This window comes from Anser anser (genome assembly GCF_964211835.1).
Source record: "Anser anser genome assembly, chromosome: 1".
Taxonomy (NCBI): domain Eukaryota; kingdom Metazoa; phylum Chordata; class Aves; order Anseriformes; family Anatidae; genus Anser; species Anser anser.
In genome coordinates, this window is record NC_139720.1 from 137,199,405 (window position 1) to 137,271,493 (window position 72,089).

The following is a 72,089-nucleotide window of genomic DNA, read 5'->3' on the forward strand; positions in this document are numbered from 1 at the left end:
TCGTCAGCCATTGAAGGGTTTTTTGTCCCTCCACTTTTTTGACAGTCACACCTGTTACAGGTTTCAGAGCCAAAAAAAAAATGGTTTGTTAACTCAGATTCCCAGTCTTTCTATTAATTTGGTAATTATACACTTGTCTACAAGTATACAGTGTATCTAGGCTTTACAGTCTATAATGCAATGCTATTTACTATATGTACTCAACTTGAAGGTGGAATTTGAAAGCTCCATGCCAAAACTCAGAGGGATTCTTTTGGCTTGAGAGGGATCTGTGTGGATTTCTGTAACTCTTTCGTGTCTTGGAAGACTGAATTCTTTGTTTTTCTACTACAGATGAGGGCAACTGGTATACAGGCTATCTAGAGAACAGAAAATTGGGGTTTAGCCAAAAAACACACAGTGTAACTGGATAGATGATGGTGTTAAAAACAGTCCCGTGGTACACCTGGGTGATGCCTTTTTCCCTGGACCAGAAATAGACTTACTTTTGTGTACTGAAAAAAATGCTGATACAGGAGGAAAATTGAGGACATGGATGTTAAAGATTTACTGATTGTAGTTTTTCCCTGGCAAAATCAAAGTCCGTTTCTCTGATGTATTTTAGAGGTAAAAAGGCAATTCACGACTATCTACATTTGGTCTGGTTCATTTTGTTAGTAGTTGCTGCCTTCTCCTGTGCTATTGTCATTTTGTCATTGCTTCTCTACTGCAGTTTTGAGATTCTTTCTATTCACCCACATATATCTGTGTGGCTCTCCTCAAGCATAACACAGGAGATGAAATTGTCCCGTACAGACTGGCTACGGGTCTCTGCAAAAGTGCTGTGACAGAACTCCATAACGACGGTGGTGAGGAGTTATTTGTGCTTAATTAGGAGACATTTCTTCTCAGAAAGAGTAGTCAGGTGTTAGAACGGGTTGCCTAGGGAGGTGGTGGTGTCACTGTCCCTGGGGGTGTTTAACGGGGTGTTGGACGTGGTGCTTAGGGACATGGTTTAGTGGGTGACACTGGAGGTAGGGGGATGGTAGGACCAGATGGTCTTGGAGGTCTTTTCCAACCTTAATGATTCTATGATACTATGAAAAACAAGAAATCTAGCCCGGCTGGTCCGGTTTCAGAGCACAGCGAGGTCCACAAACGCAGACAACCCGGGTGCGTGCCTGCACGGAGGGGCGCGCAACGGGACAAGCCGCACCCCGCAGCGCTCCGAGCGCTCCCAAATCCAAACTTTCCTCCACCTCCAGCTCCCGGGCAGGGGCCAGGGCTGGTCTCCCCCCTCCCGCCCCCCGCCTCGGTCCCGCCCGCGGCCCCCTGCCCGCCCCCCCGTCGAGGGGCCGCCCACCCCGCAAGAGGAGCCGCTCCGCCGCGCCCTCCCCCTGCACAGCAGCGCCCGGCGTGGGGAAGCGGCGCAGCGGAGGAGCGCGGAGCCCCCCGCCCCGGGCACCTCGGGCACCCCGCGCCCCTCGTCCCCATGTGGCCGCGGGCGGCGGGAGGCTGCCGCCGCGGGAGCTGCGCCCCCAGGCAGCCCGGCAAGCGGCGGGGACCCTCCGCCCTCGCCCGCCCCCCTGCTCGCCCCCCGACGGACGGGCTCGGCTCCAGACGGCGCTGAGGGACCGCGGCGCCCCCCAACAGCCCGCGGGGGGGATCGGGGCACGGCTCGGAAGGGAGTAGCCCCAACCCGCCCCCCTCCCCTACACGCCCCCCCGGCACGGTACCGCCCCGCCTGGCTTATGCTCGATTCGGGGGCACCAAATCACGGCGGCGGCTTCTGCAAAATGACGGGCGATGAGGAGCCCTAAGGCGGCGGGGCGGCGGGGCGCCGCGGGCTGCCATGAGCCTCAGCCGGCCGCTGCCGGAGGGGCCGCGGGGCCGTGCCAGGTAGCAGCCCCCCCGCCGCGAAGCCCCCCGGGGGCATGGGAGCGGCGGGCGGCGCCCGCTGAGAGCGCCGCGCGCGGCCGCAGGTAAGGAGCCGGGGGGACGAGGGCGGCAGGGGAGGGGGCTCGGGAGCGGCTCCGTGTGTTGGGGGGTGTGGGGATGGAGGAGGGGGGCTCCGTGCCGAGGGGAGGACGGAGGAGGGGGCGAGAGACCCCCGCGGGGCCGTGCCGCGGGGTGTCGGCTCCCGGTCGCTCAGCCCGGAGGGGAAATTCTTCCCTAATGCGAAGCATCTGCCCGCGGTGAAGAGAAAAAAAAAAATAATAAAGGGGTTGGGGGGACTGGGGCGGCTGCCACGCTGCGCGGCGGCGGAGGGGGAGCAGGCGGGCGGCGCGTAGGGATGCGCGTAGGGCGCCCCCGGGCGGAGGCGCGCAGCCGGTGCGGCCGCGCCCCCGAGGGGTCCCCGGTGGCAAAGGTGCGGAGGGGGGCCTTCGGCTGGGGCGCTGGGGGGCTGCCCCAGGCATCGCTTCCTTTGTGCGAAGGAGTTTCTTCGGTGAGGCTCGGTGCCCCCGCCCGAATGGGACTGGAGTGGGTAGGATGTTCTTGAAAGTTTTTTTTTTTTTTTTTTTTTTATGAAAGAGAATCTTAAGGAAAACAGCACCTGAATGTTCTCCAAACAAATTAAAAGCTATTTTTCTTTGTAAAGAATGGTAAGTGTCTCATTAACTTGACCACAGATATTTGAGAAACTTCTTCATGCCGATGAGCCTCTCCTTTGAACTGTAATAGTTTGCACATGACGCTCTTACAAAAAAAAATGTGTGTCTCGTTGCTAGCAGATCTGAAAAAATCTGACTTTTATACTAAAAGCAATAACTAATGGAACTAATAACCTCTAGTAGAACTGAATGTCTTTCCCTCCTTGTCACGCTGTTACACAAGAGCGAGACTACCAAATTTCTGCTTCTAATAGTAGCTTGCATTCTTGCATGGCTTTAATCTGAAGAGCTCAAGTTCTTCTCATGGTAGATAAGAGTAAGGATATTTCAAACTAACTTCTCCAAAGTTAGGCTGCTTAATCTGTAATTAGACATCTACACACTGGCTTTATTTTCAGAAATGGCTAGTGCTCAATAACAGTAGTATTTTGGGTTTGTTCCAGCGTAGTGTGCCTCTTTGAACAACTCTCCATGAGTCTCGTCATCCGGGTTTAGACACAGTTCTGAAAATCTGAACCTCGGTGTTGATAGACATGGCAAGGTTATAAATACAGACTTTCTTGTTTACATTTTCTTGGAGGCCTGTGCTTATGTTTCTAAATCAATTGTCAACTTCTATCAATTCTGAGCATTCATAGCTTCTGTTTGGTTAAGATTACAGGGTAAAAGCACGCCCAGCATAGCACAGTAAATGACAGAGTCCAGATCTGTGTCCAGCCAATTCTTACTTTCCTTTCTTTCACTGTCTGCCTCTCTCAGTGTTACCATTTCCCATGTACATTATGAATGGGATTTATTTAGCCTGGTTTTACCCTCCTGGAAGTTAGTAGTTTTAAAATTAGGCAGCTAGGCTAGGTGAGTTAGGGACCTAAGGGTTAGTTAGGGACCTAAGGAGGCTGATTTGTACTATTTCTATGTAGTTACCTGGTTGGTAGATACCTATCTAGGTAGATACCTGATATTACTCACCTTCTGGTGAATATGGGTTTCTTCTCTCTCGTTGGTTGACTGTAGAGGGAGCCATGGCAACTCACTTGAACCAGATGCTTCCCTTGAAGTTTTCTAATTTGTAGGTGAGACAAATGCTACCTTTGGCATATAGAGCAAACCTACAAAAGTTACTAGAATAAGAAGACTGCATAACTTTTGTAGAATAGGTACTGAAATGAGTTATGGGAAAGAAAGTTGACTTTGAAGTAGCAAGTGACTTGGACAAAATAAAAACTCTTCCCAATTGAACTTAGCCGTAATTGTCTGCAGACCTTCTGAGACGCTGCAGAGCATCTCACAGTACACAGAGCATTTCAAAAGCATTAAAAAACCTTCATTTCTTCTCTCTGTCTCCCTTTGTCGTCATTGCTGTCGTCTGTTGCTTGTGTCCCCTGGCCATCCCAGGAAGAGCGAGGTGAGGCGAGCCGACAAGATGCGGGAGAGGGCCGTGGTGGGGGCACTCTCCGTGGTGCTGATCCTGGCGCTGGGGCTCCTGCCGGGTGCCCTGGCCTGCCCCCACCCCTGCGCCTGCTACGTCCCCACCGAAGTCCACTGCACGTTTCGGTCCTTAGCAGCTGTGCCAGCAAGGATTTCTAAACATGTGGAAAGGATCAATTTTGGGTTTGTATTGCAGTTTGTTGCAAACAGTTTCATGTTCTTGGTGTTGAATCCTGGAATGCTTCGCACGCGTGCGGCATGCTGCGATCTTTGTATACTTTTTAAGTGGAATTGCAGAGATGAGTAGTTACTTCCACACTCTGTATTTCAAACACTACCATTAGTGGCATGAAGGAAGTTTTAGTGTAGCCCTGATATTTCAAAGGAAAGTTTGTAATACTTTCAAATAAGTATTTATATGATGGTGTCAGTTCTTATTGGCAAATAGTACATGCAGTCTTACAGTGTTTAAAAACTATATTGAATTAAACCTACTATGGGAGGATTTCTACTAGATGTTGATTATTACACTTGATACACAAAAATATAGAAGGAGTAGAATTATGTAATGTAAGCAGGTAGCATTTTGTAGCACAGTGAAGTAGCATATATTAAAACAATACCATAAAGACTAGTTATTCCATAACCTTTGAAGTTGTTTGTTTTTGTTTGTTTTTGTTTTGTTTGTTTGTTTCCTGAGAATTTAAGTGCAATATAAGCAGACAACACTGTTTTGGGGTGAGGGAGCTCAGGCTCCATATCACCTTCCTCTGCCAGAGTATTTCCAACCTACATTTCTCTGAGATGAGAAGGCAGGGACAGTTGGTAGGCTGCATATCACAAAAGTGCTGTGTATGGTCATTGTATGACATAGCATGGCAAAAGAGTCTCAGTCCTCTTCTGCTTGGTAGCAGAGCCATCTCTCTACCTGGTATGAACTCCTCCCCTAGCCGCAGGGCCTGTAACTTGCAAATGATTGTGCTATGACTAATAGTAGGGACATTAATTTATTTGCTCCTCTGTAGTTAAAATGTGTATCCACCAGTTCTTTATCCACCTAAAGTCTGATTTTAATCTCATAATACCCCTGCACTCAGTAAAACTGTATTACAGAAATCTGTATTTTCATGCCATTTTTCAGTCATCCCAGTGGCTCATAGTCAAATCAGTGGAAGTATCACTGGAATGATACATAACTATGTAATTTCTATAGTACAGAGCAAATGTCCAACTGGATCAGCCTTATAACATTTTGTAGTGTGAGGAATGTTCCCTATATTTTTTTCAGGCCATCTGCCATCAGTTTAGTTACTCATGGTCCCCTCTGAGAAAATAAAATTTCATACACAAAGTCATGTGATTTAGTCTTAACGTAAACACACATGGTTCCAAAGGGAGTCATTTAAGCAGCTTCATTGAAAAGCTGTTGCCAAAGAATCTGCAACACAGAGGGGCCAAGTGCTATCCACCAGCGGGTATGTCTTCAAGTGGCCTTATATGCCTCTTTATTGGGAAATGAAAATATTTCTGAGCCTGAACAGTAATCCATGTCCTTGTTTCTGTGATCCTCAACTCTTACACAACCTGCCATGGAAACCAATGTCTCTTCCTCTTCATTTTCTTTGCATATAGTAGAGCTCATGGTAGGAAGAATTATAATTATGTGGTCTCTTTGGAGCTCTCTGTGACATTTATGTCTAGTTATCTTGCTGACTCTGAAGCTGAGAAAACATGATAAAATTTAAAGAAATAAAATCTCAGGAACACTGCAGGCTATGATGGTACTGAAAACGTGTAATCTCTTCACTGCAAACTTCAACTTCAGTACAACTTCATACAAACACACCAGATCTTATCCAAACTACATTCATTTCTTTCCATGGCTTTAGTCTCATTAATTTTGAGCTCTCTTTGAAGCCTGCCTAATGTCATACTTCTTTATAAATTCTGTCTTTGTAGAATATATCAAACCACCCTCCTTTTCCTCTCCGCAGTCAAAACCACGCATATTTACAGTCACCTCTCCCCTATATGTAAACATTCTATGACAAATTCTATCCCTAAATTGGTTTTGAAAATGGTGTGTAAGCTTCTAAATTGTGTAGGCATTTTGGAAGTTCTATCCTGTTTTTAAGTAAATTATTTGATACTGCTAGCATAAAAGCCCTTTCCTATTGTTTTTTTTGTATTTTCATCACTAGAAATTACATTTTCTGAGTTGTCTCCTCTGCCAAGAAGAAACAGTCGTACTTATCTGTTGCATTTTTTTCATTTTTGAGAAATGTTTTTAGAATCTTTCTGTTTCAAGTTGCTGTATATTTAAGAGGTAAAGCTTATTTTCTTATCTGGAAATAATTTAGGAAAAATTCATATTTAGAGAAGTTTGCATATTTTTTTAGAAGGTCTGATGTAAACAGAAGGAATTTTAATAGGATTACTGCTATAAGCCTGGGAGATCTGTAGTAGGACTAAAAATATCAAAACACGTCTGAATTTTTAGCAAGTTCAGAATCTTCAGATAGATAACGATGAAAATTTAAAAGTATTTCCTCCATATTCAAAGTATTTAAATTTCTCTCTCTCTCTTCCCTTCATGTCTAGAAAGAAAGGATTAAAAATAGGAAAAGATATTTAAAATTGGATGCTTAATTTGGAGTCTTCATGCCCAGATTAGCTCATATGTCTAATTTTGTATTTACATATGGAAAATCCAAATGCAGAGCTAGGCAGCCAAACTTAAGGCTTCCATATTGGCAAATAAAACCTGCCTTGTTAGTCCTAAGTGAAACTGAATTGTTTTCAAACAGTTGATTTTCTATATTACTTCTCTAAAAGGAGTTATTGGGCTCAAATTATATAATTGGAAGTTCAGTTCCTAGATCTTATATAATTGGTTGATGCAGCCAATTACGTGTTGTAGCAGTAAGGTAAGAATGATGTGACTTCCTGCTTCTCTTGCTGTTTGGGAGATATCCATTTTTAATGTCCTCTGTCCAGGTCTTTATTCATTTATCGTTAGATGCAGTTTTGGCAACATTGCAGCATGTCTAGTTTGCCAGGCTCCATAGCATCATTGGTTGGATACGGGCCATTAACTTATTGCCATTCCATAAAGTGAGCTGCATGGAAAAACATACTGACAACTATTAGAACTTAAACGCCTATTTATTACTCTTAGTTTTAAATTATGGTTAAAGTGCCACAAATTGATTTAAAAGAAATTTTAATGTAAGCATGAACTAAGTATACTTGGCCTTGTAAAAATGTTTCAGTACCTTCTGGCTCTTTGACAGTGCACTAAGATCCATTCAAGTTTTCTTGATAGGTAGGTTATACTAATTTTACTTTTGCTGTCCATGATAGTCAGTGTGTGAAATGTAACTACACATTTTGTGATTTTTTCCAGGTTTAACAGTATACAGTCTATATATGAAAACTCCTTTGCAGGACTCACAAAACTGGAATTGCTTATGATACATGGAAATGACATTCAGAATATACCTAATGGTGCTTTGAAAGATCTCGTGTCTCTACAGGTAGTGCTCAGGTCTTTCTAAATTTCACAAATTTCTAACTTCAGTAAGTTGCTTAAGAAAAAAACAAGTGTGTTTTTGTAGTGCCTTTCCTAGGATTAAGGTACCATTCCTCCCCCTCAAAAATAATATTAGAATTCTGTTAACTATGCCTATGTCATACTTGATAATGCCAACTAATGTTCATTTGTGTTCTCCCTCTTTTGATCAGCATATCATTTTTCAGTGGTGCAAAAGATATTTGAATGTGGGAGGAAAACTTCTGAATGTTTGTTATTCTGTTTGGATTTAAATACAAAACTAATCTCTCTCTCTCTCTCTCTTTTTTTAAAGGTTTTCAAAATTAGTTACAATAAATTGAAAGTCATAACTGGCCAAACCCTCCATGGACTTTCAAGTTTAATGAGACTGCACGTGGACCACAACAGAATCGAGTTTATTCATCCAAATGCTTTTAATGGATTAACTTCTCTGAGATTGGTCCACTTGGAGGGAAATTTGCTCCAGCAGCTTCACCCACACACCTTTTCAACGTTTATGGTCCTTGATTATTTCAAACTGTCAACAGTAAGACATCTCTACCTATCTGAAAATGCTATTAGGACCTTGCCTGAAGAGATGTTTCAGGGTATGCCACTACTAGAGAATCTTTACCTTCATGGGAATCCGTGGGTTTGTGACTGCAGGTTAAAGTGGTTCCTTGAATGGAATGAAGTTTCTGGAGGTAAGAACAAAATTACCAAAGCCTCTTCAACTCATACTCTTTGATATTGTTTCCCCTGTTCTCCATATGAATAGATTTGTTATTTCTTGTGAATCATTACTTACATGATGTTGTCTAAGGAAGGAATGGGAATTAGATTTCCAAATTCTTGGAAGAATTCTTTAACTTCAGGCTATTAACTTTAAGGCTGTTATTCATGCATCCTTCTTGTCTATTAGTGTTTCTTCATTGACCACACCTTACTTTTTTAAGGGAGGCAATCTATTTTAAGTATTTTCAGAGAACACCTACAGTCCTGCTCCTTTTTCAGAGGAAGGTCTGCCTTCATGGCTTTAAACTAAAATGGCTTCAATCTAAAATGGCTTTAATCTTAAAAAAAAAAAAAGAAAAAAAAAGGTTGATTTAGATTAGATATAAGGAGAAATTCTTGACTCTGAGGGTGGTGAGGCACTGGAACAGGTTGTCTAGAGGAGCTGTGGATTCCCCATCCCTGAAAGTGTTCAAGACAGGTTGGATGGGGCTTTGAGCAACCTGGTCTGGAGGAAGGTGTCCCTGCCCATGGCACGGGGTTTGGAATTAGATGGTTTTTAAGGTCCCTTCCAACATAAGTCATTCTATGATTCACTTAGGCTTAGATGTGAGATAAGAATCACAGTGCTTAGATCAGGAGTCCACTAAATAGTTTTTTTCTTGTATGTCTGTTTTCAGTTTAGGCATTTGAGTCCACCTATGTCACATGTCAGGTAGCTAAGTGTTTGGTATAGTAGGCCAGAGGGATGGGTGTTACACCAGATCTGCTGATAGACTCTTAAGAGGAAATTGTCATTGAATTGCAACTGAAGATGTTTCAGATGAGTTCTGGAGTCACAAGGTTTATATAATGATTTCGAGCATGTGTGGTGGATGACGATGGGTCTTGCTGTCTTAGGATATCTAATTCATGGCAATTTTGTACATAGCTATAGAACAATAGTTTTAGGGATGTGTGGTACTTTAATGAGTAGTGTAAGTGTCCCTGATTGAACTGATACTTGAGGTATCCAACTTAGGTATTATATTTATGTAATTTACACTTTAATCTTCTTATTTACTCTCCTTGATCATATGAGTGGATATGCTAAGTGTACCGAAGATGTACTCTAAGTAATAATGATGAAATATTAGATGAACTTCCTTCCCTGTACAGTGATGGCTTGTTACTGTTTTTATTTGATTTATTTTCTGCACTAAAACGGTAGTGATTTTTGGAAAGAGGAGAATTAGTCCATGCCACTTTCATGCATGACAGCTTTAGTATCTTTATACGACTATAACATTGACTTCTTTGGGAATTTTGTCAATACAGAGTGATAGAAGTGCTCTTTGAAACACAGTAATGTTCCTCAGACCAGTGTGGCATATGCCAAGTTGATTGTGTACCAGTTCTGTCATGGAATGCACTTTCCTTGTCTTTGAAGCATCATATTTGAATCTGCAAGTGGTAGACTGGTTCACTTATATATTACATTTGTGAGAACTTCTCAAGAAAACTGATCTGCCAGACTGGCAAAGTATATATTTTCCTGTTTGAAAAGGTTACAAAATTTTGCCAGTTCTTTTCCCCTTGTCCTAGAATTTTATGTTAGAACCCACCTTTATTGTTCATTCACTCAAAGATCCCTCATTCCTCAGGAGCGATCAGCATAACACTTATTCCTAGAAAAACTGGAAAATAGCATATTTCCAGAGTAAATATGAAAGGCAACATTGACATTGTAGTAAGCAGCACAAGTTAAACATAAATACATGGCTGTTTGGCAGACAAGAATCCTTTTGGCATTGGTGGAAGCAAGGAGTCAAGGATATCATTTCCTGTTTTAATACTCCTCTGTTTAATCTTTATTTTATATTTACAGAGTTTGCAGTTGTTTCAGATGTCACGAAGAAGTACTTTTTTTTTTTTTTTTTGCTGCTGTCAAATAGATTGTAAGTATAGGAACTAATCAGCACATTTTGGTAGATACAGTAGAATTTTTTGTATATTGCCAGTATTACTATTAATGAATAGGGAAAAATAAAAAGCCTCCTGAATGAATGAGGAAATCCAGCATTTCTCAGGCAAATGCTGCATTTTTGAAAGCTGAGAGGACTCTGTCCTCTTCAATTTGTGTGCAAAAGATAGATGGGTAGGTTGTCACTGTACACATGCAGACTTTTTTATACAGCATAAATATTAACAGACTTTTAAAATGTTGCTCTGGACACTTCAATTTCTAGTAATTTTATTCAGAGGCAGTGAAACTAATTTTCAGAAGGATGGAGCATTCAAACTTCTCATTAAAGTCAGAAGAAACTACGGTCAGTTGGAGAAACAGGCCTGTTCAACTGTGAAAATAAAGAGGCAGCATTTTAAAACACCTTGCTTATATGTCACATGGCATAATGTTTATCTCATGTAGTCCATTTGGCACTCTTGAGAGTTCGCCGACTCTGGGACATGATTGTACACCTTACCTGTCATTTTTTGTTTGTTTTTTCTGTTTTGGCTTCCAGGTGTTCTAAAATGCAAAAAAGACAAAGCCTTTGAAGGGGGACAGCTCTGCCCTAAGTGCAACAGCCCAAAACAGCTGCAGAAAGAAGATATCCAAAACTTGAAAGATATTTCCTGTAGGAAACCTATCATTCAGTCCTTATTAAGGCACAATAGCAGCACTCAAGATGAAGAAGATGGAGACAGTTATGAACTCCCTCTGGTGGAGTTTCAGTCCTCTCCATGGAACATTACATTAAATATGACTGATGAGCATGGCAATATAGTGCATCTGAACTGTGAAATAAAGAAACCAACAGGCTCTACCAAAATTCAGTGGAATCAAATCCAGACTCAGGAGATTGATATAAATGCCACAATTTCACTGGATTTTGAATGTCCAATGAATCGAGAGAACTATGAAAAATTGTGGAAGCTTATTGCTTATTATAGTGAAGTGCCTGTCAAACTAGAGAGGGAACTTATGCTCAGCAAAGAGCCTAAAATAAGCTATCGGTACAAGCAAGGCTCTGATTATGATGCTTTGTATTACACAGGCGTAAAAGCTCAAATAATGGCTGAGCCTTCCTGGGTGATGCAACCTCTTATAAGCATCCAGTTAAACAGGCGCCAAAGTACAGGGAAAAAAGTGGTGCTGTCTTTTTTCACTGTGTTTTCTCAGGCAATTCATACCAAAGACACCAGGCAGCAGAGAAGCTGGGTAATGATAGAGCAAAATCAGAGCACAAGGACAGCACAGAGCGTCATGGAGGGGTCAGAGTGTCAGCTGAGCTGCAACGTGAGAGCCTCTGAGAGCCCTTTCATTCAGTGGCTCCTTCCAGATGGGACTAAACTGCAGGCACCGTTCAATCAGAAAGGCAGTAGGTTTTCTATTCATAGCAGTGGTCAGCTAGTAATCAAACCAGTGAGTTACACTGATACTGGTTTGTACTATTGCATTGCCCAAGTGAGACATGATATGGACATCAGGGCTTACAGACTTCTTGTGCAGCCTCCAGCTATTCAGATAGCTGATACGGATATAGTGAGGGTTGAAAAAAATGTTGGAGATCCAATAGTTTTGCCTTGCAGTGCAATTGCAATCCCAGAGGCACAGTTGAGCTGGATTCTTCCAAACAGCCAGATACTCAATGATTTACTGAACTCTTCAAAAGGATATATGTTGGACAATGGTACTTTGCTTATTCCAAAAAGCCACGTCAGTGACAGTGGCCATTACAGATGTGTGGCTGTCAATCAGCAGGGATCAGATCAGTTTGCCGTAAGGGTTACAGTAAATAAAATGGTGTCTGACAGGTCATTTAAAAGGATAAAACTGAAAAAGCGCCCAGGCTCAAAAAGTTCATCAAAAACAAGAGGGCAGGTCATAGATGATGGAGAGGGATCAGGGACAGGAGGGGTGGATGAGTTCCCACGCAGAAAGAACCGCCTGAAGGACCGGGAAGTATCCTTTAAACAAAAAAGTGACCAGGTGCCAGAGGCTCAAATTAAAAAGGGAAAGAAAGGCAGAAGGAAAATGAAAATTTGGAAAGGTACTGATAGAACCCAAGACAGCAATGTTGCAGAAGGCCGGAGAGTGTTTGAATCTCGAAGGAGAATTAATATGGCAAGCAAACAGATTAATCCACAGCATTGGGCTGACATTTTGGCAAAAGTCCGTGGGAAGAATCTTCCTAGAACAACTACAGCTGCAGCCATTTCTGTAACAACGGCATTTCCATCATTCATGCAGAAAACTACTCCTGTCCCTCATCCAGTAGCCAGCCCTCTGCCTTCAGAGACAGCAGCTGATGTGGTAGATTCCTCTGCTGATGCATCACCACTGGGTGAAGATGAGCCATTCTCAGTCACTGTTTCCCACAGCAGTAAAACATTTTCAGTCCAGCCCATAGTAACAGGGTCAGAAACTGAACCTTTCCCTGACTACAGGGTTTTAGAAACACCTGCAAGTACATACTCTGTAGAGGTCCCTATATCAGGTCCATATTTGACTCCTCTCTCTGCAACTGTGCAACCCCAAGGCCAGCAGCATCAGGATGACAGGACCGATTCTTTTGTAGTCAAAGAAAATATTCAGGCTGTCACTGAAGAACCTCTAACCAAAGAAACAGTAACTAGCTTTCCTAATATTCAGAGCAGTCCATTCACAGTGGAAAATGCAGATGCAACTGTATCTTCTACATCAGAGGAAAATTCTGCTTTTGCTGAGCTACCACTTGATGCTACTGTCCTAGCTGAATCTCAGACTGTAGATCTTCATAGCGTGTTGGAGACAAGTGAGAAGTTAAATGAAGTGGATCAGATGAGCGTTGACAACATAATGTTAATGCCTTCTCAGCTGGATGATATCATCCCAACAGATTCTGTAGGCGCTACTGCCATTTCGTCATCTGTTTCTCCGTTTGTTACAGAAAAAAGCAATGACTTGATACATCAGCACACAGAAGTATCCACAGGTCAGATAAAAATAGCAGACTTAAGTACAACTTTTCCAGCTGTCATATCCATGAGCAAGGAAGAACCAGAGACCCACAGGAATCCAGTGACTCAAGAAAGCACATCCAGCAGTTATGCAGAGAGTTTTCATGGAAGAGAACAGAACCTGGCTTCTTCAAAACCAGACCCCACATTCATTTTGACAAGCACTAATGCTCCTCATAAAAAAACAGAAGAGATACCTGCTGCTTCCATCAGCAGACTGACCACTGTGGCCACAACAACACCAACCTATAGAAAGACCACACCTTCACTTGTTACTCAGCATGCTAGGAAAAGGCCTTATGGGAGAAGGAGATTGAGGCCAAATAGAATCCGACAAAGAACAAAGCCTTTCCACACTGTTGTTTCAATCACAGAGGCAATGCCTGTCATTCCAAGAACATCTACAGTTGAAGCTGTGACCAAAACTTCGTCTGCAGTTCTTGAACACCTTGATCTTAAAAACAGTGTCAAAATACAGGCTAAGGAAGAGGAGCATATGGAATTCACTCCTTCATTAGTTACCGATCCAGCTGTACTTGAGAAAACAACCAAAATCAGAGAGGTGGTCACAGCTTCTTTCTTTAGGCCTACTGCTTCTCCACCTGAAGAAGAACATGTGACTCTCTCTGCTGCTCCTGAAAACATGGCACTTCCAGTGACTGAACCTATCACAGTTTTATCATCGTACGTTGTACGTAACACAGTTCCCACAAAAGAGTCAAGTACACTTCTGAAACCAGAGCAAAATAAAGTGCCAAAATACCACTCATCAGACAATGTATCTGAAGGGAATGGCCTTGAAGAAGATTCTAAAGCTACAGATGGTGAGGCAGAACAATCAAGTACAGCTACCATTGAGCATAGGAACAGCTTGATATCATCTACAAAATCTGTTTACTCAGAATCTCAAGAGCCCATCCTTTTTGACTCAGAAGTTGTGGTTAATGAAACCACTGCTGGAACATTCCAGCTGATGCATCCCACTATGACAGACTTAAGTATTCCTTTTGGCACAGTTGAAGTTTTTAAGGATGTCTCAGTTTCAGAGGAGACGTGGAAGCCCACAGTAACTTTAAAAACACCAGCAATAACTGAGCCACCTCAGCAGCAAGAAATGCTGACTTTGTCCTCCTCCTTCAGCACTATGGAAACTCAAACTTTTTCATTTATAGAAACAAAGAAATCTGTTGCTTCTGAGACTGGGGCAAAACCACCTTCCTTGGATAAAAAGGAAGCTGTGTCATATGGCATTTTGCAGACAGCTGAAAAGGCTCCAAATACACCCACTGTCTTTATTCCATTTACAAAACTTCCTACTCTTCCACCATCTATTTCAAGCACTTCATATCCTTCTCTTCATTATACCACCAAGGGCAGTAATACCTTCAGTCAAGAAGGGTTGTCAGAAACAAAACAAGTTGAAGCAGAAGGTGACAGAATGGTAGTGAGCTCAAGACAGAATGTACACCCCACTCCTTTCTCTAGCCAAAATAGGATTAGCATACAGTCTAAAGAGGAGCAATTCAAAGAGACGTACAGTAGCAGGTCAAACAACAGTTTATTGCTAAGTCCAAACCTTCCCCATCCACCTGCTGGAATGATACCAAGCCTAAACCAAAGACTGCCTGTTGTGCCTCCAAAGCATGTTCCAGTAAGAGGCACACTGAAGCCTCCATATATTGTAACACAAGGCTCATTTCGTTATTTTATAACACAACAGCCTCTTCACTACACAAACAAACCAGAGATAACAGCATATGCAGCACATACTATCCAGGACAAAAAATCTTTTGCCTTTCGGAGAGAGACAACTACCCCAACACAAGCCACTCCATTTCACAGAACAAATACATTCACTGCGAGCAAGTTTGGTATTCAGGGTCAGAACAGATACAATATTAATTCAAGATATTTTGGCAATAACTATGTTCCAGATAACAGAGGCACAGCAGGGAGACTACCAAATCAAGGGATGCCTTATTATCCCAGTTCCAGAATGCCATTCGTTTTCAACAGAACAAGGGTATTCCCTCACTTAAGTATGCGTCCTAAACCTGTGCCCCCTAGTCAGCTAGTCCCCAAAGACACAAATGAGAAGATTGGCCAAGTCTCCCCTACGAGGATTACAGTGCAGAAAGCTACAGTTATCCCAGTGCCTTCACAGACCATGACCACAACATCACCACCACCAGCAATTTTGAAGATTACCCCTCCAGCCTTTCTCTCTCAGCGCACAAGATCCCAGATATTCACTACAGTTCAGCCTCTTAAAAATGTCCACTATCATCATCAAAAAGTACAGTCTGTGCCTCATGTGGGAGGCATTGCACCACACAATTCATCTATAATTCAATCTTCCAGCAATTTCAGGACACCCAAAGAAAGACCTAAAATTATCTCAAAGGGGTCTCAGAGCATATCCATCCTTGCTGAAACAGATGTTCTTATCCCTTGTGATGCAGTAGGGGAACCCAAGCCTTCTATTACTTGGACAAAAGTATCTACAGGTAAGACAGAGAAAAAAGTGTTCTTCTACACAGTTTTAAGGGTACAAATATTTAGTTTTTTATGGTTTTATATAGATATATATATTGAAATGCAACATTATTACAGAAATATTGCAAACCACTGAAAAACACGTAATGACATTTTATGTCCATTTTAATCAATGCAGAAACAATGTGACCAATTTCAAGCAGTCATTACAGATAAAAATATCTTTGCAGTATTTCTTATAGTAAAAGAAAAATTCTAACATATAATGAATTTGGTTCTTGAAGGAGGAATAGCAACCAAGTGATTATTCACAGCAGTTAGAATTTATGATGACAAAGCTTGTGCATAAGGGTTTGTTAACATTACTACCTTAAATATTGATGTGTGTATCATCTCCATATTCAAAATAAAAAAAAAAAAAAGAAATTATGTGAAGATTTAAGAGGAATCCCAAAGTACAAAGCCCTTAAAAGTTCCCACACTGTACAGACTTGCCAAGCTATTATGGTTTTGCAATAGAAGCAAAGACCAAGGAGAGTGTCAGAAGATGTCATGTGATCCATCTGAAGATGTAGTTGGTGTTAAGTAAATCTATATTTTTCCATAAGCTTTTTTTCAGTGCAGTGACATATGTCTTAAAAACAAACCCTTTGATTTTCCATTTATTTCTTTCTTCTTATCTTCCCAGGAGCTGTAATGACAACCAACACCAGGTTACAAAGGTTTGAAGTCTTGAAAAATGGTACCTTCTTTATCCGAAATGCTCAGCTTCAGGATCACGGACAGTATTTGTGCACTGCTCAGAACCTACATGGCGTAGATAAAATGATTATTGTGCTCACAGTTGTAGCCCACCAGCCCAAAATTTTACTTTCCCGCTATCGAGATGTCACAGTCTATTTTGGAGAGACCATAGCAATGGAATGTCAGGCAAGTGGGACTCCAAGCCCACATATTTCATGGATTTTCCCAGATAGGAAAATTTTGCAGACAGTCACCACCACAGAAAGCAGGATTATGCTTCATGAAAATCGAACCTTGTCTATCAAGCAAGCGACTTTTTCAGACCGAGGAGTATACAAATGTGTAGCTAGCAATGCTGCAGGAGCTGACAGCATTGCAGTGAGGCTCCACATTGCAGCCTTACCCCCCATCATCCAGCAAGATAAGCAAGAGAACATTTCCTTGCCCTTTGGTAGTAGTATTAACATCCACTGCACTGCCAAAGCAGCACCTTCTCCCAGCATCCGTTGGGTGCTCTTTGATGGCACACATATTCGACCTTCCCAGTTTGTCAACGGGAATTTGTTTGTTTTTCCCAATGGAACTCTTTATATTCGCAACGTGTCCCCCAAGGACAGTGGGACGTATGAGTGCATTGCCGCTAACATGGTCGGAGCTGCCAGGAGAATGATTCAACTGCATGTGAAGAAGCAAGCTTCTAATGCTAAGATCACCGGGAGTTCTCCTCAGAGGACAGATGTAACATATGGCAGCATTCTGCATTTGGACTGCAGTGCTTCTGGTGACCCCTGGCCTCGGATATTATGGAGGTTACCTTCCAAAAGAATGATAGATTCCCTACACAGGTAAATTACTATTTGAGGTGTTGCAGCTAAATTACAGTTTGTATGAACTTAGAGAAAAGACCATTCATATTTGTGTGAGCTTCATTCTTGATTTCTGTGAGTTTTGAATTAGGCCTTAAACCATTAAGGAAGAATTTGAAATTATATCAAAAGATGGTCAAGTTGTAATTTAGCATAATTCCCTTGAAAACAGTAGTATTATTGAAAAGTCAGGTTTAAGTGTTTAGGATAAGCTGCCACTATTTGCCTTTTATAGCCATTCTGTAAATGTAGCAAAAAGTCTGATGGCAAAAAGTCTTATTCCAATGTGCTTAGTTGCATAATTAGGGTTTGCATAGATGCCCGCTTTTCCCCAGGATAACTGAGATCACTGAAATTGATGTATCTGCTGTACTAATCATTATACACTGTAAAGATAGGACAAAGAAATCATAATGATTTAAATAATGATGAGCATTTTAAAAATGTGTAAATAAATGTTACCTCACAGTAAAGTCTCTACTTAAAACAATACCTTCTACAATGTTCACAATATTAAGTAAAATATGACTTCTTCAAAGCAACAAAAATATCCTAGGACTTTTTTGGAAACACAGTTTCTACTCAATAAATTCTCTGTCATCATTGTAGACAGATGAGAAATGTGCTGAAATCAAAATACACATTTGTCAACAGCTTTCTTAATAGTGGACTGTAGTCAGCATTTTTTTTAATTGGACAAAAAATATATTTGGGTAGCCCATAGGTAGTACAAAATCCAGAATTAATTTTATGTTTCATAGCAATTGCAACAAAATAGTTCTTTCATTTACTGTCGTGAGATTTATGTGGACTATTTTTCTAATACAGTAGATCTCTTTGGGGAGAAAACCATAGAGCTACCGAGGAAATGAATTTTGACCACAATGCACCAATTCCACAGTGAAATGGAAAGGAATAATAGCTTTTTTTCAATAGCACATTCAAAATCTTTTTTTTTTTCCTTTTTTTTTTTTTTCCCATATTTCAAAGCTTAGGTCATTTTAAAGTAAAATTACTAGAGGTTACCTACTGTTTATTATTGAGTCTGAACATTTTGCTTCTTTGAGATTGCTCTGAGGGTTTAAAATGTTGTACCTGGGGCCAGAGGAAATAGTACATATTGATTTATTTTTAACTGGGTACCCAAGTGCCAGACTCCATAATTATGATCCATCTAGGTTTGTGTGGAGTATATTATTCAGATATGGCATGTTTGAATGTTACAGAATTCTGTACATGTAGTCAGAAAAGTCAAAAATAAAGGAATACTATTAAAGTCATTGAACGGAACAGGGTAGATTTGTTTGGCTATGAGTGAGTGGAATTATTTTTTTCCATTTTTTTTTTTTGGTGGTGAATATCTTGGTCACTTCAGACCATCTAATTATCTAACAATAGCAATGCTCCTGTGCTTTTTCCATATTGTTGGGTTGTCTTTTTTTGTTTGTTTGTTTTTCCCACGTTACACTCAATTACTAACTCCTAAAATGTGATTTTGCAGCTCATGTCCTGTTCTCTTTTCTTTCCTTACAGTAGCTTGGAGACAAGAATCAAAGTATTCAGCAATGGAACTTTGGTTGTCCATTCAGTTACAGATAAAGATGCAGGAGACTATTTGTGTGTGGCCCGCAACAAGATTGGGGATGACTATGTGGTCCTCAAAGTGAATGTGATGATGAAACCAGCAAAAATAGAACATAAGAATGAGAATAACCATAAGGTCAAGTATGGAGGGGACCTGAAAGTTGACTGTGTAGCTACTGGGCTACCAAATCCTGAGATCTCCTGGGGTCTCCCAGATGGCAGCATGATCAATACCTTCATGCAGTCAGATGACAGTGGCAGCCGGACAAAGAGATATGTGGTCTTTAATAATGGAACCCTGTATTTCAATGATGTTGGACTGAGAGAGGAGGGGGACTACACCTGCTATGCTGAGAACCAGATTGGGAAAGATGAGATGAAAGTGCGGGTCAAAGTAGTGGCCGAGCCTGCAACTATCAAGAACAAAACTTATGTCATTATTAATGTACCCTATGGTGATGTTGTCACAGTAGCGTGTGAAGCCAAAGGAGAACCTACTCCCAAAGTGACTTGGCTTTCCCCAACCAACAGGCCCATTCCTGCCCTATCTGACAAATACCAGGTGTATCGGGATGGCACCCTCCTCATCCAAAAGGCCCAAAGATCTGACAGTGGCAACTATACTTGTGTAGTGCGGAACAGTGCTGGAGAAGATCGGAAAATAGTTTGGATCCATGTAAATGTTCAGCCTCCCAGAATCAATGGGCATCTCAATGCAATAACATCTGTGAGGGAGACAGCCATCAGGGACAGCCGGAAGCTTATTGACTGCAAAGCTGAAGGTATCCCAGCTCCACGGGTCCTGTGGGCTTTTCCAGAAGGAGTAATCCTGCCAGCTCCCTACTATGGAAACAGGATCACCGTGCATCGGAATGGTACTTTGGACATCAGAGGGGTGAGGCAGACAGATGCGGTACAGCTCATATGCATTGGGCGGAACGAAGGAGGGGAAGCGAGATTGATTGTGCAACTCCTCATCACAGACCATTTGGAGAAACCCTCCTTCAGGGACCCTGTCAATGAAAGGATCACTGCCATTGCTGGGCACAGCATCAATCTGAACTGCTCAGTCCAGGGGAACCCGGAGCCAAGCACAAGCTGGATCCTTCCCAATGGCACTGAAGTGCTGAGTGGCAGCCGTCTGCACAGATTTTACCATAAGAGGGATGGGATCTTACACATCAGTGGTCTCTCTGCAGGGGATGCTGGGACGTACCGCTGTGCAGCCAGAAACCCAGGAGGTTATGTGGAACGGGTAGTCTTCCTGAAGGTGGGACTCAGGCCAGAAATCAGCAACCAGTACAACAACCTGGTGAGCATCATCAATGGAGAAACTCTGCAGCTCCATTGCATCACCCAGCCAAATCAAAGGGCACAGATCTCCTGGACACTGCCCAATGGGATGGTCTTGGATGCCCCCCAGGCTGTGGGTCGCTTCTCCCTCCTGGAGAATGGCTCTCTGACAGTGCGTGAGGCTTCTGTATTTGACAGGGGCACTTACCTGTGCAAGGTGTCCACAGAGTATGGCACTTCTGTTATGAATGTGCCTGTCATTGTGATAGCTTATCCCCCCCGGATCACCAGTGAGCCAGCACCTGTCATCTATGCCAGGCCTGGGAATTCAGTAAAACTGAACTGTATGGCCATTGGGATTCCTAAAGCAGAAATAACTTGGGAGCTTCCAGACAAATCTCATCTGACAACAGGAGCTCAATCCCGTCTGTATGGAAACAAATTTCTTCACCCTCAGGGGTCATTAGTCATCCAGCAGTCTTCTCAAAGGGATGCAGGCTTCTATAAATGCACTGCTAAAAATATACTCGGCAGTGATTCGAAAACAACTTACATACACATATTCTAACACTAAAACAAATGCCTTTGGCTGGATGCTAGAGTTCAAGTCACTGCCAAGGAAGTACAAGAAGGAAAGTACTGACTGTAACAAAGCCAGGAAGGCTGAGGGCAGAAAAAAAAGGAATTAATTCTGTGTACATGTGAAGTGCATTGCTTTTGTATTCAACATGATAGTACTTCCCTGCAATAGAAGGAGGCAGTAGATGTACTTAAAGTGAGGAGACTAATGCATTGGAAAAGGTCTTTAAATTGTTAAGGCAGTGTAATGTGTTTTTTCATGCTATCCAATAGCATCTGAGACCTGAAGTAGTCTATTCTTGTCCATAGTCCAAAGCTACTCCTTATTTCAACAAGCACCTTAAAAGTACCAAAGAAGTATTAACTGTTAATAAATGAGCTGCAGTGATAGAAGTGCTTTAGTATTTTGTTGGAGTAACATATTTTTCTTTATCCCCTGCAGTGCTTTTACATAATCTAGCCTTATAGAATATGATACTAACCTTTCTGTTCATTCTTCTATCAGCTCTTCAAAATCAAAGACTAACTTAGCAATAAGAGTGATCTATTTTAATAAAAATACATGCAGACATTAGTTACCATAACATATGAACAAACCTTTTCCAGCTACTAAGGATGCTCCAGTCAAATCATTCATTATATATTTTATATATATATTTTTAAATCAGACTATGAGACTAGAAAGAGTAACAATGAATTTGGTCTCATTTTATAAATTATTGGTCTTTACAAGACTCTGATACATTACAGTGTTTTATAATGTTAAGGTCAATATACTGTACATTTTATAATAAAAAAATATTTTCCAAAACTTGTATTCACTGTGTTTTTTTGTTTTGTTTGAGAAAACAGTGAACTCCAAACACTGGGAGTGTGAAATTAAGTCAAAAAACAGAATTCATATACTGTTGTACATACTTTTTATGCTTCTATACATGGTTTCCTAATAAAAACTTAACACTTCTGTTATATATAATTAACAATACATTTACAATTTCAATACTTTTCTTCCAGTCGAGGATGGTTATTTTAATATATTTTAGCATAATTTTAATAAGATGTATCTATTTTTCTGTTGAAAGAATTGCTAAAAGAGGCTGAGTATGCCCATGTTGCAACACACAACTCCAATCAGAATTCTGAAAAAGTTAACTATGCTTCAAAGCATTTGGATACTCTAATATATTCCTGAAGTCTTTAAAGTTCCAATCAGTCAGAAGACTTATGTTTTAAAACTATGATGAGAATAAAAGCTTTATTTTGATTTTCTCTATTGACAAATATGTTGGAAAGTAATGTAAAGTTTTCTAATTCTTTTATTTTTTGAAAATTGTAAACGATTATCAGATAATGTGATAGAATATTTTTTAGAAATCTTAAGTGCAGGGTAAAAAGCTTTTTTTTTTTTTTGGTAGCATGATGTATTAAAGTTGCACCTGTGTTACTGACCTAATTAAATAGCATTTTATTATATCTTTATTTTCTTCTTAAACCCTTGAGCCCTAAATTAGCAAATCAGTGCTCAGAGTGAGGCGTGTACCTATATATGTGGCAGGGAAGCTGCTGTTCAAAAAAGGAGTTAATGAAGAAAGGGACAAGTATTCAAGTATTTTAACAAGATTATTCATGTGATCTTTTCTAATCTGAGCAATTTCCTTAAACACGTCACAGATTAGGTATGTCTTTAGTTCCTTTACTTAATTTTAAAATTTTATTTTATTGAAATTCTTGTAAAATGGTAATATATTTTTTAATAATAATACATATTTTAAAAGGGTCTGAAGTTCTCATTTTAACATTGAAATAGAAGTCAAGCACTTTTATTCATCCGTCCAATCTTCAGTAAACACACAAATTTAGAAATATTCTTGGATGCTGAATGACTTCTAGATACTGCCATTATGCAGGAAAAAACTATAAGAAAATAGAATCTGAAATCAAATGTTTTATCTGTTGAGGTCAAATGAAGTATTTGATAGCATGGTGTTCATCAATCCAGAATTTGCTTGCTGCTAGTGGAAGTTTTGGAGGCATATGAAATGAAACATTTGGCGTAAGACTTCTTAATTCAAGTCAAGACTTAATAGCTTGCAAAATTCCCTCAGAATTGGACTTCACATTTTTTAAAGTGTTATAGTTTCCATTATGTTTATCTTTACCTCCTTTATATATTACTAATATTATCATACCATAATATCATATTACTAGTGATAGGCCTATAAAATACAATTCTATTCCAAAAGAAATAATAACTATGGCTTAACAAATATCAGATGAACGTATTTCACGTTCAGTCGGTGTTTGGCCATATGTCCTGTATTTCTCTGCTGAGATACCATTTGTCCATAATAACCACCTTGAAATCCTTTTGTAGAAATAAAGTTCAGGAGGAGACCAAGTCAGTCCAGGATTACTATTCTTAAGCCTGAGTCTGGATGTCATTCCACATGCTGAAACATCTATTAAATTAAGGCAGTCATAGGACTGTGAATTTAAGTCATAATTTCCTCCTTTATTTCCATGTTTATCTGAAAACCATGGTAAATAACTCAATGAAAAAAGTCACATTACTTTGAGGACAAAATACTTCAATCATTTTTTATTCAGAATTCTTCACTCACCTTTCAGACCAAGCACGAGCCATGCATTCAAAATATATATATATATATATATATATATATATTTTAAGTGGAACTTGTTCCCTTTTCAGTTTCCAGAGGTGATGGGAAATGGAGTGATTGCTCTTGGTTTGAGAAGGTTTCACAATTTTTACTTGATTAATCAAAGGAGGTACTGCATAGGTTTCATGGAAAGAAAAAGTTGGCATTCTTTTTGTTTTGAAAATGGAGAAAAAAAAGATTTGTTTGATATCTTTTGGAGAAGCATACTAACAAGATGTCTCATTAGAGCTGTGTAGATTACAAATAAAATGAGTTGTATATATATTTTTTGCTTTGGCCATCACAAAAAGAGATTGATAGTGACCATGTCCCTAACATGACTTACAACTAATAAAAATGAAAGTAGGAACATAGGCCAGAAAAGCAAAAAAAAAAAAAAAAACAGGGAAATAAACAGGCTATTCATGTAATCAAGATCTGATAAAATTTCTAAAACACTAGCCATTTCACTTACACATTTTAGTGATTATCTTCAAACGCTCATGAAGGCCGAGTGAGGTACAAGAGAACTGAAAAAAAAAAAAAAGCTAACACTGTAGTTAAGAAAACATAAAACAGTTGAACTTTTGGTATCAGGACAAGTACTTTGTTTAATACATTACTAAACAATCAATCAAAGAGCATCTGTAGAGTAAATCAGTGATAGGAAGCAGCTGTTCTGGAAGTTTCCACAACAAATCATATAAAAGCAAACTAATTAACTCCTCAAAAAAGTAATTAGCCTAGAGTACAGGAAGAAATTGGTATGGTATATCTTAAGCAAAATTTTCTTACATAGTCATACAGTCTGGACATTCTTCTCTCCAAACTAAAGGACTGTGATTGATCTATTATAAAATTGGAGAACAGATGTTTTCAAAGGATTTAAAGAGAAGTCATGATAATTGGTTTTCAGTTAAACATGTCAACTGAATCCAGCTCATGTTGCTTTTTGAGACCAGTACCATTCCACATTTTCATTAACGACTATCAGGCATGGAGAAGGCACTCTGAAAATAGGTGGATAATATAAAACTGAAAGAGGTTAAAGCGCAGGGAACAGAATTACAATTCAAAATGATCTTAGTGAAATGAATGGAGATCAAAAAAATTAATTCAGTGAATACAAATGCAAAAAAATTATTCAGAAGGAAGAAATTAAATACACAAACAGCAAACAATTTGTGAGGAAGGAGTAGGAGTGTCACAAGTTTGCACAATGTTATTTCAAAGAAAACATCACTTTGAAAGGAAGGTTTTGTAAAGCAACTCAACGGAAATTGAGATAATTATTCTTGTCCCAGACAGGCCCAAATGTAAAGTAATTGAAAGAAATCCAAGAAAGTGTTTTAGGAAAGATAACCTAAAAGGATAAATTGAAATAGGACAAATTTGTTTAGCTTCAGGAAAAAGAAAGAAAAAAAAAAGTATTAAACATAGTTAATCAAATGTGTGGGAAGTCAGCATAAAGACAGTAAACAGTTCTTTTTCAGGTTTCCTGAGGTTAGTATGAGGAATAATTGAGTTACTTACTGCAAGCAAGTTGTAGACTAGGTAGTAAGAAAACTTTGTAACTGTAATGATAGTTAAAGGGTGTCAACAATAACAATGGTAATGGTCAAGACCCAGGAAAGGGCAACTGCAAAAAGGTAGACCTGCTGCGTACCTTGGGCCTGTATTTGTGACATCACAAACAGGCTACCGAGCTTGGTCAAGCCAGATGACTGTCACCTGCTCCTGCTTTTTCTGTCCCCTACAGGGACAACTGAGGCTGTGAGAAGGAGACTTGGAAATATCAGAAGGGACTTTAGACGCTGAAGGGATCAGGAACACAAGTAGTGTTCTCCTCAATCCTCCCAGCTGGAGACTGGGACAAAAAGAGGAGGCAGCATATGGGTCAGGTGAATGATTGGCTGTGTAGCTGGTGCCATGATTAATGTTTCATGTTCTTCGATCTTGGGAGTGCTTTTGAGAGACCAGGCATGCTGTCACAGGATGGGGCGCACCTGACCAAGTAGGGCAAGAGTGTTTTGGGCAGCAAGCTGGCTGGATTCGTTAGCTGGGCTTTAAACTATATTTGGTGGGGGAAGGGGATGTACCTGTAAGTGACTCAAAAGAACTCCTGAATACCAATACTTTAAAAAAGAGCAGGGAAACACCTGTGAATAATCCCTTAGGAATTAGGAAGGACTCCTCTAAAAAGGCGTTATGGCCCATAGCCCAGATGAAGTGCCTCTACACCAATGGACACAGCATAGGAAAGAAGCAGGAGGAGTTGGAAGCCATAATGCAATTAGAATACTATGATCTAATTGCTGTCACGGAAACGTGGTGGGATGAATCACACAGCTGGAACATTGGAATAGAGGGCTACAAGCTTTACAGGAGAGACAGGCAGGGAAGGAAGGGTGGGGGTGTTGCCCTCTACGTTAAGAAACCGATAGACTGTGAAAAGTTCCCTCTGAGAAACAGTCAAGACCAGGTTGAGAGCCTGTGGGTAAAAATTAAGGACCAGACGTCTTGTAGTTATGGTCTGCAATAGGCCACCTGATCAAGAGGAGCCTGTTGATGAGGCCTTCTTGCTCCAACTACAGGAAACATCATGCTCACAGGCTGTCATCCTCCTGGAGGATTTCAACCACCAGATGTTTGCTAGGAAAGCCAAGTGGCAGGCAGTAAGCAATCCAGAAGACTCCTAGAGTCCACTGAGGACAACTTCCTCATCCACATATTAGACAAACCAACCAGAGAAGCATTACTTGGCCTGGTGCTCACCAAAGCAGAAGAGCTCATTAAAGAAGTTAAGACTGGAGGAAGCCTTGTTTGCAGTTCTCTGGTTGAGTTTGTGATCTCAGGGGATATGGGCCAGGCTAAGAGCAAAGTCAGGACCCTGAACTTCAGAAGAGCCAACTTCCAGCTGTTCAAAGAATTAGTGGAGGAACTCCCATGGGACATGATCCTTAGGGACAGAGGATCTGATCAGAGCTGGCAACTCTTTAAGGATATTTTCCATGGAGCGCAAGAGCTCTCTATTCCAATATGTAATAAATCAAACAGGGAAGGTAGGAAACTGGCATGGTTGAACAAGGACGTTCTGGTCAAAATTAGGCAAAAGAAGAAAATGCACAGATGGTGGAAACAGGGCCATGTGCCATGGGAAGAGTACAGAAATGCTGTCTGGATGTGCAGGGATGGGATCAAGAAAGCCAAGGCACTGACACAAGTAAACTTGGAGAGATGTGCAAAGAATAACAAGAAGGGGTTCTACAGGTACATTGGCCACAAAAGAAAAACTAAGGAGACTGTAACTTATCTGACAAATGAAGACAGACAACTACTAACAACAGATGTGGAAAAGGCAGAGGTACTTAACAACTCCTTTGCCTTGATCCTCACTAGGTCAGGTTTCCCACATCTCTCAAGTCCCCAAACCTCTAGGCAGGGGCTGGGGGAGCAGAGTGTGTCCCACTGTAAGCAAAGAGCAAGTTCAGGACCTCCTGACACAACAACTACAAGTCTATGCACCTTGATGGCATAGGGACATTTAGGTTGGAAATTAGGAGACATTTCTTCTCAGAATGAGTAGTCAGGCATTGGAATGGGTTGCTCAGGGAGGTGGTAGAGTCACCATCCCTGGGGGTGTTTAAGGAACGCTTGGACATTGTGTTTAGGAACATGGTTTAGTGGGTTATAGTGGTGGTAGGAGGATAGTTGGACCAGAAGATCTTTGAGGTCTTTTCCAACCTTAATGATTCTATGATTCTATGACATGCATCCCAGGGTCCTGAAGGAGTTGGATGATGTAGTCACCAAGCCACTCTCCATCATATCTGAAAAATCATGGCAGTCAGGCAAAGTGCCTGGTGACTGTAAAATGGAAATATCACTCCCATTTTTAAAAAGGGTAGAAAGGAAGACCCAGGGATCTACAGATCTGTGAGCCTCACCTCTCTGCCTGGGAACGTCATGGAATGAATCCTCCTGGAGGCAATGTTAAGGCACATGCAGGACAAGGAGGTGATCCAGGACAGCCAGTATGGCTTCACCAAGGGGAAATCATGCCTGACCGATCTGGTGGCTTTCTACAAGTGACTACATCAGTTGACAAGGGAGGACTGACTGATGTCAGCTACTTGGACTTCTTGAGGCTTTTGACACAGTCCCACACAACATCTTAACCTCTAAATTGGAAAAATATGGATTTGAAGGATGGACCATCTGGTGGATAAGGGATTGGCTCGATGGCCACACCCAGAGAGTAGTGGTTAATGGTTCTATATCCAGGTGGAGACTGGTGATGAGTGGTGTCCCTCAGGAGTCTGTCCTGGGACTGGTGATTTTCAATATCTTCATCAATAAAACATACGATAGAATTGCGTGCAACCTCAGCAAGTTTGCAGATGACACCAAGCTGAGTGTTGCAGTTGATACAACAGCAGGATGAGATGCCATTCAAAGGGACATGGACAGGCTGGATAAGTGGGCCCATGTGAACCGCATGAGGTTCAACAAGTCCAAGTGCAAGATCTTTTACCTGGATCAGGGCAATCCCAGACAGGAGTACAGACTGGGTGAACTCATTAGGAGCAGCCCTGCGGAGAGACTTGGGGGTTCTGGTAGACAAAAGGCTCAGCATGAGCCAGCAGTTTGTGCTTGTAGCCCAGAAGGCCAACTCGATCGTGCGCTACATCTAAAGAGGAGTGGCCAGCAGATCAAAGGAGTTGATTGTGCCCCTCTGCTCTGCCCTCATGAGGCCTGACCTGGAGTACTGTGTACAGCTTTGGGGCCCGCGGCACAAGAAGGATGTGGACTTGTTCGAGCAAGTCCAGAAGATGGTTACAAAGATGATCAGAGGGCTGGAGCACCTCTCCTATGAAGAAAGGCTGAGAGAGCTGGGGATGTTCAGCCTACAGAAGAGAAGGCTCTGGGGAGACCTCATTGCAGCCTCTCAGTACATCAAAGGGTCTTATAAAAAGGATGGAGAAGGACTCTTTACTCGGGTAGATAATGACAGGACAAGGGGGAACGGTCTTAAACTAAAAGAGGATAGATTTACACTAGACATTAGGAGGAAATTTTTCACTGTAAGGGCAGTGAGGCACTGGAACAGGTTGCCCAGAGAAGCTGTGGATGCCCCATCCCTGGAGGTGTTCAAGGCCAAGCTGGATGGGGCCTTGGCCAATCTGATCTAGTGCGTGGCATCCCTGTCTATGGCAGGTGGGTTGGAGTTAGATGATCTTTAAGGTCCCTTCCAATCCATGACATTCTATGATTAAACACTATTATTTTCCTTGAAAGCATTGTAAATTTCCCATCCTGGGAGACTGGTAAAAGCAGTTTAGTCAGATATCTGTCATAGGCACTGGACATCCTTGTTCAATGAGGAGAGGAACCTGAGAAATCTTGGGGGTTCCTTCAACATCTACATTTCTATTTATATGTATGTGTAAAATGCTAACTATCAGAAGGACTGTAGTAAATACTAATTCAATGAATTGGGAAAAGGTTTTCAAATTTTAATCTAAGCCTGTGATTTTTAGTTATGTAATCTTCATGATAATCTGTGAGAAATTCTTAATGATTGAGTAAATGGCAGATATGTACTCATAACAGATATGTTCAATTTAACTACATTTTTATGGTGGAGATCTCACAGAGAGATTTCTAGAAGCAGTTATAGCATAGAAGCAGGATCGCTTTATTATTCAAATAATAGCAAAGTTTATAAAGGTACCTCCCATTAGATCATTCACAGAGTTGCACAGATCAGAAATAAAGGACTGGCAGGCCTTTAGGTATTTATTTTACCCAACCTGTCTTTTATTTATCAATACACAGAAATCATATTTTAAATGAGCACTCACCATATTTCAATATAACCAACTAATATGAATATTTCCTCAAAACCTGTGCACATCTGCCTTGTACTTTTACTGTTAGTCATGTGATGTAACAGTATTCTCTCTCTTTCATTGTTTGCAACTTGACCATAGTGTACTCTGAGTGATGAAATGTGGTGTAAGTCCTCACAGAGAACATTTAACACCCCGTTAATAATCCCCCCAAAGAAATATTCCCTGGAAAAGATAAACAGTAAGACAGGAGCCATTGCACACAATCGGGAAACACGTTAATAGATCATGGAGTATTATCAAGGATATAATTTGTGGTAAAAATCATGGCTTGTTTGTTGCCATATCTTGATGTATAAAGTTGAAGATTGGTTTGTGTGTCCTAAAGGTTTGTGTTATTTTTCAACTACTCCCATTTTCTTAACAAAAGATACTGTTTTTCCCTGCAAGCCTTTTCTTGCTGATTCAGTCCAGTAACACCAACAGTGAAGTATTAGTTAGCATAAATGTGAGTAACTTTGATAAACAACTGTATTAGAATAGACTTACATGGCTGAAGTGCCACCCAAAACATTCACCTAGTCTGTGAGCATCCCCACCTCTTTCGTTGGTCTCATGTTAGGTTTCAAAGGTGATGTAATAGAGAGCCAGAGAGTGCAATAGAGGGAGGGGTGTGTAATTGAGGACATTCCTCTCATGTTTCTTCCCTTCCCATAGGCAAGACCCACTGTCACTCTTCAAATGGTGAGAGTGATGCATTTGACACCTGGCATAATGTGATGGGGAAGATGTTATGACATTGGACTGCAGCTGTGTACCACCTACTAAGCACCTCTTTGAGTGTAGGCCCTCCATAAAGGGAAATATATGTTGGCAGGAGTACCAGACTACAGCTTCATCCCAACTCCATGACCCTATTTGTTAAGCACAGCTGGTTGTAATATCAAAGAATTTATGTGTTAGCAATGCCTGGTGTGTCAGATCACCAATTGGGATAGAGTTATAAACATGTGATGTCTCTCAGCTGCTGGGGACTAGAGATGGGAGCTAACAGTGTGAGTCTTTACACAGGTGTGGGAGTAGGATGATATGAAATGGATAGTTAGATTATAAAATTAAAAGAATAAGTGGTGCTGTCACATGTAATTGCCTTCAGTGGTGCTCTGTATCGCTCGAAGCACACCTGGCATCACATGCATATTCCATAACCCCTGAATTAACAACACATGTACCAGCTTCACAGTTAACTTTGCTCCCCGGGGTATTTATAAATCAAGGCTCTGACTCAAAGCTAGTGGTTTGTTGTTTTTTTTTTTTCTTGGTTCTACCACAAATGCTCAAGGGGATGAGCTACTATATTGTTCTACTAAGAACTGCTCTGTGCTTTTATAAGCTTCTCTGAAAAATTGTGATAATAGACAAAGTGAACAACATTTTCGCTAACCTGGGGAATGAGACCTGGTAATGAAGGATACTAAACGCGTACAACTACTGTAGAGCAGGCAAGTAAAACAAACTACTGAAATCAGTATGAAAGTACTTGGACCCCTAGTTGTATACAAAAAGAAGTTTAAGTGTTTCATTTTTTTTAGATAAAATGAGCCTGAGAACTGCTAAGGAAATTGAAAGTCTGACTATTGTGAAAGTAAAGGAAAAAGCAAGTCACAGATATTTGATGCAAAGGTAACTTTTCTTACATAAAATTGAGGTTCACATTTAACACTGTTTTTGTTGTTGTGGTTTGTTTTTGTTTTTTTAACAACCACATTAATGAAGTTTCCTCATAGTATGAGGAACAGGTCATTAGCATGTTCAAGTATTTTTAAAAATCCTACTAGTAACTTGTTTAAAATCTGAAGATAAATCTCACTAGGCAGTTGTAGTGACAGTATTACTGTGCTATTATTACAGTATCCATGGAAGATGTATGCACATAATTACTAAAACACTGTAACAGGCGTATTAACACATTCTAAGTAAAGCATTTTAATCTGTAACATTAAAATAATACATATTTCTAATCATCTTTAGATCTTACATCTGTAATGCAATATGTTTGGGGAGTGGAGCAAGAGGATTACTTACAAGGTAGTCAGGCAAAGTGTGGTGACCTGATTTATTACCACAAAAAAAAAAAAAAAAAAAAAAACTGCTCTCCTAGATCCTTTACAGCACTTCTTTTGTTAGTATGGGATTTCTCCAAGTCAGTTCAATGCAATTCATAACAGTTTAATTGTTTTGGTAAAGAACTAATCCTGGGTAAGGAAAAAAAAATAAAAAAAGAAAAAGAAAAAAATGAAAAAATGCATAATTTCAAAAGTTTCTGTCTGGTAACTGGAGCTGAACCAGCTCATCCAGGAATGGTAACTAATGAAATGCCCACATGCAAGAAAGAAAATATAACGTGATATGGAATGAAACCTGAAAGCAGAAGAACCTCTTTCAACAGCAGTAAAATGTTATTCTTAACCTGACATTTCATTGGACCTTGCCCTGTGAGTAACTGGGAAAAAAAAAAAATCTCATTATACCTCATATAGTGAGATTTTAGTATTATACCAAAGTTTTTCAACATGTGTGCTTTTGTATAGTCTAGCAAATGTTTTCCTGCAGCATATGTAAGTGTATATTTATTGCCGTAGGTAGTGATCCTGACCTGAAGATCACCGTACATGGAGGAGCAGGTGGTCCATGTCACTGTTAGCATGAGCAGTCGCAGGCACCCTGTGCATGCACAGTGTGGCTTTCAGGCCTATGTTTTGATGTGTGCATCCCTTGGCCAAAGGATGAACTTGGCCAGTTTATCCAGCTGGAGCCAACAGGCAGATTCTACTTGGTCCTGGTGATTATACTACCTGTGTGGCCTTGCCTTTATGTAACAGTACAGCAAAGGTTCCTATGTGAATATCTTTATTTCGCAGTAAAAATGATGAATGAAGATGTTTTATTTTTAAAAATAGCTCTAATGGCCAAAATGGGGTAACCATGCCTGGGATGGGCACTGCATGGCATGCTGTGCCCTAATTAGAGACACTGCATCGCTCCGTTTCCAGCATATGAAAGGATATAAGGTTATCTATACTACCCTTTCTTTATAGTGTTAGTTCTAGTAAATGCCATTTTAGGCTATACTAGACAGAGTGCCTTTCTCATTGGGATCACAATGAACCAGTACCTCTTGGTGCAAAGCACCATGTATTCATTCCTCTTGATAGCATGAAAGCTGTATGGTCTAATGATCATTCTGGTGAAGAAGTGTTATCTTTATAAATGGCAAAGTTAAGAAAGATAATAGGCAAATAATGTTTTATAATAGTTTTGTTTCTTGCAAAATATGGCTTAATTCCGCATTCTCTAGACTTTTAAGAAGGAACTCTTTGAACACAATTTGTAGCAGCTTTCAAAAGCAAGATGAAATCATGCAGGTTTTTCTCTGTGTTGAGGATGACTCAAAGACTTGCCTTCAATTAGACCATATTTCTCATAAATATTCAGTGTTTCTCATAAACTTGCACAAAAAAAAAATCTATACCCTAGTCACCAAAATACATTGAACACACAACTATGTTTAATAACAGAAAAGAAGCTAACAGTAATGAAAAATGTCTGAAAAAAAATCCCTTTTTCCTCATTAATGAATATCTTGAGTACCATAGGAAGTACTGTAAGAGATACTTAGAGTAAGTCTGTTTAGCCCTGTGAACTTATGCTGTATGTCATGCTGTTTCATTAATCATTGTGTTTTGACTCATATAAATTCTCTTGCTGTGCTGACAGAAAGGGTTAAAGGGTTGCAAAGAGTTAAATGGAGAGGAAACATGAGGTGGGATTCTGGATATATGGCCCTACGGCATCTAATTTATCTGCAATGATAGAATTTCAGGACTAACTTTTGATTTTCTTTGTTGTGATCTTTTTCAGTATTTCAGACTTCATTTTGTGTGTATTTAGGCTATGTGGTGCCAAGCCTTTAAAACAAAATGTATCCTGTTATAACAACATTCAGTTCCATTCTTAAGCTGTTGGGCAACATTTAGCTGTTTTCAGTTTATCCAGTTCAACTTCTAGAAAAGAACTACTATTAGAATAAAAATAGTCCTGTTGATTCATACAGTATGTCAGTGAAGTTAAGGAAGATTCCCAGCTCATTTAAAAAAAAAAAAAAAAAAGCTTTTTTGTATAATCACAAACAGAGATACTGAAAGGCTTAATATTTGTTACTTAAGGGGACCAGAAGAATGCTTTTTTTTCCCTCTCTCTGTCTTTCTGATTAACCTCACGTAAAACAAGGCAACAGATACATACGTAACTTAGGCGAAACTAAATACAAAAATATAGGAAGGAAAAATAACTCAATCATGGGTGACTCGCTTAGCAAAGATTGGTTTGAGCCCTTCCTGCATAGAGATTTCTTCATGTTTGATGACATATCCTGTAAGTTAAATTCAAGTAATGAATGTTAGAATTGTACTTTCTGACACTGTATGGGTTTCCACTAAAGACAGGAAAGCAAAAAATTAACAGTAATTAGAGATGTCAGACCATCTCTGAGAGCAAAATGTAGCTCAGAGTAACTTTTCATACTGAGATGTACTGACAATGTTCTGGGTTTTGCCAATCTTACTATGTTTCAGTAGAAATAATTTAATTGAAGTTGATAAACCTTGAAGTTGATGTATCTTCAAATGTTTCAGTTGATACAGTTGAATGGAGAAGGGAGGGGAAGGAGCGGAGGAAGGGGGGAGAGAAGTAACAAAAAAATGACTCACTCCAAAAGTAATCTGATGTCATGATATTCAGCACGTATGATATCCTGCTTTCATTCTTCACTCAGGAAAAAAATGTCCTAATAGAAACATTAGGATTAAGCCATTACATCAATTTAATTATAAATTAAGGACACCATTCTACATTTATACTTGACTTCTTTAAAGGCCCAGATCCCATTATGTGTACAAGTGTTTGCATGACCTGCTCTCTTTCTTTAGATGTGTGTGTATGCGTAATTTTTGTCTTTGTATACATGCATTCTCTCTGTATATAAACACATTTATACATGTACATATAATACATGCATATATACCTGTACATACATATTTTTTATATACACTCTGCCATTCCTATGTGGATAAATTAGGAGGATGAATTGTAGAAATACACTACATATCCAAAGAAGGTTTGAACAAACTTATTTGACCTGAGAAGAAGAGGAAGAAAACTTGACTGGAAGGCACAAAGTATGGAAGCGTCCTGAAGAAAAAAATCTCACTTTTCAGGAAGATCAGCCAGAGCTCTGACAAGTGAAAAACCACACCTGCCACGGGCTAGTTGAGAGACCATTTTTGATGATTTCGGAAATACCTTGATATTTCACCTCACTGAGGCTCAGTTACTGCCTTCCCTGGCAAAGGACTATCTTCCAGCTTATCTTTGAATAGACGCTCTTCATTCCTTTCAGCCACCTTGACTTGTTTTGAAAACTTGTGGCCCAGCTGCAGATGCTGCAGTGAAAACATCAAATTTTGCACTGCTTTTATCATCTCAGGAAAACTCTCAGCTCTGGAAGTCTTTTATCTTATATTCTGCCAGCATGATCCAGAGAAGATGTTGGCAGTAGCACTCTGCTGATGTTACATGAATGAGATTTACAGTCTACATAGAGAAAAGAGATTTTAAAAAACCCAGCTTGATTGTCCTTGGATTAGTAATAAAACAAATGACCTGGTGAGGATCACACTGTATTTTTTAAAAGGTATTGATGAAGTTTATAGTTAATTGTATTCTGGGTCTTGCTACATTTCTCTTAAAAATGCAAAGCTCCTCAAAAAGAATTTTCAAGACTGCCAAAAACTATATCTAGCACAGCAAGGGAGAAACACTGTCTGTTAAATGCAAGCATCTTTGGCTGATGGTGAATATTTATACAGCACTTTCTATTTAACTTTTCCCTCTGCTTTTGCAATAATCTGCAAGACATGCTGAGAAAGATAACAAGCAAGGTTACATGCTACAACAGACGACATGCAGAAGTCATCAAAATAATTATAGCTGTTGTAACAGGCTGATAAAGAATAGGAACAAGTGAGTAAATACTAGTTAGTTTTATGTTGACTTCTGTTGAAAATAAGGAAAGATTTTGGCCTGTGATCTCAGCTGATATATAAACACAGTACACTCGAACCTTGACCACAAGTCTTCAGTGAAGAAGAATTAAGATGATTCAGAAACCTGAGGACTTTTAGATACAAGGTAGAAAGTATTTTTATTTATTTATTTATTAGGTTTCTTTTTAACATGATTATTAAATAGTTGAAATTGTCTCCCTAGTTTTTAGTTCAGGAAACATAAAACAGTCATTATGTTTGGTACCCATTTATTTTCAAATCACAGGACAGTAGCTGACAGATCTTTTTTTTTTTTTTTTTTAAGAATAGTAGGCTAAAACCAAGCATTGAAACTGTAGGAAAAAATACATGAAAAAGAGAGACTAGAGTACAAGGTGAACAAGAATAGCATCAGAAAACACTGACTTGTTTAAGTCAAGCTGAACTAAAGATCTTTAATTTTCAAGATTTATTTTCACAGTACTTCAAAAGTGAAATACCTATGTGACCTGTACTTATCAGTGTCTGATTATTTTATTTACATGTTTTCATCAGATTAGAACAAATCTCAGACTAAATCTTATTTCTACATTAGCTGTGTGAGGAGTCTGGAAGAGTTTGTGTATGAAACTGTCAAGTAAGTAATCCAGTAACTGTAGAATTTTATTTTTTATTTTTTTTTGGTGTAGAGGTATAATATTATAGGCACACCAAGCAGTAATGTCTAAACTAAGATTGCCTAACATTTTCCATTGAAAGCCTGAGTTTATATATGTTTATTACGTTGTTAAACTAATTGTTTGGGTTGAAACTTTCCAACTTGCCCTTTGCTTCAGACTCAGGATTTGTGTTTTTATTTTGTTTCTTTGTAATTCTTAAAAGGTTATACTGAAAATGGCTCAGTTGTTTCAAAACTGAAGTAAAGGAAACAATATGTGCCAAAATTACAAACATTTTCCAACTATTTCATTGAAGCATTTGGTGAAGACTATGATGTTTAGAAGAATGCAATTCTGGGATCAAAGAGTCATAGAATAAGCCAAGTTGGAAGGGACCCATGAGGACCATCAAGTCCAACTCCAAAGAGGTGTATTCTGTTTTACACCCTGATGTAAATTGGCTCCTTTTCACCCTACCTGATGTGACTAAGGGAAACAGAAGCATCGCATTGGTTAATATGACCCCCTGCAAGAAAATGCTGTGATCTAAATTCTCAGTGGTGCCCCCACATCCTGTCAGGATTCCAGACTCCAGCGTGGGGAACAAGAACCTAAAATTAAGTTGCCACATGTACAGATGTTCAGCATCTTTCAAAATAGGCTGGGCCTCTTCAGTGTGCCCAGATAAACCTCAAGTTAAATTTAATAATGACTTGACCTGCTTGTAAAGTATTGCAGATTTTGAAAATGCTGAACTACATTATACAGAAAGGAAAAAAAAAAAATACACATGGGAAATCAAGATGAACCCATGATACCACAGGAATGTACTTCTTAAATTACTTGTTTTTTATGAATATTCATAAAACCTTATATTCAAATCAACATCGAGTACATTGCTGGTTAAGAAATCACCATGTAAAAAATCAAATGAAAATCTAAGTAAAACAGAGACAAAGTATCAGAAGACCATAACCTTCAGAAAAAATGTCCCACATCTCCATGGGAATTAAGATATGTTATTCAATAATTCTACTTACAATTCTTCTGAGAACTTGAACCTGGGAAAGCAAGAAGATGAAATAGAGGCTTAAGGTTCTGAAGTAGTGTGCTAACTAATTGTAAATCAGTACTGCCATATTGCAAAATTCTGGGTGAGCATGACATGCCTACTTTCAGGTATCATCTGAGAAATAATTAGCTTGGCAGAATAGCTCTTTTAGATGACTCTCCTTTAAGGAAAATGCAACCAAATATGTGGCACTTGAGTCCTTTCACTTTCTCCCCAGATTGATTTCCAGTGGGAATGAGGGCTTGGAAATGAAGTAGAACTGCTAGAGTGATCAAATTCCTCCTGCTTTGTAATAAAATGTGCAGCTGAAAAAAGAACATGCTGTCTAGACTTACCTGCTGGGATTTGCTGCAGTGAAAAGCATATTCTTGGTCTCTTGGTCTTCCAGTTCAGGCATCTGTCAGGGCATGTCGGGATCTCTGTAAGCGCATATACCAAGGCATCATTTTTTTTTTTTTAAATAATAATGAAATGGGAAGGGAAATATGGAGCAGAAAGATGGCTGACGTTCCAATATCTTGCCTTCCCATGCATGCACCTGGATATGGGAGTTTGGAAGCTTTTTTGGGCTCAGGAATATAAGTAAAAATGTTCATTGTCAAACACTCAGAAGAAAGCATTTTGCTTTAGAAACTCTCCAGGCTCTTTTTTTTCTCTTTTGATATAAGGCAAGACCTGCTCAGCTGACAGGTAAACACAATAGGACAGGAAGTATATCTGCTTCAAAAGATTAAGTTGATTAGGTGATGACTGCAGTAGTAGCCGTACATTTGCTTTCATTTCTTTCAAGATTGTCTACAGTGAAACCTAGCTGGAATTTAGCAGACATTTACTTATGGTGTAAAAGTTGTATGTGTGTTGTACTCCCAGAGTACATACTTCAATGTCTAAGCAACAAGATGGACATATCTCAGAGGAAAAAACTGAGAAGTCTATTCATCTATTGTTAGATGATTGTGTCTTTATTTTGGGGATGCTTTATACAACTGCATTTGATCAAAGTGAAATGAGATGTCTGTAAATACTTCTGTATGTAAAAAGAATGATTAATATTTCACTTTGTATGGAGATTCTTTAAAATTAGAAGAGTATGACATGCTATTCCAAAATAAAACAGCCCTGGAACAGAACTGGCTAGTATTTGCTAGCAAAGAGAATAAATTTGGAAAATAACTCATGAGTGTATTAGCAGAGTACATAAGTAATCACTGCCTTTGATTAACTTCTAATCTAGACTTTTTATTTAGTCATGGTATTGCCAGTGCTTCTTGTTTATTTTTTCTTGCTTTGTTGCTTTTATATTTCAAAATCTGCTTTTGCAGGGTAGTAATTATGAACAAGATGTTATAACGATTTGTACTGGCATCACTGACATTACATTGGCATTATATCAGCTCACTCTTCATTTCCAGAACTCAACCTCAGGAATGTGGGTACCCAAAAGACTTGTATCAAGACCTCAGGAAAGGTTTTTGTGCTTAACATATCTAATTTGTTTTTACTATATTAGTTGGCCTCATAAAATGTATTTTCTCTATTTCTCCTAAACTTGTCTTGCTTTTGTCAATAATGGCTACAACACCATTCTCTTAAGCACTCACTGGACAAAATTTATACAGTTTGGGTTAATAAGAGGATAGCTCATATTAACTGGGGAAAAAAATAAACACTCCTGTTTAAGCCTTACATGTTCTTTATAAAATTCTCAGGACACAGAATTTCAAGATGTATGAAAGATATAGAGTAGCCCTCTTTTTCTTCCCCGTTTGAGACACCTCTAAAAAACATCAGTTTAAGGAATGTCTTTCATGTTGGTCCTACAGTTGTATTACCAGACTCAACTCTTGACTGATACTTGTTTAAGATGTCCTCTGAATTCAAACCATGTTCTATTTAAGCAATGAATAAATACATTAATAAAATAAAATAATAAAATAAAATATTGATGACCAATTTCTTTGTTCAGATCGCTTGTTTCTACCCTTTGTGGTCTTAATGTCTGTGGGGCTTGAAAGTAATCAGCAGGTTTACCAACACTGAGACGATGCTAGGCACAGGCAGCCAGAGGCTGAAATGACATGGCATTGCTCTTGAAGTGTGGGCTCACTTGGATACTTAAAATGTGCTTTTGTTTATACTATATAGCTTCCTGAGCATTTGTCACCTTAGCAGTTCAACTCTGCTGTCAGCAGTTCTGCAGTATTTATTATTTTATTCATTGTGGACTCCTCTGTGTTCATCATCCATTTATTTTCAGTTAAAAGAGTTCTTAGAGATTTAATTTAAACTTGTTGTGATTTCTCCTACTGTATTTGTTGAAATTGGTGTCACATTTGGTAGCCACTGTTTTTATTTACTGCCATAAAAACTGCCCTGACATTATATGATTTCTTCTTTTTTTTTTTTACAAAAAAAAATTCTCCTTTCACAACGTAAGATTTTTAATAATGAGTATAGCCATTGATATGCTTTTGTGTGTTATTAACAAGAATGGATTATATAAAAAAGTGTAAAGGTTTAAAATGCTACCATAAAAAATTTTAGAGCATGTGTGGTTCAGGCTCAGCAATAAATGTTGAAGGGACCCTTCCTTATCTGTGCTTTTGTCTTCAGTCTACTTCTGGGAAAAAATTGCAGATTATTTTCCAGGGGGAAAAAATGTTCTAGTAATCAACTCATAACTGAAGTAGGTGACTAGTGAACTGTTGTCAAAGAGGGTACCCACACTTAAGTGTTTTACTGGACTGGAATTTTATGCATTTTTCACGTTCACTGCTTATTCTGCTGTGATGCCATGGACTTCCTTGTCTGAACCATCCTTTCCTGACTTGGAAAAAAATCCCACCCCTTCAGGATTTTCTTGGCAGAGACTAAAACATTTTGGTTATTTACTCTGGGAATCTCTTACAGAAAAACTAATGCACTTCCCATAACTTTTTTGCTAAGTTTGTGTTGCATTTTGTTATCATTTTACCAATCAGTCCAACAGTTTTAACAAGCCTGTAAGTACAAGTACATCTTTGAGATTTGTTTCATATTACTCCAAAATAAAAAAAAAAAAACAGATCTGGTGAAGCAAATCATATATTTTTATTTAAAAGAGCAACATGAATGCAGTCAAAATCAGAGACAGCCTAATTCTTAATGAACTGATATAAGTTTACCTGTAAAGGCAAACATTCTCAAAACTGCAGACTAGATCTGTTGAAGGATTTAGTACAAAGTCTTGATTCATATTTCACATGACTTCAGGGCTAGGCTGCAGCTGGGAGGATGAAGAAATTGATACCAAAATCCATATCTGATTTGTGTTTGAGAAACTATTCCCTTAGTTGACAAAAATTCTGCCCAGAGAAAATTCAACCTGAGTAGTGTTGTGGAGCTACAGTCTGTCTCAGTCCTAGTTCTAAAATGTGTCTCCTTGTGTCTGTTCTGAGGATAAATGTTCATCAATGTTTACACTAAGTTTAAGACAAAGACAGACAAACATGGTATTCTTACAACCTCCTTCCCTCCCTAACTAAAACATCTGTAATTACTACTTTCATAAAGCGACTTTTCCATCCTTGGTTCAGTTGCATTCTCTTCCTGAAATGTATTAAAACTATAACTTATGGAGGTGTTATGGTTTGGGTCTTCCAAAAGTGACTTTGTGTCCCTCTTATAGATATTCTACTTCAAATTACAAAAAATAAATATTTATGAAATCTCAGAGCAGGTCCAAAAGTGATACACAGCGATCTGTACCACTCCCCATTTTCAAGGGTTTTGCTTCTGCTGTCTTATAGAAAGGTTGTTTCAGTATTTAACTTCTCTGATAATAAGTATATCATATGTTACATAGTATGAGATGTTTTGCAAGAATCTATGTCTACAGCATTTGTTCGTTTCCAGGAAGGCAAGTATGTTACTCTGAGCTGGTAAATCTTTAGTAAGAAAATGTTCTGTGTTTAGAAAAATAAACTGTTTATCATCATGTTTCTCATTATATATTCCTTTGGAATCCTTGGACTTGGGGGACCAGATTGGCGTGTACCGTCACTTCCTCCCTCCTTGTGTAACTAGGAGTATTTTGATGTTCCCTGAGCACACACCCTCAGCACTATGAAAGAGGAGGATGCTGTAATGCACAACCCCAGATACCATGCACAGTAAAGACTGTGTGCTATCACAACTCCAGATTTATGGGCAAACACCAATAAAGATTATCTAGTTTACCAACAAGGCTGTAGTGAGAACCCAGAGCATTGCTTCCACCAATAATGTATCAAAATAAAAGCTAGAAACTATTTTGTGAGCCATTCTGACTTTGCCATCAGATTATTATGCTTAATGAAAACTAGGGTAGAGTAGCCATTCACTTGGAGTATGAATATCACAGAATCACAGAATCATCTAGGTTGGAAGAGACCTCCAAGATCACCTAGTCCAACCTCTGACCTAACACTAACAAGTCCTCCGCTAAACCACATCACTAAGCTCTACATCTAAACGTCTTTTAAAGACCTCCAGGGATGGTGACTCAACCACTTCCCTGGGCAGCCCATTCCAATGCCTAACAACCCTTTCAGTAAAGAAGTTCTTCCTAACATCCAACCTAAACCTCCCCTGGCACAACTTTAGCCCATTCCCCCTCGTCCTGTCACCAGGCACGTGGGAGAACAGACCAACCCCCACCTCACTACAGCCTCCTTTAAGGTAACTGTAGAGAGCAATAAGGTTACCCCTGAGCCTCCTCTTCTCCAGGCTGAATAATCCCAGCTCCCTCAGCCGCTCCTCGTAAGACTTGTTCTCCAGACCCCTCACCAGCTTCGTTGCCCTTCTCTGGACACACTCAAGCACTTTGATGTCCCTCTTGTAGTGAGGGGCCCAAAACTGAACACAGTACTCAACGTGTGGCCTCACCAGAGTCAAGTACAGGGGGACAATCACCTCCCTGGTCCTGCTGGCCACACTGTTTCTTACGCAAGCCAGGATGCTCTTGGCCTTCTTGGCCACCTGAGCACACTGCTGACTCATTCAGCTGACTACCAACCAATACTCCCAGGTCCTTCTCTGCCAAGCAGCTTTCTAACCACTCATCTCCCAGCCTGTAGCGCTGCTTGGGGTTGTTGTGCCCCATGTGCAGGACCCGGCACTTGGCCTTGTTGAATTTCATACAGTTGGCCTCAGCCCATCGGTCCAGCCTATCCAGATCCTCCTGCAGAGCCTTCCTACCCTTGAGCAGATGGACACACGCACCTAACTTGGTGTCATCTGCAAACTTACTGAGGGTGCACTCAATCCCCTCATCCAGGTCATCGATAAAGATATTAAAGAGGACTGGCCCCAGCACTGAGCCCTGGGGGACTCCACTAGTGACTGGCCTCCAATGGGATTTAACTCCATTCACCACAACTCTTCGGGCCCGGCTATCCAGACAGTTTTTAACCCAACGAAGCGTATGCCAGTCCAAGCCATGAGCAGCCAGTTTCTTCAGGAGAATGCTATGGGAAACAGTGTCAAAAGTCTTACTGAAATCAAGGTAGACCACATCCACAGCCTTTCCCTCATCCACTAAGTGCATCACTTTGTCATAGAAGGAGATCAGGTTTGTCAAGCAGGACCTGCCTTTCATAAACCCATGCTGACTGGGCCTGATCGCCTGCTTGCCCTGCAAGTGCCGCGTGATGACACTCAAGATAATCTGCTCCATGAGATTCCCTGGCACTGACGTCAAACTAACAGGCCTATAGTTTCCCTGGTGTACCCTCTGGCCCTTGTTGTAGATGGACATCACATTTGCTAACCGCCAGTCGACTGTCTATATATATATAGACAATCTAAACTTTCTATTGCCCTTCTCAGTATATTTTTTGCTTTTTATTGGTCTTTATTTTCTGGTTACAGAAACACTTGTTCCTTCTTTTAAGTTCCTTACAAAGGGCTAGTTCAACTTGATTTTTGCAGTTTTCTTTCATTGATCTTGTATTTCCATTAAAAGCACCATTCTTTGTTTAAAAATGTGATTTTTTTAACATAATTTAATTAGATCCTCTCTTATACCTAAATTCTTTTCTGCATTGTCTTTTAAGGCAGTTCTTTCAGGAACTATTCTCTATAAAAGTTTTCATCTGATTTAGATACAATTTCAAATATAATGTTTGTGGGTTGGTTTTTTTTTTCCTTTTTTTTTCTTTTTTATTTTTTTATGCCATTGACGTACAAGCTCTGACTTTTCCCATATAGGCCCTTGATTTTTATGTTTTAGTTGATTCCTTTAACTACTTCTCACAGTTCATCAAAACTTAGTTTCTTTCAATACTGAATGTTAAACTGTTAAATTATTTTATATATTGAATGTTAGATATTTAGATATTTAAATATTGAATATTAATTACTTTTTTATATTTAGTTGTTCCTGTTTCTTATTGTTTAGTTACTTCTGTTTTTCTTTCTATTTAAACTCAGCTTACTGTCCAAAATTCCTTTGTACTTGCAGTTTCTATAGTATCTTCACTACTTGACAACAAATCTTAAATACCTTATTTCTTCCTAGTGGTGTAACTGATGAAGATATTTATTATTTCCATCACAACCATCCTACCATTACTGGTATTTTTAGTTCTTCAATTTCTGTGAAATAAGTGCATTCCATAATTGTATAGTTCCTAATAGTATATCTCTAATAGTAGTTGATAATCACAGTTACATCCAAGCCAGGGAGGTAAAGCAAATTTCCAAATATAGCTTTGTTTTTACACAGATTTGAATCAATTAGTTCTGTTTTCCATGTTGTCTCTTAATAGTCCCATTTGAGACTGTCATGACAGACGTAATTTTTTATGCTTTTTATCATTCCTGAGCAACTCTTGTGACTTATGTTCAATAAAGACCAAACTTACATTGTTTTTTCTTTTCTCAGGTCCAGTCTCTTGTATCTTCATTCCATAGTTCTTCCTGCTTTCTTATGGCAGTAGATGTCTCCTTTTTCTTCATTACCTCTGCATCTTCCATTTCTTTTCAGTGTCCTCCAACATAGAATATATTTTCTACCATTCAGTTACCCGCCATGAGTTCCTATTACCTGATGGTCCCACAATTACATATGTCAGCATACTTGTTCAGATAACGTAACCACCTGCTTGTCTTGGATTGAATATCTGCAAATCCTGGCCATTTATGAGCTTTCTCTCAATCCTGTCTCATTTTTCAGATTTCTTTATTCAATATTCTGTCAACCCTGTCTCAACTCCACCATTGGTTTCTAACATAATTCTAGTCTTTTTGTTTGCAATGAGGCAAAAGATCATGCAAACGTTGCTTGCCAGGTTTTTACACACGCTTAACACCAACATCTAGACCATTTTTCTGTCTCTATATTCTTCAGAACTTTTCACTATTCTTGGCTGTCACCTTTAAGAGAACAGTAAAATGACATATACGACTATGTTTCCTGATCTCAGGACACTATTAGTTTGGTGGGTTTTGTTTTGTAGCTTTAGAATTAATTACAAAACAGGAGTGAAACCAGAGGGCTTCACACACACGCACAACTGCAGAATCTTTATCCTCAAAGTAACACATAGCCCCCAAACACACTGCATATTGATAAACTTCTTGCAAACCTACATGCTTTGTAAACTGCATTATAAAAATAAATAACTAAATAAAACTATGTATAGGCAATTCATTTGCCAACAAATAACATCAAACTGAAATTTTTCCCTTTTAAAGGTAGATATTACACCAACTTTTACTATTTTCTCATCCCTCTGTGCAGGAAAGAAAGACCTATGAATACTGACTGCTTCTACAAACATTTTACAGGTTAATACTGGACTAGGCCACAGTGCTTCCATCTTCCCTTGCCTCCCTTGTCCCCTGAAGTAAATATCCTAACTTCTATACTAACAGCATGTATGGATGTACTTTCTCTGGGACCTAATTAATATCTTATCAGTCATTGATTAGAAGAGTAAGTTTGGGTCACACACAGCATGGTCACAGAACACAAATCACTGCTCAAGGGTAGGAATGTCAAATAGATTTGTTCAGGCTAACTTTGCACTCAGAGGATTTAGACTGTATCAGGGACCATCTGGTCATGCACATCCAGAGCCAAGCTGAGACAAAAGCACACAGACAGCCTGAGTTCCATATCATGTCCTCTAGCTAATTTGACAAAACAGAAATGTTGGCACGTTTTACGCATGATCTGAATCACATTTGTGTATATGGGTGATGTAGAGGGCCCCAGACTGCCAAGCCTGTTCACTGAAAGAGGATCAGCATCAACAGGAAGGAAAGAGAATATTCTCCATACCCCTCAAATATATTAGCTCAACCGAACTGTCTTCTCAGAGTGGTTTGGCACATCACATTTTTCTCTCTCTGTGCATGTGGGAACTAAAAAATGCTGTCTCCCAAAGAAGCAAGACAACAGCAGTCAGCAGCTGGAAACAGATGGTTCTCACAAGCATTTCTCAGTGGTCTACCAGCTGCTGGCTCTGATGAATGTTATTCAAAAGCTGCTGTTATGCTTGTCTTTGTCCTCAATACCTTGTTTGTCGGCCTTGGTGTGTTTCATGGTTAGTGTGCATTTTCAGAACAAGGGTACGGATGCAGTAAGAGTGAACTGCATCAAGTATTTTGTACATTCCTCCATGTGTTTTGTAAGGAGAGAGAGTTCTTCATCCTCTAACCACAAATAATAGGCCAAGATGAAGTCCAAGGTGGAGCAGGATAGACGTAAACAATGAAGTTTCACATTGAGTGAGACTCAGAGAGCCCAGCTATCTTCATGAGCATCTGTTGGTTGTTTTAGGAAAATTATTTTACCAACATTGGTAGCTCTTTAGGTTCCTGTGTCATGCATTGTTCCTGGTAACCTCGTACAGGACTTTAATTCTGCTCTTCGGGATAAGTCCATTTGTGCAAGGAGTCCTATGGATCTAAAATAGTAACACAAAGAAAAATGAGTTTGTCTGCACTTGTTCATGAATCTCAATAGTATTTTACTTGTCCAACTACTCTGCAGACATCAGAAATCATTGAGGGATTATGATAAAAATATGACATTTTTCCCTCAGCGTTGCCTTGCAAGTTTTCCTCTCATAGAATCTGTGTTTTGCTTTGGGACATTGAGAAAAATAAATCTCACTTTTTATAATTTAAATGTTTTACAGACCTCAGTTTCTGGAATATTTTGGAGCAAGTTTCTTACTGCATCTGTGTCTTTTCTACTATGTAAGTTTAATTAGCACCTCACAGTTTCGAATTTGATAGATTACCTTTAAAATCATACAGTGATTAAACAATTTCATTTGAGTTGAGTCACAGGTTTGGTATGTACAGTAAATCAGGCAATTCCCTGTTTCTTTCACAAGAGTTAATGAAGTCACCCCATATGTTGGCCTTCATCAAAGGTCTGGCTGTCATATAAAAATACAGTCTGCTCACCACATCTTTATAGGTTCATCAGTTGGAGGATTTCAGCTGGCAATGTTTGAGGTCTAGGTGAGCCACCCACAGCAGGAAAAGTTTTTACCCAAATGTGAGATAGGCCTCCTTCCCCTTAGCCCTCCTGGCTAAGGGTAGTAGACAACACTTTGTCAGTTCTCTCTCAGAAGAGAGAAAATAAGAGAGAGTTGGAAAGGTGTCTCAGAGGAAATTCACTAAAATATAGAAGAACCTGTGTCTTGAAATCTTTTTTTTTTTCTTTTATGTGGAAACACATTTTGTTTTAACCTCCGCATAAATTTTCACCAATGTTATCCATTCCTTTCTTGAAAATCACTAAGGAACCATACTTGATTATTTCCTTTGTTTACACCCATGATCTGCTAAAGATTTGAAAAGCTTGGTGAAAGTCAAATTCTAGTCCTGGTTGCAGACATGAAATCCTGATACACAGAAATATTACCTCATTTTGTTTCTGTATGTCAGGTACTAATGTTTTACAATCTATTGACTAGTTCTGAAAGATGGTTGGAAAAAGCAGTTAAACAATATGGCTCTGAAATATAGAAGAGAGCCTTTTTTGTTTGGGTTTTTGTTTTATGTGGAAACGAACATTTAATTGAACTGACATGGTGAAAACCTTGAGTGTGTGGTGTACCAGTCAAGTCAGTTCAACTAACCTTGCCCTTTTGTAAGCTACAATGAATTCTGAAATGAAGCTATGGTCTGAGGCAGTAGATCAAAACCATTATCCAGGCTCCCTGTGGGAATTAAGTTGGATCCAAACCAAAAAAAAAAAAAAAGGTTCCAGCTGTGCCTCCTTGCTCCTATTAGACAGGAAATTCGGAAATCTCAGGTAATCTAGCCCAACCACAAAACTTTCATAGCTATATATTACAAGCTTTCGCTTCGCACAGACCTACTTTGTTAATCAAACGTCATCAGTTAATGTGATATGAACAATTTCCCTGTTGTCTATCAAGTGTCTTTGTCTTCTGCATAGATACATATTAAAAATAAATGCATAGGTTCTCCATGAAGCTGTACCATGTAAAGGAACACTTGTGAGCTATGCTTGAGACAAATTACCTGTTAATATTTTCTTTGGCTTGTCATACCTTTTCGTAGAAGCAGAAAAGTGATTTTTTTTTTTTTTAATTTCATGCCTAATGGTTAAGAAAACCTTTGTCTCATTCCAAAACTAGCTCTAGCTGGGGTCATACCCAAGTATTGGTGAAGGAAGCAACATCAACCACAGCAATGCCAGCCAGAGGCAATATGATGATGTCTAAGGAAAGTTGTTTTTTGTTTGTTTGTTTTTTTTTTTAAACGGACCAAAGCATAAAAAAAAGAGGTAGGGAATTAAACATTGTAGGAGAGGCTGTTCTAACAGTAATAAGGTCTAGCAGGAAATGTGGATGTCTTTCAAAGAAACTACTGCTGTACTGATGGGAAGAAAAAAAAAAAATACATTTAGAAACTACATGTAAAAATCCAAAGAAAACTTTACAGTGTTTTGAAGTTTCTTGTCACAAGACACCATGGACACAGTCCTGTTCCTATTTTCAAACTGAATGGCAGCCATTCCACTTTAAACAAGTTGAAGAGTGTACACCACCGTAACTACAGCAGCTACCTGCTGGGCACATGCCAAAAAGCAACTACTGCTTTACATGTTTAGCAGTGAAACACCGTGTGGTTCCCAATGTTTGTTTGTTTGTTTGTTTGTTTGTTTGTTTTTTACATATTTACACATATTCCATTGGTGCATCTTCCTCCATTATTAATTATGCTCTGTTTCCAGCTGTTCTGCATTTCCACCCTTATTTCCTGGGTTTAATAACGTTGTCTCAAAAAAGCCACCGCAGACTCAGTTTTGGCAAATACAGTCTCAACACAAGTAAACACTGACACATTAAGTCATCATCATGTTTATCTTCCGTTACTTGTATGAAATATTACTTGCTTCTACTTTCCTGAAGAAGCAATTTATATAGTAAGTCAGAGTTCTATAATTTGACCTTTACTTTTATAGTATGATCAATGGTAAAGATGTAAAAAAAAAAAAAAACCCTGAAAGAATTATTCTCTTTTAGTGTGGCAACTGCCTTCTACTTATTATGGGACATATTATATGCCTCACTATTTGAATAAAGTTTTCTTCTACACCAAAGTCAAATTCTGTTAAATAAAGAGTCATTTTATAGATTTAGGTTTATATATACATTTCACCCTCTCTTCTAAAATTTCTTCTGTGGCCCTAGCTATCCCAAATGATATTTCCATTTAAGGTCACTGGATATTAATTAGTTTTTAGAGAGAGAAAAAGCCATTGAGTGATTAGCATTATAGGCCATACATGTAAATACCTAAATTCAGATTTATCTCTATAAAATTTAGATGGTTTATCCACTTATACTTACATAAGTACATTGGCATTTTTTTTCAATTCTGTTTTGTTTAAAGAACAAATTTGTTTAAATTTTCTAGTTTTTATTAACTGCATTGACATTAGGTTCTCAAAAGCCTCTGAAGTAAGACAGATATATTTTTAAGTGTTGACAACTATTTTAGTACACAGGATAACCAGTTTAGCAAATGACTTCATTATGCCTTTTGCAGGACTGAAGTGACTGCGTATTAAAAGAAAAAGAAAATTAGAGCTATTATGCGTGCACTTAACATTACTTTATTAATAACCAGGTATGATTATTAAAAAAAAAATAGGCAATCAAAATTAATGACCAAAATTAATGAATTAATTGCTGTTTTTGCTGGTGTTTTTGAACTCATGACTTCATTCTGTGTACACAGTCATCCTTTGAGTGAGGCCCTTGGTATCTGCTTTCCTAAATGCCATGCCACAGGATTTTGGTTCTGCTCCCCAACTGGAAGAGCAAAGCTCTTCAGTTGTTCCATCCACAGCAAATTTTGGTTCCCTGTTTGTTGGAACACATTTTGAGACAAAACCATGACTTACAGATCTGGAATCTGTTGTCTGAAAACATTCATAGGAATAAAAATTTCTCAGATTATTCACAAATGTTACTGAACAATAAAACTCTGAGCACAGGCTGAAGCCACACCCAGCATCTAATTAGTTTGAAATGTTTTTTAACTTTTTTTTACATTGTTTCACCACTTCTAATCTAACATATTGTGGGTTTTTGTTTGTTTTGTTTTGTTTTTTTCTTTCTGATAATTTCTTCAATCCATGTGTTCTATTAAAGAGGTTCATCTAATAGTTTCTCCTTTTGAACTATTTTCAGTTTTATATTTTTCTTTTCTGCCAAGCTGATATATAAAAATAAAGCACTAAGCTTGGCCAAAACACATGTAAGCAGCATAAGCAGGAGAAGATGTGTGGTTCTTAGACTTATAACTTCTTAGGGTAATTCAGGTTGGAAAGGAATCACATATATCTTTCCTATATAATGTCTTGGTTATATCGAGTACTTCGTATTCCATCAGCTAGTTTACATTCTGGAAGTCATATAACAAAAGATGCAATAGTTTCCTGCACTTCATACAAGTAACAGCCCACTACTGCATAGTATAAATTATGCCTACAATATCACCGATAATTATTTAAATGAAAATAAATTTTAAATAAGCACAGTAATAACAAGATTTAAGAGCTTATTTAATCAACATCTGGGTAGCGTCAAGATGAGAATAATTTTTTCCCTTAAAAAAATATTATATTCATAGCATATAGAAAAATAGCCTCAAGATTTCTTGAATTGTCATTCATATTGTAGATTTAAAAGTTCTCTATAACATACATGCTACATTTTGTGATTATGTTTCAATGTAACATTTCCTTGATGAGGAATACAGAAAGTGTTAAAGGCAAATAATTTTCAAATCTATAATGAATAATGCAAATATATCTAACAATGAAATACCCTTTGTCTCCCCAAGATTTCTTTCAACTCATGATACTTTTTTTGTCCATTTTATTCCCAGAATATCTACTTCTAACAAGACATGTTCAAATTTGAGTATGCCTAGAATTTTCCCATTGGCATAAAGTATAATTCACAGCTATCGGCATAGATGTTTGTAGATATTTTTAAAATAGTAAATTTTAAAATAATTTGAGAGATGTGTTTGAAAAGATATTTTTCTTCTATTCATTTTTAATTGCATCTCCTGAAGAAAAACAATGTCTTGTTGTTGTTTTTTTCCTGTGTTCAAAGCAAGCATCAATTAATTAATTTTATACTCAATTTCTCATGTGCCATTGCTCAATTAATGAGCATATATCTAAATTCCAATACTTGAGAGAAGGCTAGTAATGAGGAGATTAATTCCATATATGGTTCTGGTTGGCTAAACAACAAGGGTGGATAAGGGCCAGATACTAAACAGAAGATCCTTGGGGGGTATTTGAAGCATAATCATATATTTTATACAACATCTGCCATAGCACAGTCCCTGTTTGGGTAGTTTTTATATGCCACAAAAGTAAAACTATTCAAGAAATATCAAATCACAGAGCTGCATGGAAGCTCAGATGTGATGTCCAGAATACTGGACATGACAGTGCTTGTTCACAGATGATACCAGTTTCTCCTCTTTTAGGGGAATAGGTGGGTTAGAAAGTTGTATTCCAAACCAAATGTCATGACTGTTCATCTCAAGAACCTATATTACTCCACTGAAAAAGGAAGAAATGGAAATAGACTCATCAATGATCACATGGAGATTAGGCTTCCAAGAGATGGCCTCCAAGATCTGGAAATCGCTTGTGTAATTTGCCTGGTCGGTAATTTCACTCTCCTGAATTGGAAAGTGGAGGAACCACAGAAATGCTGTGGCTGAGATGACAGTCTGTGGAGTAAGGGAACCTGTGTTTGAAGTATGCTTATGTTTAATGAATGTGTACTTTCCAGTATGGTAAAGCCAAACTATGTGTGACCAGGTCTAGAGGAGATAAGAGATTTGCACAAAATGTTCATACAAGAGAAATAAAATATTCTTGAGCATGTTTTAACATGTATAAATACCTTTCTGCGCATCCTCAATACCATTTAAGATTGGCAGACACTTTATGTTAATTTTCAAACAGAGGAGAACACTACCAGCTTAAGAGAAAAGGAAAGATTAAGGGGACACTTTCCACAAAACCAAAACTTTGACACTGGAGAAACATGAATTCATCTCTATTCATTTTATCCAAACATTTCTGTATGCTCCCTAAAGTTTTCACAACTAGCAGGCTTGAGGAGGATAGTGTTTGGGCATTCTTGATCCAGTTGGTCTGGAAATACTGCCAGAAATATCGTGGCTGTCTTTTGTTTTTGTTTCTACATTCAGACTGACCCAGGAAGTGTACCAGAAGAGTATCAATAGGAAAGGCAACTCAGCCTGAAGAGGAAGTACATGACATGCAAGTGTAGACTTAATCATTTTACTTAGCATTCATCACCTTTGGAGGAAAAAAAAAAAAAAAAAAAGGTAAGTTATTAACTATCCTTCTCTTTCTTTTGGTCAAAAAATTAATGTTCAAAAAAAAATTTTATTTTATTTTTTCCCCTAATACAAGGTAAACAGGATAGTAATTGTATTATATAAGCAATTTGAGGAATCAGATGTGAAAGATAAATGAATATACAAGAGTCCGAGAAGTGTAAACGTTGCTTTTTGAAATAAGTAGAAATCCTGTAAGCAATACTAGTAGTAATAATAGGAAAAAAAAAATAGTTTGTTCTAAACAGTTTATGTGACTTGAGCCATATTTATTTCTTGTGTATGTATACTCACAATCAAGGTACAGATTTGTTCCAAAGACTTGTAAAGCCGATACTAGAAAAACTCCCACAGCAGACTGCTGATCAGGAAAATTATTCAGTATAGTTTTGACCCAATATGCTAACTGGTAGACTTGAGGCATAATCATTATTTATTTTCATAAAAATCTTCAAAGCAAATATTCTGTGCTATCAATTCACAAATGCTAACCAGATCATTCTAAAAAGGAAAAAAAAAAAAAAAGGGGCAAAGTAGATTTTTTAATTTGGTGGTGAATTACATATGTCCCTATATGGTACTAAGATAGAAAATTAAATTACTTTTCAGATTCATTTAAAAAGAAATAACATGTATGTGTTCCAAGATGGAGGAGTTAATCACAACAAACTAAAACTATACACATAAAGCAAAGATATGCATATGGATTCTATTCACATGCCTATTTATGTGCATTCTTTTTAAGAAATTGCATCGTGGTATAGCTTCTTCACAATTTTTCTGGACATGTTTATCATCTGTGTGAGCACTAGTGGTCCACTTTCTCCTTAATGAACCTAATATATTTGTGCACAAGGTGAGGACAATAACAGGTAGCCTGCTATGGCATGAGTGGATCTGTAAAATTAATTGTATACAATGAATCTGGATCTTCAGCTATAGTGGGTGAATTTGTCCTCCTGAAATGACCTCTGTAGATAGTTACAAAACATTTCTCTTAACTCTAAACCAAAGAAAGACTGTAATTACAAGAGGAGAATGATACAATTCTAAAAATGTAATCAAAATGCTGCTCTAGTGGAAGCAGAAGTAGAAATCCTTTAAAATAACCTGTGTGAAGTTACAGCTTCAACTAACTTCCTCTTTGTACTAGAACAGGGAACTCTCATTTGAGAGAAAGGGGAGAAGAGAAATGATCCACCATTAGATGGGGAAAAGCGCTGTTTTCTTACTAATAGCAAGACTGACAGACCTGTCAGTGGAAATAGTAGAAAAACTCTCCTCAGTCTAAGCAAAGATTTCGCTAGCCTCCAGTGGAAAAAAAAAAATAAATAAATCAAGTTAATAATTATTCAGTGTTTGGGATTTATAACAAATGACTTAGCCAAATTGAATGCTTTTAAAATAAGCTAGTGTAAACAAGCAGTATCACAGCATCAAAAGCGTTTGGATAGCGTAATTTTGTAGACATGCAAGGTGTAGGGCCAGGTCTGCCAAGGGAACTGGGAGAAGCCAAGAGTTCCAGTCACCACACTGGGTACCCAATAGAGAATATAGAACTTTAAAATTCCCCTGTAATGACTGTCTGTCCTAGGAGATAATTAAGACATACGGGCTGCTCTGTTGTGATCAGTTCTTAGGGACAGTTGAGTATCTGATGCTGGACATGTCCATAAATGTGTAGTAAATAGTCTTGAACTCTACCAAGATTCACAGATTATGTATTTCTCTACCTTCATTATCTGGGAGTCCAGATTCAATAAGCATGATTAGATAAAGCATGGCAAATGAAAATATGCCTGAGTTAGTTGTGGCTCTGTTCAGAGGAGAAGGGATGGAAATGTTGCTGTGTCTTTCTTAGGTGACATCTCTCATATTATTATGAGTTCATACATTCATTCCTCCTCTTCCTCGGGGCTCAGTGAACATTTATGTAATCTGTGCAAATGAGAAGAGATTCAGGAGGAGATGGGGAGAGAAACCATTCTTACTCATACATTACTTTTTGATACCAGGACAAGGAAAAGAAGGTACACATCTGGATCTCCCACATTCTCACTTCCAAGGTATGTACTAAAAAACAGCGTCAGGGTCACCAGCTGCATCCTTGTGAGTGTGTGAAGAAGGTCTGAGCAGGTACACAGGGACACAGGCCAATCTGGAGATGTGAATCCAGATGGGAAGATAATGGTTTTTAAAACCCAAAATATTTTCTTCCTCTCTGTAACGTTTGGTATCGTTAAATATTCCCAGGGTCAGGACAGTGACTTTCTTCAGTGCCACCACGACTTTAGCACCATAATGCTGCCCAGAGGCCCTATGGCCCCCCCTTCTCTTGAAATATTTTAGGGACCAAGGTGCCCCTAAAAACCTTAGAACCTTCAGCAGCTACCCCAGAGCCATAAACTTTTTTTGCTGGCCAGAACACAACAGTTAGTCCGTGAAGCAAAAAGTCTTATGCTATCCGTGTAATTCCTTAGTTTCTTCTTCTTCCCTCAAAGACAGCTATTCTGTCTTAAAAGCAGAATGGGCAGAATTTTTAGTAACATCAAATAACTACCTTGCCAGAGTTCACAGAGATGGTTAAGTAATTAAAATATTCACCTGAAAAGTAAATTTTTCTTCCATATTCACTTTCTTTTTTTTATTGTCATAATCCAATAATCTAAGGTTGTGGAAAACAAATAAATAATTAAAAATTAAAGGATCCAGATCTGAATGCCCTTGATGTCTTCAGGCGGAAAATATTTACTGTTGTGAGGAATGTTGTGTTTTCAACTTCAGAGAGTTTTTAATTGAAGGTATGTTTGTTCCATTAGCAATAAAACACATTAACAAAAAAAAATGTCTTAGATAGTGATAGGCATTCTTAATTTACGTAAGGAGCTGTGCAGCATTCCTATCTCTGTATGACAATGTAGATGCTTTAATAGAGAGGGATAGAATAACCGATCCCTTTGTCAGCTCATTCTACGCATTTTAACAACAGCATTAAAAATAGAGCTAAAATTACTACAGGCTGTATGTTATATAATAGTGCTTATTTATTTTAAAAAACAAAATTAGGTCATTGGGCAAAGCTGCATTTCAATTGAGTTGTCTGATTAACGGTGTTTGAATTTTGACAAGGAAGACACAAATTCATTGTTAAAATACTATTACTGGTGCATGTAAATAAAAGAGTGGGGGTAAAAGGAACTGAAAAATACACTCTAACCTTTCCCTTAACTCTTGCCATTTAAAACCTTGTCCTGTAGTATTTGCTACACAGAGGAATCTAAAGAACCACTCTATAGGGTCTTCAGAAGTGAATAAAGTGATTTAGTAGGGAATATATGCAGTAGCAGGGTGGAATGTCAGTGAGGATTTAGGTTAATGCCCAGCCTTACAATGTCTCTCCACCCTACACGCTGCTCCCAGACTAAGCCTGTTACTGTGGCATATCTGGCTTCCAAAAACAGGGAAATATAACATTCCATCAGCTTTTTTCATTATGGAAAAGAGCTGAAGGATTACATGTACCTATATGAAAGGAGAAATGTCCCAATTTGATGAAATTTTTGAAAGGTGAAATTTAAATCTTTTCACAAATTCATATCTGTGAGAAGGAAGAGAACTCTTTCTTTCTTGATCCTTTTCTGCCAGACATTTTAATCCACTAGAAATCAGGTATGAGAAGCAAAATTTTAAATGTTTGTTCTAATAATGAAATGAAACTTTACCACTATTTTGCAACTTTCATCAATAAATATTTTTTAAATTAATTCTCTAGTGTTTTTTAAAACTGTTATAGATTATTTGATTTTTCATTTTAATTCACTCTGCTCTGTACTGGAAGTACAGAAGAGTTGACGGAATGTCTTTCAGAATTCAGGAGCCAGATTTTTCTCCTTTAAAGTGAAAACAAGAAACCCTAGCCATTCTTATTCTTCCATAAAAATATGGCTTTGCATTTGTAAATAGTGACCAGTGCAAATGTTCATAGCTAAAAGACCATGTGCTATCTTCCATGCTCTACATGAGCACAGCTCTGTTGACTTACTGATTTTACAACCATAGTTAGAACAAAAGGAAGAGCTGAAAGGTGCTGTTAGCAGTCCTTTGCTTTCAAAACTTTTCTGAAAAGGGATGTCTGACCAGATTCAACCAGCTAGACCCCAGTTTGCCTTTTCAGTCAATACATTAATTTCTTCTCAACAGCTCTTAGCTGGACCAAATTACACTTGCTCATCCCCACCTCGTGAGAGATATTGCAATGGATGGTTACATTCCTAACATCTGTGGTTCAATTACGTACCTACATTGGGACGAGATGAACCCAGACCTAAGAAAGCAATACACTAGAGGCACAGTAACCTAACACAAGTCTAGAGCCAGTAGATACTTATGAACTAAACACCTAGAATTAAGTTATGCATTAGCTCATTACAATCAGCAACTTTTCTAAGATCCTTATTTAGCCTCTATTTTTCTTTTTTTTTCTTTAAATTCATTTTTCAAAGAAAAAACTCTTAGTCAATATTTGTGTTTGTGTATTTCTTGTTAGTGTCAGTATGCATGTAGGTCTAATTACGTTTGAGGGGTTTGGGTTAGTTGATTTTGCTTTTGATGGGAAGATGAGGAATACCTTACAGAGGCCTTCCAATACCTAATGGGGGCCTACAGGAAATCTGAGGAGGGACTCTTTATCAGGGAGTGTAGTGATTTGACAAAGGGTCAATGGCTTTAAACTAAAAAGGGTGGATTTAGATTAGATATAAGAAAGAAATTCTTTACTCTGAGGGTAGTGAGGCACTGCAACAGGCTGCCCAGAGAAGCTGTGGATGCCCCATTCCTGGAAGTGTTCAAGGCCAGGTTGGATGGGGCTTTGAGCAACCTGGTCTAGTGGGAGGTGTTCCTGCCTTTGGCAGGGGGGTTGCAGTTAGATGAAGAATCCCTTCCAACCCAAACCTTTCTAAGATTCTATGATTCTATAAGAGGAGGAGGGAAGACCTAGTAGAACATTAGACCAGAAAACAGTAAAACCATAAGCAATGGACAAACAAGAGACTAAATCCTGAACATGTGTTGGAGATAGTGAAACACCTTCCCATCTGTTCTTCCCTCTCTGTAAAAAAAGTAGAGTTGTGTAATAAAGGAAACATCTGGATTAGAAAATATAATTCCCAAATTAGATCACCACAAATCAGTAGTTAATGAAATACTGGGCTCTCCTCAGTGTTGGAACAAATTATTCATTTCCAGCTAAAATTGTGGGGTAATATTTTCTCATCTGGATGGAATGTTTTGCAACAATTATTTGTTTTATTTGCATTTTTGCAATTATTTGTTTTATTTGCATTTATTCCCCTTTTATATCTAAACTTTTAGTCCAGATTAAATTAACTAGTAAATGAATTTCACATGAATTTCACATCATGCTCCAGTAAAATTCAGTTGAACATTTATAGAGGTTAAGATTTAATCTAAAAGAATGTATGTGGAAGTCAAACGTTAATGTTTATGCAACTGTACATCCTCATAAATTCTCTGTTGTAGCACCAACAACACACGTGGTAGTTTTTTACCTTTCTCTGTCTGTTTAGGAGAGCCACATTTGTCATGAAAATTCCTGTTCCCCGCAGTAATATTTCCAGTTCAGAAACAATGTAACAGACCAACTTTAATTGTCACAGTTCAAATGAGCACAGTATTCCAAACAACCTGGTTAAACACAGATTACTCAAGCATCAGTGAGACAGAAACAAATGAGTAATTGGCATGAATGGCATAAACTGAGTAAATAATAATAATAATAATAGTAATAACACAGCTGTAGGGTTTTTCTTTAATAATTGTCCCAGACTCTTCATAGCAAATATATACTTTGGTTGTTGATGATTGCTCAGCTTTTAGTTATGCTTGTTAAAAAAAAAAAAAAAAAAAAAAAAAAAAAAGGTACATTAAAAATAGCACTCTAGTAAATTTACCAGTAACAATGGGATGTCTCACTTTTGTGCAATTTTATAGAATAGTAGCTTTCTTTACCTCACAAACATCACCATAAAGGTGTTAGTCTAATTGACCTCATTGCACAAAAAGGGCATATTTTTGCAGGAGTTCAGTGGGTTGCACAGGCTGCACAAAACTGTTCTATCACTTATACCCTCCAAAACATGGCACACATCTCAGAAGTATATTGAATCTCTCCCTTATTTGCCTCTAAGGCTGGTAATCAGTGTGTTGTTCTGTGACCAAGGTGTTCACTTTCTGCCCTTCTGGACTTGCCAGTCAGTCAGTCAGACCTTTAATGTCTAATTTTGTTCCTGATCAAGATCTGTGTTTACAAGAACAGAAAGGAAAATTGTGAGGGTGGTGACAATAATAGTTATCACAGGAATGCATAGCTGCTGGAGTCCTTATTCAGTTCGGGAACAGGCCAGACCATCATCATAACTTAAAAGCAGTCACTTTAAAGACTCTGAGGTAAGGTCTCTTTCTCACCCCAGAGCACTTTATCTCTGATAGAGATGATGTTGGCCTCTGAAGAATTCCATAAGTGAATTAATTAGCAGACTGAGCTTTTTTTTTTTTTTTTTCTTCTTTAAGATCTGGGGAAGTACTTCTGTAAGTTTAACTATATTTGCAATATGAGAAGACCTTGTAAAAGTAAAGATAACTTAAAAGTAACTTAAAGAGTAAAGTAATCAAGGAAAAAAGAAAAGAAGATTGCGAAATGCTTTTAAAAATATCACGGAGCATTAAAATATATTAGTAATTTTTAAGCTGGTGGACTGACTAGAACCTATGCTACCTGTAAAACTTAAGACTACATGTATATAATAATCCACTATAAATATATATAATATAATTTACCATGTGCTTATACTTTTAAGATTTCATATCTTTAAACTAGTATTAGTACCCACTATTAGACAAATATTCTCTCTGTGCAAGACTCTTGTGCAACAATTGAATAAGCAAATACAAAACCACCAAAGTGAACACAAATATCAACATAACTGTCCTCTCTTTGTGAGTGTTTAGACAGTTCGACTGCATAAAATCATCCTCATATTAGGCTTTTGGAATAAATTAATTAGAACAGAAACCGTGATCTATGAAATGAATTATCTGGCTTGATGTCATTACTTTATCATCATATTGTTACAACATTAATGCTTAATTGCATGTTTATATTGTGTTCTTGTTGTAGATGGAATGTCTTAATGAAAGTTGCTGTTGCATGAATTCATTTTTCTTTTTTTTTTAACCTCATTTTTTCTTTCTTTTGCTTTACTGGATCAGACATGTGGTCAAGAGACTTTTCTTAGATAAAAGTTCAGACTTGAAAGAAATTCAGAGGAGGGAATTATTTGCTGGAGAAAGCAGATGAAAGGAGGTTCTTTTTTTGCTCTACAAGCCACTTTTGCATATTCTCATGCTGCTCCACTTGGTGTTTCCAATCAAGATCAAGGGGTGTTTCCTACTGTTTTGGGCTTGTATTAATTATTCTGCACATCTGTTCCTCTCAAACAGAGAGCACAGATGTGAATGCTTGTAGAAAAGGCAAAAGAGGGGTGGTCTACAAGTATTTTAGATGTGTTTAATCCTTCTCTTGGCAGGTAAACTATTCCAGGATTCTCCATACATTTTATTAAGCTGAAGGCAATAGGGATCAGGCTAAGACTGGTTTTCTTCGACCCTGCTGGAACTGTGACCTCTGGAATTTACATTTTTCTTATGACAGTATTCTCTAGTGAGCAATAACACACTACTTTCACTGAACTGTTACAATACCACTTTCTAATCTCAGCCCTACAATGAGCTCTGCCGAGTATGATAAAAGCCTTCTTGTAATATTACAGTCAAGTCAAACTGACTTGATACACAAAGGAAATGGACAGAAAAATCTGCCTTATATAATGGTTTCATATGTAATTAGTTTTTCATAGACTGGATTTCAGCCACAATTGCATCATTTTCTCCATTTTGTTAAATCCCTGTTGACATCTCAATAACTATCTTCCACCATGGATAGACACTTCTACTGTGGCTGACTGGCATAGTGGTATTAATAGTTTTCATGAAAGTTGTTGGATAGAAAAATATGTGAACAGTTGACAACAAAATAAACAAATAAAATAAAATAAGTTTTTCTTCAAAAATGGAGATGTGTCAGAATCACTCTGTGCAGCACTGTATGAGCCAAATTGACCCAGAGTGGAATGACAGCTCAAAAGCTGAGAAGAGAACATATATCCCAGATCAGCAAGTGGCTCATGAACAGCAGTCAATGGGAGACAGCTAAGATTCAGTTTCCCTTTCTGATTGGTTTACACCATCAACTTCAGTTTAATTTAGCTAAAAAGCACCAACTTCCTGACCACAGAACAAACTACTATTTCTTAGGTAAATATGTTTCCCCCATCTTTTTCTTCTGCTTTTCTCTTTTTCTCTCTCATCAGTTTCAAGACTTTTTTTTTTTTCATGATGTAGATGAAGAAAAGATGAACACTATAAGCATCTTATAGTGCAAAAAATCCAATTGTAAAGAGATCTTCTTGTCAGCATTAAAAGATTCGAAAGATTTTCTTGCCAAGCAACTGGCATAGAAATCTGAAGAAAGAGGAGAAATATTCAACTCATTTTAAATCTATTTTTTGTTAATTCCACCTTATAGGCCTAAGTGATTTTTAAGACTGCTAGTCAGTCAAAGTAAAGCTTTTCTACAATGTGCCCCTCTGATGGCTGAGAGAGTACCAAGCCATGTCTGTTTTTCTGGCAGCATAGCACAGTTATTGCTGCAGGTTCAGACAGAGCAGAGTTGTGCCAGGTGGCACGTACCCAAAGTCATTCACTGGGACACAGGACCACATTAATGCAGAGGTGTTTTGCATACCTGAAACAGCTGAGAAGCTTCATACAGCATTTTCCAGTACCAAAGGCAGTCATCAGCCCAGAGGTCTATTAATACGTTTTTCAGTGAGAGAGAAAAGAAGAAACATTGACACTTCAAAAGGGTAATGTAACCTGACCCACAGAAAGAGGTGGTAGAAAGAGTCAGTTAACAACTTTACTGTTTCCATGTTTTGAAATAAAACAGTAAGAGCACTAGAAACAGACCACCTACCAAAACGGTGACTATTTACACATGAGCCAGAGATTGCAGTCTGACTGTGCTACAGTTGATTGGGAGGAGTTACTCCTGTCATCTCTAAGTTAGTGCAATATTTCAACCAGTTTTCAGAGCTTAAATAAGTTCAATGTGCAAACTGTGTTTAAAAATGGTTCATGACTTCACACTAGTTCCTTCCCAGAAATCTATTTTATTTGGCAATATTCTTGCTTTCTGAAAATATTATCAGTTTGGCACATGGAAGGGGATATCATTTTTGGCACATTTCCTGCAACCAACAACAGGATGAGATGCAGCAATGCTGCCAAAGGATTTAACAAATCAATTCTGCTTGCAGTTGAATATCAGGGTTTGCTCAGGATTTTATCTCTTTTCAGTAGCAAAAGAAGCCATGATGTTCTTTATCAGACAAACTATCTATAGATAAGATGATAACCTCAAACCTACAGTAAGAATTCTATCTTCATAGAATAAGAGATGTCTTGGGACTCCATATCACACAAGACCCAAGTAACAATAAAATTTTCAGCAAGAGCCCTGGATTTTAACCTGGTGAAAAGTGAACTGGGTACATGCCATGCTCAGAGTGAGCAGTCAGACTCCTCTTACTATTTCCACACTCGTTCCCTTTATTCCTTTTTCTATAAACTTCACCAGACCCTACTTTGGAAACAGCATAAAAAAAACATATCCTTTTTTTTTTTTCTTTTCAGATGGTCTCTGCCACTGGATTCAGTCAGAACGAAGCCACAAGTTTTTATAAAGGGAGAAGCAGCACTGGGGACAACCTATTTCTTTACAAGAAGCTTCCCTGTGCATCAGAGCTCTTTATGTAAGTGATTCACAAAAGATCAAGCAAGCAAAGATACTCGCTTGAATAATGAGACATGACCAGCCAACACTGCACTGTTAACAATCTAACTTCCAAAAATGAATTTCAGGAGTTACTTCCTCCTGTACTCTTCCTATGCAAACATCAAAACAGAGATCATATGTCTGATTTTTCTTAGATGATTCAATTTGATTTTACCTGTGAATAAAATATAAAGTGTATCACGATCGCTGGAGAAATATTTTACTTTATGCTCAGTAGTGTATGTTCATTTCCATTCAGTTATGTACATAAATGTAAAACGTTTCAAAAGTCAGAATAGGTAACTGGGAGATGGTTCCGTATTTTTCAGTATGAGCGGTGCTGACTGAATTGTGTGGTTTGTTTAACATACTACTTGAACTGGTAATATTAATGAATTTATGACCAACAAAACCATCACAGTATTTTTGTGCATATGAAAAGTACACAACAAAAAATTATCTTTTTTCCTCATTGGTAACCATTGAGATGACCCAAAGCTACAAATCTGTAAGTATAAATAAGGATTCCTACCACTAAAAAGCTTACTCAGAAAAATACTAAAAGGCATAATTGATGCAGGATATTTAACTCTCACTATGCCAAGAATTAATATTTTTTTTTTCTGTCCCATTCTCTGTTTTCTACAGGGAGCCCACATCATCAACATGTGTCTCCAAGACTGGTGCATCTGCCAGAATTTTGGGTTTTATAATCATGGAAAGAGTCTTCAAGACAAAACTGCTGAGGCCTGATGGGACCCACCTGTCTTGACGCAGGAAATGTTTTTTGGCTCATAAGCTATTAAGACTGATTGAGAAGGCTTTAAACTAGGATCAGTGATGGAGGGGATACCATTAGGAACCCTGAGCTTAAGCCAGAGGATGGTGCGGCAGCATCTGAGGGTGGCAAAGCTAATGGGAGCATCTGTGCCACTCCAGGGAGCACATCTGAAATACTCATATACCAACACACAAAGTATGAGGAAGAATGTGAAAAAAATGGATGCTTTCATCCTTTCCCAAAGCTATGTTATCATCGGTATTAGTGAGACTTGGTGGGATGAGAAGTATGACTGGAGTACCGGGATGGAGGGCTATCAGGAGGGATAGACAGGGCAGGTGAGGTGGAGGTGTTACACTGTACCTAAGAGAGAGATTAGACTGCACAGCCCTTGCCATTAGGGATGGTGCTGTAAAGTCTCTGGGTGAGGATTAAGGGGACAGATAGCAAAACAGATGTCATCATGGATGTCTACTATCGACCACCCACACAGGACAATAGCACAGATGGGCTCTTCTATAGGCAATTAGGAGAAATCTCTGGAACAGTTGCCCTTGTCCTCAAGGGAGATTTCAACCTCCCAGACATAAACTGGGGATATCATAATACTGCAACAAGCAAGTCTGTAAAATTCCTAAAGCATGTTGAAAATAATTTCCTGTCACAAGTACTCAGTGAGCCAACTAAGAAAAGTGTCCTTCTGGATCTCTTGCTCAAGAATAGGGAAGGCCTTGTGAGAGAGGTGACAGTAGGTGGCTGTCATGGCCAAAGGGATCATGAATTAGTAGAGTCCAAAATTTTTGGTGTAAGGAACAAAAATGTCAGCAGAGTTGCCACCCTTGACTTTAAGAGATAATTTTAAGCTTCTAAGGGAGCTAGTTAGCAGTGTGCCCTGGGAATTGGGCCTATAGGGTTAAGGGGTCCATGAGAGCTGGTAGCTTTACAAGAACAGCCTTTTAAAAGCACAGGAGCAGGCAATCCTACTGTGCCATGAGTCAAGCAAGAGACTGGCCTGACTGAACAGGGAAATCCTCCTGGAACTAAGGCAGAAAAAGAGAATATGTGATTTCTGGAAAGAAGGTCAGGCTTTTATCAATGATCTGTATGCAGGAGTTGAATGCATCCTCAGCGAGTTTGCTGGCAATACTAAACTGGGAGGTGTTGTGGACTCCCTGGAGGAATGAGAGGCTGTGCAGAGGGATCTAGATAGATTGGACAGGTTGCATTGCAATCAGCAAAAACATGAACTTCAGCAAAGGAAAATGCCAGGTTCTGCACCTGGGACAGAGTAATGTCAGGCACAGGTGCAGACTGGGAGATGAGTGGCTGGAGAGCAGCTCAGCAGAAAGGGATCTGGGGTTGCTGGTCAGCACCAGGCTCAACATGGGGCAGCCAAATGGACAAAATGCATTTTGGGGTGCATTAAACACAGCATAGTCAGCAGGTCAAAAGAGGTGATTCTCCCACTGTATTTAACATTGGTGTGGCCTCACCTTGAGTATTGTGTGTAGTTCTGGGCTCCACAGCACAACAAGGATGTTAAGGTTCTTGAAAGCATCCAGAGGAGGGCAACAAAACTGCTAAAAGGGCTGGAAAGCATTTCCTGTGAGGAGAGGCTGAGGACACCTGGCCTGTCCAGTCTGGAGAAAAGGCTAAGGGGCAACTTCATTGCTCTCTGCAATGTCTGAAGCACATAGAGAAGTGCCAGTCTCTGCTCCTTGACACTGATGGTCACCAATGATAGGACACAAGGAAATGGCACAAAGCTGTGCCAGGGGAGGGTCAGGCTGGGCATTAGGAAGATTTCTTTACTGTGAGGGTGGTTAACCAACATAAAAGACTTCCTAGAGAGGTTGTTAGTGATCAAGAGACACTTGGATAATATGTTATTATTAATTACATTATAAAAATAATTAAGAATTAATATGCTTTTAGTATGCTTAATAATATGCTTTAACTCTTGGTTAGCTCTGAAATGGTCAGGCAGTTGGACTTATCCTTGAAGGTTCCTTCCAACCAAATTGTTCTGTTCTGTTCTGCTCTGCTCTGCTCTGCTCTGCTCTGTTCTATTCTATTCTGTTCTGTTCTGTTCTGTTCTGTTCTGTTCTATTCTATTCTATTCTATTCTATTCTATTCTATTCTATTCTATTCTATTCTATTCTATTCTATTCTATTCTATTCTATTCTACTTTGTTCTGTTCTGCTCTGTTCTGTTGTGACCAAACTTTTTTTGGTCTATTTGAATATTTTCTTCCTTTCTGAGACTTGTTGCAGTCTTCTTGATTTAGCACAGTTATCATCGGTCAAATGAGGATCCCCTGAGGGTCTTTTCAAGACCCTTGGAAGTGTTTTCTAAGATAACACAGATACAGAGCTTAGACTCCTGAGCATGTTTGAAAATTAATGCTATCACTAGTTTATCAATAGTACCCTTATAAATATATTATATATAGCCTTATAAATATATTTATATAACCTTATAAAAAGATGGAAAGAAATGTTATTGATACAGCTACATGCTGAGAATGACTAGACACAACTTTTCTTGACATTGTTAAATTTATATTTATTAAAAGGACTTGTGTAAATCTTTCAGCAATTTAGATAATTAAACCTCTTACAATTATTATTTGTCAGCTATGATCAAAGAATGAGCCATGAAGGAATACTGCAGGATTTTCTTAGAACTTGCTAGTACAAGACAAGGCACTTTAGATAAGTAGACCACTCTTCCTTGGCAAAATTTTACAGATAAGTATTACTAATATTATATTATATCTGTTTCCCTTATACTGCCTTTTTAATAAATATCTGCATGCATAGCACAGTTATTTTTTTGTGACTAAAACATGTGTTGCAGATTTAGATTGATAAATCAAATGGAGCAAGAACTCTTTAAGCTTAGGGGAGAGGTCAGGAAACCAAGGGTGAAACAGTCTTGTCAAGCTGTCTTTAGGAAATTCACATCCTTGCACTACCATCCTGCAAACTTTACATATCTAAGTGTTCTTATAAATAAGGTTGTGATAAATGCATATAAATAAACATTTTAGAATCATAGAATGGCTATAGGCCCATAATTTTTATTTATAAGGCACATCTCATGAGATTGTCAAATATATGCACTTGTATCCAAACACGTATATTTTACATTCTTATAGCAATTATTCCTTCCAGATAGCTATTTTGCATCATCTTGAGTCAACCTTTGTTGTTGTTTACAGTGGTTTATATCAGAATCACTACATTAGTTTAATTTGCAGACTGTGAATTACCAGTTTTCTAAGATACCATATTTTCTAACATCTTTAGACTAATCTAACATGAGTCTCTCCTATAAGAAAAAAAAATTTTATTTTTACCTCTATAATACTCCTCAAAATATTGTAATGGCAATGTGAAAAGGTCACAGAATATGTGTAAAATTTATGTTGTACTTTGGAGCACTTCCATTTGTTTCACTTTGCTGTAATACCAAAGTTTAATAATCTTTTTCTGTTACAGACAAATGAATCAACGTGAACTTCCAATAGCCTTTTAATAGTTGATTTTGATGAGGCATTGCTTGTTTCTTCTAAATTAAGGTGTCTAGAGAGTAGTAGTTTTTTGTTTTGTTTTGTTTTGTTATGAACATTTATCTTAGATATCCCAAAATAGAAAATGTACACTTACTGCACTGGACAGAGTATAAATAAATGTTGCAGAATGTTTCTGGTCTGTATATATGTATCAAATACAATCTTCAAATTTTTGACCACATTTAATTTGCTTTAAAGTGCAATTTTAAGGTAGAAGCAAATATCAATAGACTTCAGTAAATATATTCATCTTCCATGGAAAACAGTTTTTCAAGTCTTAGCAAAACATCAAGCTTTTGTTCAAAATAGACACCTGGAAATAAAAATTAGAGAAAGAATTTAGTTTCTCATTTAGAATTCCCATGTGCAATTGTACATATTAAGTAAAGATATCTATAGGCTGGGAAATGCAAATAATCCTTGCTATCAAAGCAAATCCTTGCTAATCAAATTGCTAGAAACACACTTACTGCACTTCCAGTATAATTCAGTCCTGGTGGGTGTTGGCTTCTTTTAATATATATGTTGGGTAAACAGTTAAGTTTACCTCTTTGGATTGTTTAACTTTTTTAAAGAGTATGTATTTATGACAGTTTCACTCCTAATAGCCTCTAGAGAGTTTAATGTCTATCACAAACCTTTGCTAATTTGCTAAAAACTATTTCAGTTCCTTGATTGATTTAATGTGGCCCAATTGATCTGAACAGAACAAATGCTTCCATTCCTCATGGTGCCATGGAAAATGCAAAAATTCCCAGATGTGAATATCATAGTCAAAACTATTTTGGAATTTTTTGAAGTGTTATTAAAATAACTGATATGATTGATGGATATCCCTATCCATACCAATGAGTCATATATAAATAAATCATAGACTCACAGAATTATGGGGTTGGAAAAGACTTCTGGAGGTTATCTCATCCAGCAGGACTCAAGCAGGGCCACCCAGAGCATGTTGCCTATCACCATGTCCCAGAGGCTTTTGAAGATTTCCAAGGAGGGAGATTCCACAAGCTCTCTGGGCAACCTGTGCCAGACCTTGGTCACCCTCACAGTAAAACATTTTTTCTTGTGTTCAGAAGGAACTTCCTGTGTGTCAGTTTGTGCCCATTGCCTCTCATCTTGTCACTGGGGACAGGCTCTGACTTCTCTTCTTTTCCTAGTAAAAACAAGTATTTCCAGTATTGAATTTTTTTTCTCTTCAAAATTAAATCCTCATAATCAGGCTGTGTGGTACCAATTTGAAGTACTTGTGAGAGGGTTTTTTTCTCCCCTGTCTAAGGACTCCTGAGAAAACTAGAGGACACCTGAGAGAATGTACAAAATAGAGGAAAACTGAGCACCTTTGGAAAGAGATTTGTCACACCAGAGCATGGCAGGCAAACCTGGACATACCTTGGTCTCTCCACTTACTATATGGCAGCTCCTGTGTATGACCGAGCTGACATCTGTCCTCTGATTTGGGGAAAACAGCTTCAGACATAAGTGCATATTTAAAATAAACTTGCAACTGTATTGGTTGAATAGGTAAGTAGAACCTAAAGACCTATTTTGAAATACTATTTTATATATCTTCATTAATCCTATTCATTCTAAAATTTCAATATTAAAAAGAAGGAAAATTAAAAGTGCAGTGTGATTACTATTTCTATGAAGATAAAGGATTTGCACAACACACTTCAGTAATATAATACGGTTGTAAGGCTTAGTACAAACTTGGTATCAGAACTAAGTAGAGATATTTCACAATGATCCAACTTTCAACAGTTTGGTTACACCTGTCACTTTAAATTTTTCCACAAAAGCTAAACTGTAAACCTGAATTGGACTGACAGTAACACTCTAATCTACTTGACTTATTTTCTATAGATAATTAATTTGAAGAAATGTTGTATTTGCTCATTCACGTTGTTATGTTTTGAAGGATAGATTGAGAAATTATTTTGAGAGGGGAAGAAAATTGCCCTCATAACTTTCTTTCAGTCACGGTAGTCTTTACTCAAAAACAGGATACATTTAGAAAGAGGAAGTAAAGCAGGAATTAGTAGGTTAGTCTGCAGTTTTTCTGTCAGGTGTAAAATGGTGTGGATTGTGTTGTAATGTCCAAAATTTTTTGGGACAGATGTGGTTATGTTCTGTGATTTATGTGTTAAGCATGCTGTTTTGGTGAGTAGATTTCCTGTACAACTTATATTCTAGTAAATAACAGAGGCTTTTAGAAAAACACAGGAAAGAAGGATCATCGTCTTCCTTTTCTGTGTGTTTTCCACTAGACCTCACAATTCATCCCAAGACGAGGAAAAGACAGCTAGCAGGAAAAACTTGAAGGTTACTAGAAAATCCTGGGAGAGCCATAGTTTAAGTCAACTTTTCACTGAGCCTAACAAGCTCATTCAGAAAATGTAGGGACTTGGAGAACTAAGCACCCCAGTCAGATAAAGTCTCTCTTTCCGAGAGGAAGGCTTTCAGATTGGCATATAGTGATGCACACTGGGATAGTCTGAAAAGTTTTGGACTTACCTTGGACTTACCTTCCTCTCCAACAAAGCATGGGCAGACAATAACATGAAATGCTTTTATATGGACTTTTTGAAAAACTTTGCATTTTACTGTGCTTTATTCTTTTAATATGAAAAAAAAATGGGAAATAGGAACAGGAAGAAATTTGAGAGACAATTTACTCCACCCACTGCCTGACAGAAGGGTTATCTGTAGATGTCATTCCCTTTGGTGTCTGTTTAACATGTTTGTTTATACATACTTTTACTGGGGAAAACTTTACAAACCTACTGGGTAAATTATTCCACAGTCTTATGGCTGTTAGCAATGACAAAGTTTTTTGTTCAACTCAATTACCCCACTTGTTGAACTACGGACCCATTATTTCAATTAGCTATCAGGTAAAAAGTCTTTTGTGTTTCCATTACTATATGGAAGACAGTTATCATGTTCCTTTTAGCAGTTTGTTTGTTTTGTTTTGTTCTGCTGTCTAGGCTAAACAACAGCTTATGCAGTCACCCTTCTGAAGCCATTTTTTTCCATATTCTGATCATTCTCAGTGTTCCTCTCTGGTCTCTGTCCAACTGGTTCACATCCTTTCCTAATTACAGTACTCTAAATAATATTTAGTGCTCCAACTGAGGCTTCAAGATCTTCAAGAAGACTTGAAGGACCACTTATTGTGTTGTTCAGAACAATGTGCCTCCTAGAGCGCCTTTTTCACAACACTACTGGCTCACATTCAGCTTGTGCTCCACAATAAGCACAGATCCTTTTCGTTGTTAGAGAGCTGTAGCTCAGCCAGCCCTTCCCCGCCCTGCATTTGCACAGATGGCCGTTCCTAGTAAATACCTCGCCTGAAGAAAGCTACCAACAGCTCCACAGAGAAAACCAGGGATTGCTGTGCAGACCCAGATGTGCAACATAAAACCAAGACTGACTCAAATATTGAGAAACAAGCTTTTCTGCAGAGGGAGAGGAAGTCTTCAGACCCAATGCCTCAAAGGAAGTCATTCCTGCAGACTAGAAGGGAACCCCATGCACACTCCCCGGCGCCATAGTAGGGTTGGAAAGGATTGAGTTCAAAATAGTGAATAGTGAATAGAGTAAGGAATTGATCCTTATATTGGGAAATGTTATACAATAATATAGGATGCCAGGATAAAAAGGGGGTGAGAAGCTTTAGGGAGAGATGTAATCCTCATTCCTCTGGAACTGCCTCTTCACCAGAAATTCATTTCAATTCACTTAGTGGTGACAGATTTACTAGAAAAGGCTGAAGGAGTGGCATCACTCCTTTTCAACTCCCCCACCCCTACACACACACACACACACACATAGAGGTTGGCATAGAACACAATCCTAGCCTTGGAAGACAAACTCTCCCATTTACAGTTGCTTCCTCATCACCCTGTGGCCCTGTCATCAGACTTCTCCCTCACATTAGCTCCTGTGGCTGAGGTTATTGTTTGCGAAATGGAATTCTGATGATCCGTCCTTCAGAAGGGTACAGCAATTTAAGCAACAATATTTCCTGTGCCATGTCAGCTTTTGTAATGATGCCCATGGCCAAAGAAATATTCAGAGGCATTTCTGTTAATATTTCAATTTACTTTCCCTTTACCACTTTTTATTTCTTCTTTACATCTAGTTGTAATAGCTTCATGCTGAAGCTTGGTCTCTGTAGAGCAGATATGCAGAGGTGAACTTACAAGCCACTGAAGAACAGAGTCAACGTGTAATGTATGTGTAATGGCATTTTTTAAATACAAATTAAAGTAAGGAGGAGGAACAGACTGCTGCCAAATGCTGAAGGCTGCAACTGGTAATGGAAGAATTATTTTCATGCATTTAAGAGAAAGTGCTGAAGTGCTGAAGAGTTTTATAATCTGTTTTATAAAGTACTTGACAGTGCCCCTCTAACATAAACCTGCCCAGAATAATTACTAGATTCCTTGGCTATTCTCAGCAAGTTAAAATAAAAGCTCCACCTTTCCCTGTATGAAGAGCTGTGATTTTTGCCCCTTCAGAGGGAATGAACTCATTCTCCTCCTGCTTATTCCACCATATGGCCTCCTCTGAACAGCTGAGGGCCAAACAAAATGCAAGCCTTTTCTGCTTGTGGTTCTTCTTCCCAGAGCTTGAAAGGGCTGCTGCGCCCTTTCTTTCCTACATCAAATTTGTAATGAGCCTCTGCCAAAGCACAGGTCAGCAAGAAAAAAGGAAAAAAAAAAAAAAAAGGAAAAAAAAAGGAAAAAAAAAAGAACACAGGTTCTTTCCTTTGACTTAATCCTTCTGACAGGCACAGATCCAGTAACTCATGAAGATCCTCATCAAGTATGTCTGCTCCATTTCAGTCAGGTGAATATTGTCATGTTGATGAAGTATCCCAGAGGAACTGCTAAGCACGACTTCATTACTTACACTGAAATACCCCATCTACTAATCTTGGCAAGCAAGAGTGACTGTTTCTCTGAAACTCCCCACTCACTATTTGAGCTGTGGCAGCTCCAGCAGCATTTCAGCCATCTTCCTTTGGAAAACTCCTCTGTAAAACAGCAATGACAAGTGGGTCAATAAACATCTATGAAGCATTTGAGCACATATTCTACTTTTACTGGTCCATTAATGCAGGCTCAGTGAAAGATAACTGTGTTTTAATAACTAGCATGCAAGACATTGACTACCAAATGCATGAAAAAACTTTTAAAGCAGTTCTTTCAGAAACAAGTCCTTGACCCTGCAGATATTTCAGATCTGGGCTGCCAAGACATGGCATGTAGCGCTGTCTGTGAAATCATCACTGGCTGCAGAAATATCAGAATCGTCAGCTCTGACTTGGCAAAAGGTTATGTGGTGTACCAAGATAGCTTATACAATAACAGGGGGTGGAGTGTTCATGCATCTTTTGTCTTCAACTAGTTGCTCATGTGAGTGTGAGAGAGGGAAATCTTGTGGTTTTATCTTTTCCAGTTCTTTGGGGGATGGTCAAAAATGTTGGCCAAGCGCAGGTTTTATTTTTCCAGAGAATGAATATACTGCTTTCTGCAAAGCAAAGAACAGGTTTCAAAGCCTCTTTTTCACATTGTTAGAAACTTAGAGGTATACAGCAAGTACAGAATTACAAAGGGACTATTACAGTTAT

The 72,089-nt window shown here is 38.5% G+C and overlaps 1 protein-coding gene and 2 long non-coding RNA genes across 5 annotated transcripts; 2 read left to right on the top strand and 1 right to left on the bottom strand.

Moving 5' to 3' along the window:
- Positions 1-1,380: 1,380 nt before the first annotated feature.
- MXRA5 (matrix remodeling associated 5) lies at positions 1,381-21,660 on the top strand. 3 transcript variants are annotated; one of them, XM_083832965.1, is made up of 8 exons: positions 1,381-1,961; positions 2,512-2,582; positions 3,987-4,202; positions 7,426-7,555; positions 7,886-8,276; positions 10,809-15,794; positions 16,472-17,372; positions 18,927-21,660. In XM_083832965.1, exons 3-8 carry the CDS (start codon positions 4,015-4,017, stop codon positions 20,836-20,838), a joined length of 8,508 nt encoding a protein of 2,835 aa, XP_083689091.1. In that variant the 5' UTR covers positions 1,381-1,961; positions 2,512-2,582; positions 3,987-4,014; the 3' UTR covers positions 20,839-21,660. The 3 variants fall into 3 exon arrangements, with proteins under 3 accessions (XP_083689091.1, XP_083689089.1, XP_083689090.1); XM_083832963.1 differs by lacking the exon at positions 2,512-2,582 and having other exon boundaries at positions 1,648-1,961; XM_083832964.1 differs by lacking the exon at positions 2,512-2,582 and having other exon boundaries at positions 1,648-1,961; positions 18,930-21,660.
- An 8,718-nt stretch (positions 21,661-30,378) lies between these two features.
- On the top strand, positions 30,379-33,149 carry LOC310904299. Its single transcript, XR_014588199.1, has 3 exons — positions 30,379-30,863; positions 30,954-31,044; positions 32,004-33,149. It is a non-coding gene; the product is annotated as an uncharacterized lncRNA (long non-coding RNA).
- Positions 33,150-65,422: 32,273 nt separating this feature from the next.
- LOC310892803 lies at positions 65,423-71,494 on the bottom strand. Its single transcript, XR_014578464.1, has 3 exons — positions 71,436-71,494; positions 67,326-67,604; positions 65,423-66,758 (listed from the first exon to the last, which is right to left on the bottom strand). It is a non-coding gene; the product is annotated as an uncharacterized lncRNA (long non-coding RNA).
- Positions 71,495-72,089: the final 595 nt, after the last annotated feature.

Coding starts and splice junctions, on each gene's coding strand:
- MXRA5 (XM_083832963.1), top strand. CDS start 1,786: ATGAGGAGCCCTAAGGCGGCGGGGCGGCGGGGCGCCGCGGGCTGCCAT. Junction 4,203..7,425: donor GTGGAAAGGATCAATTTTGG/GTTTGTATTGCA, acceptor GATTTTTTCCAG/GTTTAACAGTATACAGTCTA. Junction 7,556..7,885: donor AAGATCTCGTGTCTCTACAG/GTAGTGCTCAGG, acceptor CTTTTTTTAAAG/GTTTTCAAAATTAGTTACAA.